Source organism: Panicum virgatum, chromosome 9K, assembly GCF_016808335.1.
Source record: "Panicum virgatum strain AP13 chromosome 9K, P.virgatum_v5, whole genome shotgun sequence".
Taxonomy (NCBI): Eukaryota; Viridiplantae; Streptophyta; class Magnoliopsida; order Poales; family Poaceae; genus Panicum; species Panicum virgatum.
Window position 1 is genome coordinate 12,151,412 of NC_053144.1, and position 58,156 is coordinate 12,209,567.

At 45.3% G+C, this 58,156-nt stretch overlaps 3 protein-coding genes and 2 long non-coding RNA genes across 32 annotated transcripts; 1 reads left to right on the plus strand and 4 right to left on the minus strand.

The window, feature by feature from the left end:
• Nucleotides 1-256: 256 nt before the first annotated feature.
• On the minus strand, nt 257-1,521 carry LOC120648345 (probable galacturonosyltransferase-like 1). The gene has a single exon (XM_039925092.1). It carries the CDS (start codon nt 1,480-1,482, stop codon nt 430-432), a length of 1,053 nt encoding a protein of 350 aa, XP_039781026.1. The 5' UTR covers nt 1,483-1,521; the 3' UTR covers nt 257-429.
• Nucleotides 1,522-7,865: 6,344 nt separating this feature from the next.
• Nucleotides 7,866-10,016, minus strand: LOC120648346 (E3 ubiquitin-protein ligase RNF5-like). Of its 3 annotated transcripts, none has more exons than XM_039925093.1 (2): nt 9,900-10,016; nt 7,866-9,036 (listed from the first exon to the last, which is right to left on the minus strand). In XM_039925093.1, exon 2 carries the CDS (start codon nt 9,008-9,010, stop codon nt 8,324-8,326), a length of 687 nt encoding a protein of 228 aa, XP_039781027.1. In that variant the 5' UTR covers nt 9,011-9,036; nt 9,900-10,016; the 3' UTR covers nt 7,866-8,323. The 3 variants fall into 3 exon arrangements, with proteins under 3 accessions (XP_039781027.1, XP_039781028.1, XP_039781029.1); XM_039925094.1 differs by having other exon boundaries at nt 9,897-9,995; XM_039925095.1 differs by lacking the exon at nt 9,900-10,016 and adding an exon at nt 9,144-9,851.
• An 18,843-nt stretch (nt 10,017-28,859) lies between these two features.
• On the minus strand, nt 28,860-32,894 carry LOC120648347. Of its 23 annotated transcripts, none has more exons than XR_005664913.1 (7): nt 32,179-32,891; nt 31,173-31,220; nt 30,937-31,071; nt 30,571-30,636; nt 30,235-30,336; nt 30,001-30,121; nt 29,522-29,891 (listed from the first exon to the last, which is right to left on the minus strand). XR_005664913.1 is itself a non-coding variant. In XM_039925097.1 (6 exons), exons 1-6 carry the CDS (start codon nt 32,398-32,400, stop codon nt 28,946-28,948), a joined length of 858 nt encoding a protein of 285 aa, XP_039781031.1. In that variant the 5' UTR covers nt 32,401-32,893; the 3' UTR covers nt 28,868-28,945. The 23 variants fall into 23 exon arrangements, 19 of the variants coding, with proteins under 19 accessions (XP_039781034.1, XP_039781036.1, XP_039781031.1 ...); XR_005664912.1 differs by having other exon boundaries at nt 29,522-29,936; XM_039925097.1 differs by lacking the exons at nt 29,522-29,891; nt 30,001-30,121 and adding an exon at nt 28,868-29,236 and having other exon boundaries at nt 30,937-31,011; nt 31,119-31,220; nt 32,179-32,893.
• Nucleotides 32,895-45,289: 12,395 nt separating this feature from the next.
• On the minus strand, nt 45,290-47,370 carry LOC120648349. Of its 4 annotated transcripts, XR_005664921.1 has the most exons (5): nt 47,046-47,370; nt 46,900-46,979; nt 46,647-46,833; nt 45,789-46,573; nt 45,290-45,702 (listed from the first exon to the last, which is right to left on the minus strand). It is a non-coding gene; the product is annotated as an uncharacterized LOC120648349 (long non-coding RNA). The 4 variants fall into 4 exon arrangements; XR_005664920.1 differs by having other exon boundaries at nt 46,647-46,979; XR_005664922.1 differs by having other exon boundaries at nt 45,789-45,885; nt 46,374-46,573; nt 46,647-47,370.
• A 5,096-nt stretch (nt 47,371-52,466) lies between these two features.
• Nucleotides 52,467-55,237, plus strand: LOC120648350. The gene is made up of 2 exons (XR_005664923.1): nt 52,467-52,962; nt 54,623-55,237. It is a non-coding gene; the product is annotated as an uncharacterized LOC120648350 (long non-coding RNA).
• Nucleotides 55,238-58,156: the final 2,919 nt, after the last annotated feature.

Sequence of the window (58,156 nt, forward strand, 5' to 3'; positions counted from 1 at the left end):
GAAGCAAGGAAAAGCCAGAGTTTCCTCGCTAAAAAAGAAAAAAAGAAACGGCCAAATAGCGGCATTGAAACATTTTAGTTAATTTCAAGGGTAACGTGAGTTACCGCTCACATTCTCACTTGTGTATGTCTTTGAAATCAAGAGTTCCCAACATGGATACGGACGCGTTTATATTAGTATAGATCTTAATTGAAGTTCTCTGTTCCTTTTCCCATCTGAATTTGATCGATGCATCATAAACCAAAAAAGGCAAAAATTTTGATGATCAAAATGGCTAATCAGTCTCTGTTATTAAACTAGGCAGCACTATGTACAGTTCAAATGAACACTGATGATCTATCAATATCTAGATCAGCAAAAGAACGAAGAGCACATGCTTCTAATGTCTAAACCGATCAAAAAACAAGCGCTCGATCGAGCGCCGAATCCTCACGAGCTCTCGATGCCGGCGGCCGACCGGAGCAGGTCGTACTTGGCCCAGACGGCGTCGAGCGGGCACGGCCGCCCGGCGTCGAGCCGGTCCCAGGGCTTCCCCTTGCCGCTCCAGTGCAGCAGGCTGACGGCGCCGGCGTGGAGCCCGCGGCAGAGCCCACGGTAGTTGTCGCCGCCGAGGCCGTGCTGGTTCCACCGGTGGTCCACCGACGCGATGCGGCCGGCGAAGACGAGCAGGAACGGCGGCAGCGAGCCCAGCTCGTAGATGCGCACGCGCTTCTGGAGCTCCATCCACTCCTCGATCTGCGCGGTGTAGCCCGCGCGGCGCCACCGCGCGAGGTCGAGCACCATGACGCCCGTGTTGAAGTAGCAGGCGCGGCGGCCGGCGAAGGCGGAGGAGAGCGCGGGCGACGCCCAGAACCCCGGCGTGAAGTAGGCGGTGAAGTTGGCGCCGCAGTACTCGGGCGCCGCCACGGCCGTCTCCTCCCCCGGGAGCGGCGTCGCGGCGAGGGCCGCGATGTCGTCGGTGAGCACGACGTCGGAGTCGAGGTACACGACGCGGCGCACGCAGGGCGGGAGCGTGGAGGCCAGGTAGGACCGCGCGTAGTTGAGCGGGCGGTCGAGCGCGCCGCGGATGGAGGTGGAGATGAGCCCCGCCACGCGGGCCTCGTCGGCGAACGGGTACACCCGGAACGCCAGCGACGGGAACGACGCGCGCACCGTGGCGCGCAGCTCCGCCGCCGTCGCCCCCGAGGAGGCCGCCGCGGAGGCGACGAAGTGGAAGAAGATGGACTCCGGGCAGGACGCGTGGCGCAGCACGGAGAGCACGGCCGCCATGGTGCCCCGCAGGTAGGACGCGTCCAGCGTCATGGCCACGTGCACCGCCGCGCGCGGCGAGCACGCCGCGTCCGCGTCCGACGGCGGGAGCGGCGGCGGGCACTGCGCCGCCGCCGAGTTGGTGAAGTGCGGCGCCTCGCGGTACCCTGGCACGGCGGCGGCGGCGGCGCCGACGGCGCAGAGGAGCAGGAGCAGCAGAGGGGAACGCGACATCTCGGCGAAGCGGGTGTGTGGGTGGGTTGGTTTGCCTTGTTGGAGGCTGAGTCTGTGTGAGCGCGCGCCCGTGCTTATATACAGGTAAGAACGCGTGTGGAGTCAAACTTGGGTCAAAGGCTTGCGGGGCTACGACTGCCAGGCAGCAAAGCGTGTTTGGAGTTGATTTGAACGTGTCAAGTGGAAAAGAACGCGATGTGATTTACTACTTGTATAGTTATTGAACATATAGGTGCAAGTGTAATCTTTCAAATGTTACTGCTAGTTTGCGTGTGGTGTGACGCCAGTGACGGTGAGGCTGCGTTGCTAGCGCGTGAAAACAATTGCAAGTGTGGTAACCAAAGCGAATCCGGGAGTGATTTCGTTGGCTGAATGCTTCAAGTCGTTTATCACATGGTGTCTTTTTGTTTGTTTGGGTGAGGGGTAAATAGGTGTAGGGTGGTGGGCAGTGCGCTTTACTTGATGAGAGATTATGGAGGAGGATATGGGGGAAAATGATTGATAGTATTGTTCCACTGCGTTCTTTTGTTGATGTATGTATGTATGTATCTATATGAAAGTTGGCTACCAAAATCACCTTAAAGGCTCAAGATCAGCAGATTGGGATTAATATAGTGGGGATCCACGATATATCCATTAAAATTGTCTGGCCCTCGTTGGGTAACCATGGTGTGCTAATTTATATTATTTATTTATTTGATGGGGCGAAAAGACGTGCTTTATTTACATTTTCCCTTTATAGCTCTAGGATTGCATGCTTAGTACCATGATCGTAGTGAAAACCAACCCAAAAAAGACATCGAACCCATCAAACCAAATTAATCCCCCCCCCCCCAACACCCCAACAAAAAATATACTACTACCATAAAAAAAACTACTTGTGATTATATTTTGAATAATCCGCCGCCGATTTCCTGAACTTGGGAATACTAACTAGCACGCATGTGACGCCCACGTCGCTGAAATTGCTCACGGGATTCAGCCATCGTCGTCGTGCTCGTGCAGAGCTGAGTTTTAAAATGGCGTCTTGTTTTGTCGGTGAGGGAGATGATGATTGTTCGTTTCTTCATCGCGTTCGCTCGAAGCAGGGTGGTGGGGGTCCTGCGGGCCCTCCCAAGGGAACGTGCCACGTGGTGGCACTGGCATGCCGCCCGACGAGGCATCTAGCTCCAGCTCGGCACCTCTCACCACTGCTTGCTTCGATCTCGGTGCTCTGCGATCGCGGGCGTCGATCACCGAGCACTTCTGCGAGCGAGACTGGAACCTCGAGGGCTTTTTCGAGGTCCACGCACAGAGGGGAGAATCGAGTGGTGGCGATCTCAAAATGAGCTTCGGATCAGGGGTGCTGAGCTCCCGGCGTTTTCCGATGCCAGTGAGTGCGACGCCCCAAAACTTCCATATGCGACTCCTCTTCTCTCCCCTCCCCAGCAAAAATTGGCAAAGAGGAATCTATGGTGACCGTCGGTGTGCCCCCAGTCCACTAGTAGTGCAATTCAGGGATGATCTTTTCTTTTTTCTAAAAGAAATTCAGGGATGATCTTGTCTTTCGTTTTCGAATTGAAGCTCGAGCCTAAGAGGGCACATGGAGCCACTACATGTCCAGTGGCTCCATGTGTTTAAACTGAAATAGTATAGTTCAAAACAAGACTAGTACTATATAAGTACAGCTTCAGCCTTCAGGCATTCCAGTATTGGATAACCGACACTGTTGGAAATGAATTACTATGCTATGGCCTACTAAGAAAGGGACAATGCGATCAATTACTATGCTATGGCCTACCAAGAAAGGTTAGTGACAAAGAGTTTGCAAGATAGCAATCACGAAGGGAAGTTAAAAACCCTCACCAATGCGGCAATGTTTACCTAGTCAAATATGCATGTATGGCATATTGGCATATCAGAAGTACCCACCATTCGTCATGTGCCACCTAGCATCGAGTAACATTGATCAGACTGATTATTGGGCAGAACGGAGAGATGCACCGACACACACGATGCAGCAGCAGAGCTGGAGGAGACGGGATGCTGAGCTGCGAGGCATGAGCACATGAGCATCTTTATTATTGCGAGCTAAGAAGCGGCAGGTCCCTTGGAAAACCCTACAGATCTCACTGAAACTATACCTGGGAGCAATTAAAAAAGGAGGAAAGTATCCTAGTAAAACGCGGTAAGCAGAAGCGCAGCAGTATTTTTCACGTGTGCAGTACGGCCTGCACTAGCTAGCTAGGGAGGGTCAATGCAAAATTTCAGCTGCAGCAAGTCAGTGAATTCGTATCTCTGTTGCCAGTTAAAAATCCACTTGCTCGTACCTCTGATGATTCTTGCAAGTGGAAATAAGAAAAGAAAATGGAGTCAAATATACCTCCTGAATCCTGATTATCAGTAAAAAAAGTGAAGTCAAAGTTTCTAATTTGTGGAAAACTATGCCCGATCAAAGTACCTAACACGGACCTTTTAAGTAATGGATCGAGGGGTCGCAGTGTTCGAGCCTCTGTTCTTTGGAAATGGTATGTAGTTATACCTGTGAGGGCGTGCTCGGTGCTCTGTCAACGAAAGAATAGCCTACGGCAGCACCTGATCTGCTATTCATGTTCACAATATTCAATCTTTAGGGAAAAATCAAATGTTCACAATGTTTGATTTGAATTCCTTACCGACAGTTTTTTATTTGAATTCTTTAGCTCAGTGCAATCTTTCGAGACCATTTTTGAGCCAATGATTTTTTTTAATGAATGGGCACGAGATTGTGCCTATTTCATTGGTAGAGAAGAAGAGTACAACCGGGGGATCGGTAACAAAAGTTTACAGCTGTGGTATTATAGATGCTAAGTCCTTTGCTCCTGTTGCCCAAATGGCTGCTTCTGCCTTAATTTTCTCCATTAACCTAGTTGTTGACGTTTCTTGTCGATTGAAAACTCTATTGTTTTGCTCCTTCGAGACCTCCCGGCTGATTAGCATGGTGAGGCTCCGTACGGCCTTTTTTTTGGCACAACCGCCGTAGCAGTGATGTTTAGCCACCAAGTGAGCGCACTCTCACTCGGTCTCCACCTGTTCGGGTTGAGCTCTGGATATGCGATCCACTCTGCGGCGAGCTGCCAGATCCTTCTAGTGTATCTGCATTCGGAGAGCAAATGGTGTGCCGATTTTATGACTCCTCTGCAGAGGGGCATGAAGGCAAGTGCGGCCAGCCCCTCCTCGCCATTTGGGCCAATGATAAAACAATATTTTTTGAAAGGATAATGATAAAACAGTTAGCAACTGGAAAATACCTCATGTTTACAAAAATGTAAAATAAAACTAGAGTTGAAAAGGGGGACCCAACTAGCAGCTTGGTTTTCTGTCAAACTTGCAACGTAGTAGCACAATTCAAGTAGGGGCTCCGGAACTGTTCGTTTGATGCTCAAAGGAGAGCCCAAAAGTACCGTACACCTTTGTCAACTTCTGGAAATAACCAGCCAAATTCATCTATTGTTTGGTATGCTGGCAATTCTGTTAGTTTGGTTCAACGTGAAAACGAAAACAGCAGCCGCATCGGCGACCCGGACTGCGGCGGCCGAGCCGGCAACCAGATGCTGGGCTCCATAGATTTCCGTCCAATGTGCTTCGGTTCGATCGGCGCTCACGAACCAAAGGCAATGCCAAACTGCCAACGGGTTCCTCAGCCGCGTGGTAGCGGCACGCCAAACTTTCGATGCGATCCCACGGACCCACCGTGCTCGCGTCGCAATCCGTAGCTTACCTCCCACGGCTGCTGCCCGCGGCGCCAGCGAGGGCGACGACAAGGGTGACCGACTCAGCTAATGACGAAGGGCAAGTCCAACAGGACTTTGACAGGTCACTTCAGCTGGTCTCCGACGGGTAAACCGGCTGGTAGCTTTTAGGCCAGTCAGCCAGCCACGGTTAGGTGCAAACCCCCAGCCATGATCCATCACTACACGAGACGCGCGGAAAAGACCGTCGGATCTCGGAGCCGGTCCGCCGGCCGCCGTTCAGCAGGGTCGCAGGGTTACAGGCTTACAGCTAGCGCTGTGGACTAAGACCAACGCACCCATCAACACCGCCCCCCAACCCCAAGCTGCTGCTGCATTGCAATTGCAGTTGACACGCGCGATTCCTCAACCACCAGTCACCCAGATTGCCATGGCGTGCCGTCAAACTAACTGACTTTCCATGCCGCAGACACGACGACGAGCCGGCGACCGCGGCCACGGTTCTTCAGGGTTGGAAAAATCGGCTACGGTTCAGGACTTGCAGCGGCGGCGGCGGGTGGCGCAGCACCACTGCACCAGCGGCCTCTCCAGTTCTCCACGACGGTGGCCCAGGGATCGCAGGCGGTCGCGGCAGCAGCAGTCAGGCGGAAGCGGTGGCGGCTCCACTAATCAATCACTTGCCCACCCCACTCCCCGGCACCCGGACATGAGTTTCCTTCCCACGAAGCTTCCCCGTTCCGCCGCAACCTGCCCTGCAGATCCAATCCCAGCCCCCGTCGCCGTCTCATCCGGCTCGCCCCGCTTTGCTCGACAGGTTCGCTGTCCGGAGTGCAAACGCGGCGGGGCTTTTCGTCGGAAAAAGGCGGGGTCGATCCGGCGGGTCGCCACAGCCCGTCTTGTCGGGTTGACGATCCGGCGCGGTACGGTCATATCATATACGGATAGCGCATATTTCCTCGGGCGGCAAGGTCAGGGCAACTGACCAAGTGGTTCTTGACTGAGGCCCTGTTTAGGTTCAGGCGCAATTTTTTTTATTGGAATCTTATTAATTTGAAGTACTAAATGAAGTCTATTTATAAAATTTTTTGTACAGATTGGTTGTAAATCGCGAGACGAATCTAATTATGCTAATTAATCCATAATTAATCAATAATTAGCAGATAGTTACTGTAGCATTACTGTTGCAAATCATAGTTTAAGTAGGCTCATTAGATTCGTCTTGCGATTTACAGTCCATCTATGCAAAAAAATTTATAAATAGACTTCATTTAGTACTCCATGCATGTGTCAAAACATTTGATGTGGTGGTTTTTTTGCGTTTACGGGGTTTATGGGGTGGGAACTAAACAGTGCCCGACTAAAGCAGGAAAGAGCTTGCCTGGGGGCTTTGTGGAGCAAAGCATCTGACAGTTCACTGTCCCGTCCCGTTTTGGGGTGCCTGGACCATCGCCCGATTCGAGCTGCATCGCGCGAGTTGAAGGCAGCAACACATGGTTCATTTCTTTTTCTCTGCACGTTTCAGTGGACAGGGTTGGAGAACTGGCTCGTCCACTTGAACTCCGGAAGGTCAATCTGGCTGGGTGCAGCGTGACTGTGCCGGAGGCCGGAGCACCATCATATGTATTATGCAGACAATTCAACAAGTCAAACCGATGGCTTAGGCAGGAAGCTCGACTCAGATTTCGGTAACAACTGATTTTTGGTTGTCAAATCAACAGTTTGATCAGATATTGGGAGGATTTTTCGGACACTAATTAAAAAACTAATTTCAGAACTCACCTGGAAACCGCGAGACGAATCTTTTGAGGCCTTTGACCGCATCATTAGCACAAGTGGGTTACTGTAGCACTTATGGCTAATCATGCACTAATTAGGCTCAAAAGATTCATCTCGCCGTGTACATCCAAACTGTACAATTAGTTTTGTTGTTTAACTATATTTAGTACTACATACACGTGTTCAAAAAAAGAGGCACAAATTTCGAAATGAAAATTTTTGGGAAACCGCCCTGATTAGGATCCTGCGCCGAAACGCGAGTTCTGTTTATAGACAAAAGTCAAAAGGGGTTGCAGGCTCAGAAAGCAGGCCGAATTGGCAGCAGGTTCACATCTAAATCTTTAGAATCTGAAGTAGCAACGAGTGTATTCGTGGTTATAAAACCTGCAAAAAAAAAGCACCTCGTCTTTACAGTTGCTGCTATCAATATTGAATCGTTTGAACCCATACTGTACTTAATTGACAATTAGCACCACAGAATAGCCGTCCTGCTTGTCGTTACAATGCAGTCTGTTCTTCTTGCTTTTGTGCTTCAGCCTTTTTCAAGGCTTTCTATGTTCCATCGGCCAAGATTTCTCCCACCCTGTCCCCAATCCAATGGTGGCTTCAGAGACGCATCGTATCTCCCTTGCGTGTCTGCTTGCAAGTTCAAGATGGCTGGGTGCAACCAGTGAGCAACCTCTGATTGCAGGCTCCGTGAACAACGTAATTGGAGGCTTGCAGCTGAATTTGGACACCGAGTTTCATTCGAAAACAGGGGTCCCAGGGAACTTGCACACAGCTTGTCATTATCAGCAGTTAGTACATTATCTCCGGCCACTATGAACAGCATTGCGTAACATGGCGTGTTTACTATATACACGTAGTGGAAATTGATGGAAATAAGAGAGTTCAGACTACACAAAACACTAATTCCCAATTCTCATATATTCTGTCTCATGCTATCCATTTCCAATCTAAACGGTACAGACAACAGATGCAGGCGGGAGATGGCTACCCAACAATTGTACATCACGTTCACCTCCAAAAATCATCAAAACTAAACAGCAATAATTGCACCAGGTTCCTCCTAATATTATATAAGGTGCTGTAAAAGGCAGATACTTGCCTAGAGCTATAAATACATATTCTATGGACACTTCATGCAAATACACGAATAACTTATGCAACATTCAGCACCAAACTATAATACAGAACCACCACTGAAATAAGACAATTCTTAAGCCAATCTGCCATTACGTCAGAAATGCCAGGAGGCTTGCATTGCACCCCCGAGAATTCCAACCATGATGAGCAGGGCCTCCAGGTCCAACCATGCAAGGAGGCTTGCAATCACAAGAACTCCTTGCATTGCTTTAAAATGCAAGGAGGCTTGCAATCACAAGAACTCCAACCATGAGAAGCAGGGCCTTCAGGTAGATATCTGCCTGCTGCTGTTGACCCAAAGGTGCTTGTCGGTGGACACCGTGGGCATGTCCCATATGCCCGCCATGAAATCCATGCCCATGGCCATAGCCATAGTGGAACCCAGCTGGCTGCGCATAAGCAGCAGCATCGGGGAATCCATGGACTTGGAAGCTAAGCATAGGGAACAGGCCTCCAAAAGCAGCTGAGAATGCATAATTCCCCCACCGTGCATTCGCCAAAGGGACTCCTGTGCCCATGAACCATGGGTTTGCATTGGCATTGGGGAAGTTGTTGTTAGCATCAGCCTGTGGAGCTGTGGCAGGCCTCTGGCCAGTTGGGCGGTGAGGAATGTCAGATTCAGGCATGTTCTTTGATCTTGGGTCAACACGGTCCTTGCCACGTCCATAAAGGGGAACAAGCTTGTCTTCCTCGACAAGGGCCTTGCACACCGGGCACTCTGGCGAGTGTGCGTGGACGTGCAACCACCGGTAAAGGCATGGCCAGCAGAAGAGATGGCCACAAAGGGTCACTATTGGCTCTTGAGGCAGTTCAAAGCATATATTGCACTCAAAACTCCCCCCAGCTGCGTCGCCGCTGCCACCAGCACTTGTTGATTCACCAACATTGGCCGACATCTGGTTGATAGTCTGAATAAATTAAGCTGCAGTTCCCAAAGATATATCAACAAAATGTCTACCAATAAAATTCATAAAAATGACTGAGAATATTAGTCCTAGTACAACCAACAAGTAAGAAACTATTACATACAGCTACAAACAGCATTCCATTTTTCTACTTGGAGCAATGAAAGCCACCAAAACAGTTCATGTTTAGGGGAGGAGTAAACTTCTCATCACCTTAATAAGTAGAATCAAGCTGCAAACCAGTAAGTATAGCAGCAAGAAAGATTGAACAAATAGTTATGATAAGATAGATATATCATGACCAGAAACTCCCCAAAATCTAAAATTTTATTTCCGAGAACGAGATTATCTTCTAGATGCGCAACCTGACGATTTCAGAATAGAGATTATATTATCCTAAACACAAGTCAGGTAAAGTAATTCCCTAGAAAAGACACCCACAATAACTCAAAGGGGGGAAAATCGAAATACCCACGAGATTGGTTTGAAGCTTCACGCCAAACTCTAGACGAACATGTAATTACCAACGGGAGCCAATCGAATTTCATCACGACCGCTCGCCCAGGACAGAAATCGTTACCCTTTCGGAGGAGATTCCAACCTCCTCTCTGAAGCAAACCCAAATTCTTCCCCCTCCGATATCACCGACCCGCGCCAACAGATCAGACTAGCATTCAAACCACGACCCCGTGCCCCCGACCCACTCCAAATCGCCGATAATCCCCGCCCCCCAAATCGAGAGCAATCAGACCTAGCGCAAAAATCCACCCGTCGAATCAGGGCCACTAACGCCGCATCCACAAAATCCTCATCACCGCGAGCTAAGCCCTAAATCACGAAAGAACTAGGCGCGGAATCGGAAGGGGCAGAGCACCACTACCTGCGAGCGAGGGGAGGTAGCGGGCGACGGACGCGACGGCGCGGCGACCGACGGGGGCGACGAGGCGAATAAACTCTAATACGCTCTACGCGGTGGTGGTGGTGGTGTCTGATGACCTGGCCCCGCGTGCAGCATAAAATTGGGGGGAGGCCGCGGGGCCCACGCCGGAAGATTCTAGAATCTGGGTAGTCTCGGGGGCGGGGGCGGGGGCGGGGGCGGGGGCGGGGGCGGAGCGGGCAGAGCGCTGCCTGACTGGTTGACTGCCGAGGCGGTGGGCGTCTCCCGTGAAGGGATACGGAAACTTCGCCGCAGCTGCTGCGCGCAGAGGCGGTCACGCAAGGGATCGTCACGTCCCGATGCTGCCGTCACCCGTCAGTTCGTAGCGTTTCCACTTGACCAGCAACCAAAGCCGCTAGTGGACATTCAGCTAAAGTACTTCTAGACATTTTTATTTGATGATTCTTCCGGTTGCAGAGTGAGAGAAAAATAACTTAAGTGTTCTTGGTTTGCAATTGCAACCAATCGTGAATGGCCAGGTTTTGTCGTAAAGATTCATATGTAAAATTTATACTGACCAAGAACAAGCCAGCAACTAAAAGCGCTGTGCCTGCACGGCTCCGGTTTGGTGAAAAGTGGTTGGTTTTGGTACTGTAACACATTTCGTTGTTACTTGACAAATAATATCAAATTATGAACTAATTAGATTTAAAAATCCATCTTGTGCTAATAAGTTAGACTGTATAATTAGTTATTTTTTCAACTGCATTTAATGTTCTATGCATGTATCCGAACATTCGATGTGACATATACTATAGAATTTTTTTAGAACTATAAACAAACAGAGCCACCTTTCTCGTTTGGAAGTTCGTGTTGGCCGGGGATCGAACCCTTCGATTTTGTGTCGGGACAACCAAAACTTCGGCGCAATATCCAAACTCTTGTTTTATCGTCAGCTTCCGGATCAGCCTCATGCTTCTGGACATCGATCCCAGCTGGCTACGCAGCCACCTGTATTTTCAAAAATGTTTGTAGCACAGCTTGTTCAATCAAATTATTGCATAGATGAAGATGATGAAGGGGTTAAAATGACTAGAGACCGTTACTACTTAAGAAAGCTATTAGGCCTACAAATCTATAACAAAACCACATATACGGATGAAGGCATTCCGTAATCATCTTGCTGTGTGATGCATATGGTAATTTACTGACCAGGATTAATTGAAGCGCACAACCAGCAGACTTCCTGGCGCCTCATGTTCCCATGCCTCCTGATCATGATCATCCCAGGCCAAACTTACATAATACAACAGCCAGTGTTCAGCATTATCATTAAAGAGATAATTAGGCTGCACCTAGTACTGAAAGAAGAATGATGTCTTGGTACCATCATCTCTGCTACTTCTCTTGTTGCTGCGGAACATCTTTTGGTTGCCTTGGAGTCTTGGAGCAGCAGGCAGCTCGTCATCTCTTATAAAGATATCATTGTACTGAAGAAACCGGGCAGGTGGCCAGTTATATGAGCTTTGCAAAGAGCTATAAATTCTGCCACCAAGCGCATTCAAAGTGTTGGCAGTATCTCCTTTCAAAAAAGAAGAAGAAATGTTGGCAGTATCGTGCTGCTTATTCAGGTTTAGACGTTTAGTCTACAGATCGAACCAGCTCCTCGCCTGCTCCATGTGCGTCTTATCCCCATTGCTCTTTCTGGAAAAAAAAAAACACTTTTCATGGAAGTAATTTAGCTTGTGTGGCTATATATGTACGATAAAGTGAAGGGAGAGAGGATTTCACAACCCCATTAATAAAGCAGGGGTTGAATTGACAATTTAATTAGAAAGGGCAACTTCTCACACCACCAAAGCTCATATAAATCAGTTCTATCTTCAAGACCTACTTATCACTTAACAGTGTTCCAACAAAAATGTAGTCAAGGAATTTGATAGGTTCAGGAAGGGAAATGCTTTTGAAAACACTTTGTAGCCTTGAAAATGGTCTTGGGCGCCAAATCTGAGCCTTCAACCAGCTGAGCTTGGTTTGACGGCCAATGATGCATTTTACCTAGTCTATAAGAAGTATCTCCTCCTTTTCTGTTCTTAAACCATCATTCCTTTTGGATTTCACTATGATTAAGATCTGTTATTGACAATATGGTGAAATGCATTATTAAGCTAGTATGCAAATGCAACTCAAGTACTCAACTATATTTAGACCAGAGGAAGTACTACCTCCGTCTCAAAATATAGCATAGACTTGGTTAAAGTCAAATACCTTCATCTTTAACCAATAATATATTCAAAAATAGTTACTTTTACATAGAAAATGCTACATATTACGATGGTTGGTTTTATTGTGACTAAATTAATATTATTTTTATGTCATCAATTTTTATATTTTTTTACCAACTACGGTCAAAGTTTAAAAAGTTTGACTTGAAGAAAATCTAAAAATAGCTATATTCTGGAACGGAGATAGCACATCTTATTGCGAAGTATTGATTAGATGCCTCAGCTGTCATTTAATATAGAGTAATCAACTTCACATACTTAGTTAGCCACACAGTTGGCCAGAAACTCTTCTAATGTATTCATGTGTTAAACTTTTCATCTAATAAATGAATTCCTTGGTTGTAGACTTCACTTGTTCTTGGCGTCATGCAACAGCTCCCCAGAAGAAGGAAACTGAGTAGCTTTTCATCACTTGACAACATATGCAGCCTGAGGATTTTTTATAAATCCTGATGCCTCTCAACCTCATACGTGAAGTTATGTTCCTAACACGTTGTGCACACTCTGGAATATCAAAGGAGGATTTGGGAGCTCCATGGCTTGGCCTGAAGCTTTTCCAACATATGAAAAATCAAATGAGTCATAGGAGGATGTCGTTCACATATTCCATTTCCGACTTGCCCTCTATTTTAATATTCCTGGCTCCTGTTGGACTGTACTAGGAGATTGTCTTCGTCCTGCACTCCTGTTTGGGCTTGACCTGTGTAGGACTGTACTTGGAGATTGTGCAGTTACTGCGCTAATACTACTTGCTATTGTAATTAATAACTGCACGAACGAGTTACTTCAATCAGTAGCAGAGGCAGCGGCTGCACAGGATCACCCTCATTTATATGCTCACTAGTCAGAAGACGATTGCATACATTATTGTTCATTGGAATTACTTTTTTTATGGAACAGGAGGGGATTAAGATCACCTACCGATTATATACACAAAAGAAAAAGGAACGGAGTTTTACATAAGTCAACTTAAGATACAAAGAAAGATAAAAAAAGATCCAAAGAGGGCAATCCATTCTTCTAACAATGCTTATGTTTGCTGCTAACCCGATGACTAAGCAACACGAGTTCCTTCTTGAAAATACGTCGACAACTATTAGTTGATGGTTGTAAACCTTGGAAAATGAGATCATTCCTTGAAATCCAAATGCTCCAGCAAAGTAAGATAACAATGTTTATAAAAAGAGGTGTATGCAGTTGGGATTTGAAACTCTCAATTGCCAAGAAGATGTCTGCCTGATTAGGTACTTGAAAACCTATAAGCCCCCAGCAAGCTTCAGCAAAAGGACAGTGCAAAAAGAGATGTTCCAATGTTTCCTCGGTGTTGTTAGTGCATAGAACACAGTTGAAGGAGGGCAAAAAGCCAAAAACATTGATTTCCATCAAAGAATGTTTCTTGCACTCAACCTGTCTTTGAGTAAGAGCCAGAAGAAAACCTTATGTTTATTTTGATAACTTGAGTTTCAAGTCCAGTGATAACTTTGATGTATTTTTGCATGACCAATCAAACTCTTATAGGCTTTCCTTGAGGAGAAGAAGGGACTTCCCCAGATGTAACTCCACCAGTCCACGTGAGTGCTCATGGTTTGATTCTCAAGCAAGTTTTGCAACAACTTGAATTGTGCAACCTCTGAAAGTGGAAGATGGAACAATCTGTGGAAGGGTTACATCATTTTGGCCTTCTGAAAACTCAATAATTTATTCCTAGTAAAGGAGAAAAGCTCTGGGTATACTTGACATCGCACTTGATCGCCCCAGAGATCTATCTAGAAGAAGCAAGTTGATACATTCTCAATGTTGCACATAGCCGAACCTTTAAATTTATCGAAAAGCTTAAGATTATCTCTCCACCAAAAAGATCCTTTTTTAATTTGACTATGTAGTTTTCCATTCTAATAATTTTTATCCCAAACAAGATGTACCCAGGGTGTATCCACCTTATTGTAGAATTTGTGCATATTTTTTAACAGAAGTGCTTCATTCTGAGTTTTGAGGTTAAGGACTCCAAGGTCCCCTTCTTCTTTAGGAAGACAAACCATGCTCCATGCAACCTTTGGGGAGCTTCTTGCATTAATGTCAGAGCCTCTTCATAAACAGTGTTTTCTGTACTTGTCTATTTGATCAATAACTGTTTGTGGCAAGACATATGGTACATTGGCAGAGCTGTCGACACTACATTTGTCATTTGAAGCCTTCCTGCTCCTGAAAGGAAAATTGAGGTAGCCTGCAATTTTTTTTCAAATTTGGTAACCAGAGGAAGAAAGTCCTCTACTCTTGGTTTTGTGATTTCTAAGGGCATACCCAAGTATGTGAAAGGCAAACTTCCAGTTGCACAATCAAAATTTCTAACTACAACTTTTCCTAAGCCACATTCAGCGGCACCATTTGTGACTTGTTAAAATTTACTTTCAAGCCAGTTGCTAAAGTGAAAACATTGAGAATCTTTCAAAGCTCCTAGCTGTTCATTGCAACCCTCCATTTTGACCAGAGTATCATCTGCATATTGAACTATTGGAAAGTTGTTGTATGAGTTGGAGGTATTGGTAGCATTAAGCGACCCTGTTATGTAGCCTTATTGACTAGAGTTTGCAAAAAATCTGTTGCTAGGACAAACAAAAGGAGAGAAAGTGGATCTGCCTTATCCCTCTGTTGCAGTGAAAAGTCTTACCAGGTACCCCATTTAACAAGATTGCAAATGTACCTGACTATAAAATAGAGGTCATCCAGTTAATCCAGGTGGCACCAAAGCCCTTTCTTCTCATTAATTTAGCATGGTTGCATGCTCCATTTTATCAAAAGCTTTTTCAAAATCCAACTTCAGTATGATGAGTTCTTTTTTGGATTGATGACATAGGTGTAGGTACTCCAAAGTCCAGGCCAAACAGTCCTGGATAGTCCTTGATTTGATGAATTCATACTAGTTCTTATGGATTAATTCAGTAATTACTTTCTGTAGTCTGTTAGCCAGGAGTTTCTTTATAACCTTCATTGAACAATTAAGGAGTGAAATGGGCCTGTAGTCACCAATGCTGCTGGAGTTATCCACCTTAGGTAATAAAGTGATAAAAGGAACCATTGATGCTTTGTGAGCAGATTTCACCTATCTGAAAGCCTCCACAAAGAGCATAGAAATCTGGTGCAATGATGGACCAGCATGTCTTTAAGAAATTATTATTGAAACCATATCAGGTCCTGGTGTCTTATCCATGGTTGAGCTTTTGTCTACCTCATCAATTTCTTCATGTGTGAAGGGGACCTCTAGTATCTCCAGATTCAGCCATAATAATTAGCTCCTCAAGGTTGTCCGACAAATTAATAGGAGTAGATGAGCCTAATCTCTCTTTATAAGCCATCCAAAGCATTTTAGTATCATGACTAAAGAACTCCTCATTGTTGTCAGATTTAAGTGAAGTGATCAGTTTTTTTCTATGTCTGATGGTTGCTGTAGAGTGAAAAAACTTTGATCCTACATCACCACATTTAATCCATCTTATTGTTCCTCTTTGTTTCCGGTAAATCATTTGCTGATGAAGTAATGCAACTAATTTTCCATTGGAATTACTTGCTGGCAATCCTACTCTATCCAAAATCCAGGCGCCATATGCGAGTAAACTTGGAGGATATGTGGCCAGGCTCTTCAACTCAAGCAATTTCTGTCTTGTTACCTGAATGAAACAAGAGGGGCCGTCGCCATTGTAAATTCAGAAAAAATGAGCGAAGAAATTTGGTTTGTTGATGACCCAACTTGGCACCATTGCAATCTGAATGTCGGTAGGTTCTTGTTGGTCAGTCTTGAGAAACTGCAACGTGACTGTTGATTCAGGTTCATTCTCACTTGTATTCAAAACGTCATCGTTTAATTTTCCTCATTTATTTACAGGCCAGCACCTTATGTTTTTACTACTTTCGTTAATAACGCTTTTTATTGGCTGCATGCAAGCAAAACTACCATGCTAACCTTCGATTTCTTTGCGCGGTTGTATTTTTACCACCATTGTACATTGTTCCTTTCAAATCAACGAAACATCAGTACCCTGTTTTTCCGTTGATTGCAAAAAATCTTGACCATTTTAATCACCACGTGCTACCAAACTCTGCTGGGAAACTGTCAAATCTTGTAAAACTATATGAAATAGAAGCCTCCTCCTTGATTCGGGGGCCGTGGATAAACCAGATGTAGCTTACACTGTAATCATGTTTGCTTCCATGCACGCTGGCAGGAGCGGCTCAGGCGTTTAATCACAAGGAGCATGCACCACACCAATGGCGGACCCAAGGGTTGAACACTTGTAGTTCAGGGGAAGCCTGGATAGCTCTCCATTCTCATCAGCGGCAGAATGCAGTTGCTACCATGGACTGTTGATCTGAAAAGGCTAGCCCTTCGCGACCAATTCGTCGGAGCCCAGGCGGACGCCCAGAATCGCTGAGCACTGGATTCGCCCCCGCACCAAATAAAGCAACAGTCGAACAGGAGATGCCAACAAAAAGGTCATGGCAGGCGTGCCTTCCTCACAACCAATGCACCACTGGAATCTTCGGCCAGCCGTTCCCAGTGCCACGATGACCGACGCAGGTGACGTTCTCCAGCTTTGATGAGTTCCGTCATGCCTCCCATTTCCAATGGTTCCTCATGGATGAATTCCAAAGCTAGGATCCACATGGTCGTCACATCCTTTGGAACAACGAATAGGCGTGGAACTAATAGACTACTTGATTTTTACGGTAAACGGCAGGAGTGCTCGATCAGTGTGGGGGACAAAGGAAGAAAGCCCAGGGCTGGAAGGGTGTAGTATGGTGTGGAACGGGGTAGCTAAGTTTTCCCTTGTGTTTGCTCCCTTTCCGAGGCAATGGCGTGCCTTTTTATCTTGCTCACATTTCCTGACATCCACGGACCCACCACTTGTACTTTTTTAGGGCCTGGAAAACCTATTTTATATAGCACCGGTGGGAAAGAAAATACATTGCTCCCTCTTAACTATATGATATTTATTTATGATATTTCAGGACCGTAACACTAGAAAATTGGCCTGTGGGAGGCCAGAGTTATCTTAAGTTTTTCATGTTTTGTTCAGCAGTTTTTGAGTTTGAGAACCTCTCCATTCATGTAATATCACCATACTAAGACTCTGTACTTGCTTCTCCCCACTTAAATGACATAGTAGTGCTCCTGCTTTTATTAAAAAAAATTATTTATGATATACAACCAAACTAGTAGTTCAACAATGATTGCACAAATGTGGCCAAATCCACCAGGCCTCAAGTTCCTAGCTGCAGCAGAAGTTGCTTGCTAGCCCCGCCGCTATCATGGATATTGTCCATCCCGGGAATCCCAGCCATCGAGGTATTGAACTATGGCTGTGACGAGGCCTTGGAGAAGAAGCTGGCTGGATCCTCTTAGTTGGGATAAGCTAAATAATTGGACGAGAATAAATCTTGATGCCTCCGATTCTCATAAGGTTGCTGTTCTGCTATGATCTGTGGACAACAATGGCGATCAGGTTCCGAGGCCCATCATCTCTACCTGATAAGATCAATCAAGTAAAGATAAACAGGAAGGCATTCACATTTCCTTCATGTATTTCACAACTGTTGTCTCTCCTGAAGTCTAGTAGCCAGACGCTCTCTTCTGCTTCCACTGACTTTGTCCTCCTTATAAAGAACTTGGCTAGTGGATTATTGAGTAGGAGGTAGGTGAGCTATGACCAGCGGTAGTATTGAGAAGAGATCGTGCATGAGTTTGTTGAGTTTTTGGCTGGCTTTTAAAGCTCTCAAGCCCATTTTTAATGGCACTACACTAACAATCTACGGTGTAGAAGCTACTCCAGAAAAATGAATTAGTAGAAAACAAGTGATTGCCTTGCAGAAACACGTGTCGTTCCACGTCTAGCCTTTTAGCAGGATGAGGATAAATCCTGATGCCTCTCGTTCTCAAATTTCTTAAGTTCCCGATGTGGAGTGAAATGAGGACAATAACAAGAGTAAATGTTCAGTATGAACAGGATGAAAAGACATTTTATCCTAGAAAAAAAATGCAAGCTGTACATGTCAAGCAATTGCAAGCCCATAAAGCACTACTAGAAAACGGGCCTTGGGCACCGGCTGAGAAGGGCCTAAGGCACCGGTTGGAACCAACCGGTGCCCCGCAACCGCGACCAATGGCCTCTCCTTAAGACACCGGGTTTCTCAACCGGTGCCTTAGGCCTCCATTGGTACCGGTTGGAAAGACCAGCCGGTACCAAAGAGGCTGCCACGCTGACGTAAGGTGGCAGCCCCTTTGGTACCGGTTGGTATTTCCAACCGGTACTAATTACCTTTCCCTTTTTTTTCCAAATCTAGGTTTGTTTGTTATATTTATTACTGTTTATTCTTTTATATTTGCTAAACGCACTCAAACTCTACAATACTATACGTTCATTGGTCGTTCGTGTTCGTTTTCAGAGAATATTTGAAACTAAATAAAAGTGAAATACGAACATATAATTAAGCTAATTAGATGAACTAATATATTTACAAATTTACAAACATCAAGGCATAATCTTTAAAAATATTTACAAATGTACAAGTCATGTTATTCCAACTACTAGTCCCCTCAGGAGGTCGATGGAAATCCTCTATCGATGTGACCGTCGTGGTAGAACTCGCCTCTAGGATCCAAGATCTCGTTCAAAATGAATCCAGCGAGCTACTCGCACACGGCATTGATCCGATCAGTAGAGTAACATTCATCACCCATTTGAGACATCTATTATTTAGAAAAAAAGGATTAACATCATGTGTGTTAGTACAATTATGAAAATATACTAGTCAACAGTTTGGACGTACTCTCATTTCTTCATCAATAGTCTTTCCGCATGGAGTCATGATGTGCAAGTAGTCGCATACGTAGTACCCGCACCAATCAGTTCCTTGTTGTTGTCTCGCACACTTAAGGAGAAATAAATAAATTACTCAATTTAGAACAATTTGGGATTATATACTTAACTAGACAAATCTTTATGAATGAACATACCGGATAATCCATGTTAACGTTCAGTTCGGGCCTCCATTGACCACGTCCTTTGTTATTTTTCACAAATTTTTTCCAAACTCTGCGCCCAAAGTTAAGTTTGATATTAAGGAATTATTATTAATAGAAAAAGGATTTAATTGTGCAAACTGAACTTACCTGTTCAAGGGGTCTATGATATGTTGGATTGCGGACTTTGGATTTCTCATTGAGTCAAAGACTATAAGATTGCCGGTCTCTACGGAAAGTATGAGTAAAATCCAATGATAACTGCAGATATAGATATGATATATACATAAATATATTAGACAACTTAGTATTTATTTAGTAATATAACAGAGGTTTGAGTCGATCAAGGCTTACCCAAAGTTGTATGGTATAAATATATAGGATTTGCAACTTTGCCTAGTCAACGAATCGTACATGTTTTCGCACGTTTCCTTGTAACTTTCGTTGATCAATTTCTGGTTGACTAGCAAAGGAGACATGAAGCCGATCTGATGGTGCCATCCATGTTTTCGGCTTCTTTGGATCTCCTGTCTAAACGATGCAATAGAAATTTTATAATGCACACATATAATTATGTTCTTGTTAACAAAAAGTATTAATGTAGAGGTAAGTGATACTTACAAAACCCAAATGGTGATGATAGAGGCGTCGAGGGCTTGTCGATGGTAAATTTCATATAAATTTTGGAAGTACACCCAGAAGTCGTCCTCCCCGCGGAAGAAATCATGGTCACGATACTTGACTCCAAACATTTTCCCTTCGTCTTTCGCCATTCGCAGGTACCATCTATGCAAATTGAACATCTGCGTACCTAGACTTTTCTCCTCTTCCTCAGTGACAAAAGGTTTTCCATGATGGAATGGAGTAATAGTGCGAGCGATAGGGATTTTTGCCTCCACATGCCCCGTTGCCTCCTCTAGCGTTAATCCAGTTTCAGAAAGAAATATTGCGGCCTGTAGGTCCGCCTGGAGTTGTACGTCCAGTCGGGTGTAGGAGTGGCAACCCTGGCACCCGGAGGGGCTCGAGTTCTTTTTGTTGTGTGCCAAGCTGAGGAATGGTATTGCCACATTTTTTCTTCAGATTTCTCACCTTGTGTGCCTTTGTCAGAGTACGATCATAGTCCGAGGGTAAGCTTTTCGGTTTTGGTGGGTTGTCTAGGTTTGCGAGAAGCTTTTTCCCTAGTTCTAGAGGTACCTTTTCCCTCGGCGGGGGGACTTTAGGCTTCAATTGTTCTTTTATATATCGAGCAGTCTCCTCTTCCAACTCCTCAGCGGTTTTCTCGTAGGTTAATTGTCTTTCGACCGTTTTCTGCTTCTTTGAGGGTCCAGCCGCTGGGAGGGATGATGTCTTTTTCTTTCCCTTTTCTGGTGCAGGAGGAGTTGGAGTACTCGTGGCCCTTTGCGCCGGCGGAGACGGTGGTGAAGGAGGTGGCAGTGGGGACGGCGGTGAGGTAGGCCGCGGAGACGGGCGATCAGTCTGCCCGGGAGCCGTTTGTCTTTCAGTAAGTTTGATGTCGGACTTGCGCCATAGAACGACCCCGTGCAGTGCGTCTCCCAATGTCTTCTCTCCATCCCCTCCAACGAAGTCGAGCTCAAGATCGTCATTGTTTCCAACTATCTGCTCGACTGTGACGGAGGTGTAGCCAGGGGGTATCGGCCTTCCATGAATTGTAGTAGAAGGATTCAGGGGCAGGGCTGACCCGTATGCGACATGAATGGATATATTTCTTGCTCGCACATGAAGCTTCGTACGGTGTCGGCATGGTGACATCATCCACTGGATACCTCTGGTCATCTACCGCCGTTGGCTCAATCTGGGGTTGCTTTTCCGCTTGTACGTCGGGCGCCGCTGTGGATGCACAGCTGCTGCAGTCGCTGAGAGGCTGGGCTTATCACAACATCCGGGTGCGACCCAGCAGTGCCCCTTTGGCTCAGAGCTAGCTGCACCGCCTCATTGACCCTGGCGTCCATCTGAGATTCCAAGGACACAACCTTCTTGTTCATCTTTTCTTCTATGGCACGAAGTTTCTCTTCCTGTTCGGCTCTGCTCTTTCGGTGAGTCTTGTAAGAGGGATCTCCGGCCCAAGCAACTTTCCATGGGACCACGCCGATGCCGCGGGCTCGTCCAGGGTGTTCCGGATTCTTTAATGCCCTTGTCAGCTCATCATTCTCCCTTTGAGGATGGAATGTTCCTTGTTGAGTCTCATCTATTGCAGCGACTAGATCGCGGGACACTTCTTGCATATGCTCGGGCACGACCAAACTTCCATCCAACTGGTTTAGTGTCACGCCATTAGCAAATAACCACCACTTGGATCTATCCGGCCAATCCCAAGTCGTCGGCCTGATGCCTCTATCCATAAGGTCCTGCTCCATCTTCTGCCATTTTTTAAATGACTTCTTGTACCCGGCAGCCCCAAGGTGGTGGCTGTACTTCTTATTTGCTGCATTCACCTTGGCCTGTTCGGATTTTTCTTGGGCTTCCTCTGATAGTTTGTATTGTTTGAACTCCTCCCAGTATGGTTTAACCTGAGGAAGATCGTCCCAGTTCGGCTCCTTATCCTTCTTGATGTAATTGGTGTACAACTTCTTCTTGAAAGTTGCAAAGGCAAGGGCCATCTTTTTCAAGGCACATTTTTTCACCAGTTCTTGGTCAACTCCTTCAGGAAGAGTGAACATATCCTTGAGTTCTGCCCATAGCATTTCCTTCTGATGTGCAGGCACGGCGTGTTGCTGTTCTTCGGGTTTGCACGTTTTCCATAGTCTTGTGGTGATCGGAATTCTTGCCCGAACAATAACCCCACATTGGTTGACAAATTTTGTGCTAGCAGCCTCTGGAGCACTTGGACAGCCCTCTGCGTCCACTTCTGTGACGACTTGTCTTCCCTCCATTTTCTTGGTTGGCCGGCGTCTCCCTTTTCATTGGCTCAACGAAGTCGATGCGGAGGTCGACTAAATTACAGAAAAGATATGTTAATCGCAAAACTAATCTACCGAAGTCACCATGTATATAGTTTTAAGATTCGTACTGGAACATGTTGTTATTGATTGGGCGGCGGCGCAAAGTCATCATCTTCTTCATCGGCATCTCCAGACATATTCAGGAACGAATCAGCTGTCCGAGCATCTTCTTCAGCGATTGGCTGGGTCGTGTTAGCCCTCGTATCTTCGTTTATTGCGTCCAACATGTATTGCCCGGCAGCCTGCTCATCACCGAAGGGGTCCATCCTTAACTGAAACCGTAAAAATGTGTTAGAGTATGTGTCCATCCTTAAATGAAGCAGGAGAATTCAATTCTTTGAACGAATATGCGTGTTTGAGAGAGAGAGTGTGTGTGTATGTTAGAGGGACAGAGAAAGAGAGAGAGTTAGTGAGTGAGTGTGTGTGTGTGTCTGTGTGTGTTAGTGTGAGTGTATGTGTGTGTTAGAGTGTATTAGTCAGAGAGAGAGAGAGAGTGTGTGTGTCATGGAACCGGGTCGAGGAACGGGGTTGAGGAACGGGGTTGAGGGTTGAGGTCTAGAGTTGAGGGTCGAGGGATGGCGAATGTATGAGTTAGAGAGCGAATACGAAATTACTCGTCGTCGTTACTCGTCGTTACTCGTCGTCGTTACTCGTTATTACTCGTCTTCGTTACTCGTCATTACTCGTCGTCGTTACTCGTCGTCGTCATTACTCATTGTCGTCATTACATATACAGTGCAATACATATCTCTATAGTATATACATTCTATCTAATTATACAAACTAATTATACAATAAATACAATAATTATACAAACTAATATATAGATAATACAAACTAAATTCTATCTAATTAGACAAACGAATTATACAATAATTATACAAACTAATTATACACAACTAATTATTATATACATATATAATACAAACTAAATTCTATCTAATTATACATAAACTAATTATACAAACTAATACAATAATTATACAAACTAATTATACAATAATTATACAAACTAATTATACATAAACTAATTATACTATAATTATACAAAGTAATTATACAGAATACGTAAATAAATAAAACAATTAAAAAAAAAATCCATACGCAGAGGAGGGGTGGGGGGCGCTTGCTGCAGTGAGGCCGGGGCCGCGCGTGGGACGACGGCATGGCGATGGAGGGCGGGGGGGGGGGGCTGGCGTCGGCGTTGGGCGGTGGCGTCGGCGTGGGAGGCGGGACGGGGCGGCGGCGCGGGCACAGAGGAGGAGGCGCGGCCACCGAGGACGGCGCGGGCCGGGCCAATGGGAGGCGGCGGCGCGCAGAGAGGCCTGCTGGGGCAGCGGGCGCGCAGGGAGGCGGGACGGGGCGGCGGCGGCGAGGCGGACGATCGTCGGAGAGGGTGGCCGAGCTGGGAGCGGCGCACAGTGAAGGCGAGAAAGAAGAAGAACCGGCGCGTCCTTCGATATATAGGGAGAGCCTAAGGTACCGGGTGAAAAGTAAAACCGGTACCTAAGCTTCCCTAAGGTACCGGTTGTAATTTCCACCCGGTACCATTGTAAATACTAAGGTACCGGTTTTCGTGTACCCGGTTCCTTAGGCCTCCAAAGGCGGGAAATGAAAACCCTAAGGTACCGGGTGGTTTCATAAAACCGGTACCTAAGGCTTTGAAAACTTTAATTTTATAAATTCTTTGACCCAGGAGGACGAATCTCCTTAGTATCTCAATGGCAACGGGCAGGAAATGAAAACTCCGCTGACACGGTTCGACTCCCCCGCTGGACGGCCCACTTTTTTTTTCTACCAAAATCCCAAATTGGACCCTAAGGTACCGGTTGTAATTTCCAACCGGTACCAAAGGTTCTCTTTTCTTTTCCCATTTGTTTTTCTCTTGTAAATCTATTAATTACCCAATAATTATATTAATCATCTGATTAATCATTTAATCATCTAATAAATTAGTTAATTGAATAATAAATCTGATATATGCCTAGTAAATCATTTAATTGCCGAATAAATTTGATAATATTCACGAAAAATATTACAAGATATAATCATTTGGCTAAGAAAATATTACTACATCATTTAAATGCACGATAATTTTAATTACTACATAATAAGATGCATATTAAATCAAATAATTACATAACAAATCATTTAAATTCACAATATTTCTAATTACTACATGATAAATCATTTAGGTGCATAACTAATCATTTTAATTGCATAATAAATCATAATAAATCAAATAATTGCATAATAAATTATTTAATTGTCCAATAAATCAATTCATTGCATAAGAAATCTAATAATGTTCACAGAAAATATTACAAGACATAATCATTCAACTAAGGGAATATTAACGATGGTTCGCTTTACAATCGTCCCTTCATTATGATCATGACGTGCGTACGGAGCCTCCTCTTCGGCTAAAAGAATACTTGTGTCAACCTCCACTGCGAACGGAGTCATATCTTCAACCTTATTGTATTCTTCTTCATCTGTGACATCGTCGACTCCCATAATTTTTCTTTTTCCTGCCAGAACAATATGGCGCTTTGCCTCATCTCCTGGCACCTACAAAACTTGATTTATTCCTGGACTTGTCCTTTCTCGTTTTGCTAGACATGTCCTGCACATAGAAAACTTGAGTGACATCTTTAGCTAGGACGAATGGTTCGTCTCGATAGCCAAGCTCTTTGAGGTCTACCGTTGTCATTCCGTACTCGTCGATATCGACACCTTTTCCTGTGAGTTTAACCCATTGACAACGAAATAGAGGTATCTTCAATGGCCCATAGTCGAGTTCCCAGATCTCTTCAATGTAACTAAAATATGAGTTCGTTTGGACCACTAGAGTCGGTGGCATCTATACGGACACCACTATTTTGATTGGTGCTCTTGTTATCTTGGGCTCTTGTATAAAATGTGTAACCATTAATTTCATATCCTTGGTACATCAGGATTGAATTTGCCGGACCCCTGGCCAGCCAAGCTAGCTGCTCATGAATTTGATCGTTGGCCATGACTTCCTTCTGCAACCAGGTGGCGAATGTATCGTTATGATGTTTTGTAATCCATGTCTCAGACTTCAAAGGGTATATACTTCGCACAATTTGCATGTGCTCCTCCAGTGTATGGAGCCACCAATGCTGATTGTTGCAGAACTGTTAGATGTGCTTTGCTCAACGTGGCATGATCTGTGGCATTTACTGATTTTCTTCCAAGTGTGCCCTTTCCAATCAGCAGCCCCTCATAACGTGATATTGGAATCCCAATTGGGCAGAGTTCTTCCACATAGTCAACACAAAATTCAATGACCTCCTCTGTGACGTAACCCTTCGCAATGCTTCCTTCTGGACGAGCCCGATTACGAACATATTTTTTTAGTACTGCAAAGTATCGTTCAAAAGGGAACATATTATGAAGGAAAACTAGGACCGAGAATACCAATCTCTTTGACCAGGTGAACTAGAAGATGCGTCATAATATTGAAGAATGATGGAGGAAATATCATTTCAGGACTGACTAAACTTTGGACAATATCCTCTTGTAGCCTGCTTAAACTCGATGGATCGATTGCCTTCTGAGAAATTGTGTTGAGAAATGCGCATAGCTTTATGATTGTTGCTCGAACATTAGCTGGTAGAATACCTCTAAGTGCAATTGGAATCAATTGCGTCATCAACACGTGACAGTCATGTGACTTTACGTGTGCGAATTTCTTCTCTTTCAAGTTCAGTAGCCTCTTTATATTCGAAGAGTAGCCTGATGGCACCTTGATACTGTTCAAACAGTCGAACATACTTTGCTTCTCTTCCTTACTAAGAGTGTAGCACGCAGGACCTAGATAATGACGTCCTTTATCCTTTTTTTCTGGATGTAGGGAGGCCCGTTGTTTCAGACGTTGAAGATCTTGCCGCGCTTCCAATGTATCCTTTGGCTTACCGTAGACACCAAGGAAGCCTAGAAGGTTCACACAAAGATTTTTTGTTAGGTGCATCACATCAATTGCATGGCGGACATCTAAGACATCCCAATAAGGTAACTCACAAAATATACTCTTCTTCTTCCACATAGGTGCACGTCCGTCATCACTCTGCACTGATCTGATGTTGGGTCCTTTTCCGAATACTACTTTTACATCTTTGACCATTTCAAACACCATTTTCCCACAACGGTGCCTAGGCTTGGTACGATGATCTGCCTTTCCATCGTAGTGAGCATGCCTCCTCCTTAATGGGTGCTTGATCGGAAGAAATCGACGATGACCCATATACACGATCTTCCTACAGTGCTTGAGGTACATGCTGTCGGTTTCTTCTAAACAATGGGTGCATGCCCTATAACCCTTATTGGATTGTCCAGGAGAGGTTACTTAGTGCTGGCCAATCGTTGGTGGTTACGAAAAGCAATGCACGCAGGTTAAAATGATCCTCTGCGTGCGCATCCCACATACGAACACCCTCATCTTTCCACAACAATAGAAGATCCTCAATCAGTGGTTTCAGATACACATCTATATCGTTACCGGGGTTGCTTCGGGCCGGGGATAAGCACCGGCATCATAATGAATTTCCGCTTCATACACAACCAGGGAGGAAGGTTGTATATACAGAGTGTCACATGCCAGGTACTATGGCCACTGCTCTGCTCACCGAAAGGATTCATGCCATTCCGTACTTAAGCCGAACCTTATATTCCTCGCATCATTTGCAAATGTTGGGAATGCTCTGTCCACTTTTCTCCACTGTGACCCATCAGTGGGGTGTCTCAACATATTATCTTGTTTACGTTCTTCTTTGTGCCATCGCATCAATTTAGCATTCGTTTTGTTCATGAACAAACGTTTCAGACGTGGTATTAGAGGAAAATACCACATCACCTTGGCAGGCACTCTCTTCTTGACACGCAGCCCCTCAACGTCGCCTGGATCATCTCGAGGGATCTTATACCGGCATGCGTTGCATACAGGGCATGAATCCAAATTTTCATACTCACCTCGATATAGGATGCAGTCATTAGGACAAGCATGTATCTTCTGTGGCTCTAATCCTAAAGGACAAACAACTTTTTTTGCCTCGTATGTTGTCTCCGGCAAGGTGTTACCCTCAGGGAGTAAGTTTTTTATAAGTTTCAGCAACTCCTCGAATCCCTTGTCAGACAAACCATTTGATGCCTTCCATTGCAATAATTCCAATGTGGTACCCAACTTCTTTTGGTCTTGTTTGCAATCAGGGTACAACAATGTTCTGTAGTCCTCCAACATACGCTTCAGATCTCTCGATTCCTTTTCTGTTTCGCAACCTTCCTCAGCTTCGCGCAGCATCTGACCAAGATCATCTTCTGCAACGTATCCTTCAGTATCTTCTTCAGGCTCACCCATTGCAGTGTCGTTGAAAAAGGAATTATAATTGGCTGCAAAGTTAGGAATCCTATCCTCTTCTTCTACATTATTATCCATCACAATTCCTCTTTCGCCATGCTTGGTCCAAACATAGTAGTTCGGCATGAAACCACTATTGAACAAGTGACTATGGATGGTTCTTGATGATGAGTAATCCTTCTCATTCTTACAAAATTTGCATGGACAACGAACGAAACCGCCATACTTGTGTTTCTCGGCCGCTTCTATGAATTCATGCACGCCATCCATGAACTCCTTTGAACGCCGGTCGGCCATGTACATCCATTGCCGACTCATCTGGGTCCACATACAATACATTTATATACATCATTGTACTGTACAAATAGTTCATTCATAATACCAATTTATAACAATATATTTATATAATTGATAATGCATATAACTATAATAAATAAATACTATTCACTTATCAAATAAATTGAAAAAACATATAAATACAATAATTTGATAGTATTCAAATATCAAATAAATTAATAACGTATATAACTTAAATAAGATGTTACAAATATAAATAATTATCACATATATAAACTAAATCAAGTAATAACTGTTTCTAAAAATTAATTGCTAAGTTATAAAAAAATAACTAACCTTTTTTTTAAAAAAATAGTTAAAATTCGCCTCCCCGACCTCACCCCACTCAGCTGCCATGAACAGTGAGTTCACGGCAGCTTGGGAGGGGGAGGAGATGGGGTATTTATAGGCTCGGGCCGTAAGGCACCGGTTGAATTCAATGACCCGGTGCTAAAATTAATTCAATAGCACCGGGTCAAGGCACCAACCGGTGCCTTAGGCCCGAGCTCCTGGCAGCTGCCACGTTTCATTATCATAGGAACCGGTTATTCCTATAAACCGGTGCCTTTAGCGCAGACTTCATTTGGTACCGGGTGGTGGATCAAACCGGTTCCTGTAGTGACGCATTGGAACCGGTTGGAACCACCAACCGGTGCCAATTGCCCTCCACATGTTCGGTCGACGGCCAAAGGTACCAGCTGCCGTTGCAGCCGGTACCGATGGTCAGGACCGATGGCCCGTTTTCTAGTAGTGAAGGACTAAGCATTCTAGTTCTTCCTTCCAAGGATAATCATGTTGGCCTGCACCTTTATTTGTAACTAGAACACCCGGTGCGCTTTGCGCACCCTATCACGAGCTTAACCGTTGGACTGCATAGATTATATAATAAAAGAACAAAGAAACGAATAGTTCTATATAATGGTGTAAAGTTGACGCATGGTCAATCCTTTTACACAGGTAATTCCACCGGCAAACACAGGCATGGCATAAAAGGTTAATACACCAGAATAAATTTTAAACTGAATTGAGGTATTCCTGTTTTGGCAGCGACCATAGATAACATAGACACAACATTATTCAGGTTGGGCATATAGCATAGATAAATAAATAGCAGCTACAAGTAGCTCAGCTTTTGTGGATGGTGAAAATGAAAACAAAATCAGAGAAAGGCAAACACATCTCTTGCTTATGTACAAACACGCGAAACTTCTATAATAGTTTGACGGTTGCAAATGCCTAGCTACAACCACATAGAACACTCTGTTTATCTTCGTGACTTCGTCCTGCTTATAAAAGATGCAGGTGCGCTCTGCCGATCTTGACGTACTCTTGGCCTGTGCAGGACGTACTAGGAGATTGCTGCTCTAAAAAAAAGAACTCCAATATTAAAGATTGTGCAGTTACTGCACTACTACTTGCTACTGTAATTAATAACTGCATGAACGAGTTACTTTTACTTCAATCAGTAGCAGAGGCTCGCCCTCATTTATATGCTCACTAGTCAGAAGACGATTACATGCATTATTATTCACTAGAACGTTAGGCGCGCGATGCACGCCCTATCATTTAAACAATCAAATAAAAGTAGATTAAAGGTAATAAAATGTATAATTAAACATAAGTAAAGCTTATTTGTAAAAAAAAGCATAAGCAAAAGTAATGAATGTGACAAATGACATGACAAAATCACAGTATATGGTTATAAATACATTGTTAATATTAACATTTAAACAATGTGGGTACACTATCCCATCATAAGTGTCTCATATCCAGTGTGTTCGCATGTGCTCATCGATGTGCTTGAGCTCGAGGTAGTGCTGGAGCTCGAGCTCGACCAAGGACCATGTCGTGCCGCCCTCTGGCCACCAACTGGGACCAACCCACTGTGACGCGCCACCGTTGCCTTGCCTGCCCAACGCTCCAGGCCGCAGCGGGCCATGTTGCGTCCGAGCTGGGCTGTCGTGCCCAAGGCCCCAAGCACGGAAATTAGCTAGACCACGCTGCAGTGGCGTCCAAGCTCTAGGCGTGCACAATGCTCATCAGCTTTTCCGGTCGACATAGGAACTACAGATAGATTCAGCATAAGATAGATATTTCCCTAGCATAGTTCAGTTATGGTCTTTCTTACCATGGACCTTTCAAGGGAACAGACTCCAATTGACAAATGTATAAGCTCAAGCTGAGTTCAACTTCTACATATTATGCTCCTTTATGGCCTAAATAATTGACCCCTTAATTGTTCCTACAACCTTTTGGTACAGGTAAATTCGAGGAGATGAAGTACAATAAGAACATGTGCCCAAAAAGATAGTGCCTTATTAAAGACGGAATCTGTAGAAAAAAGTAGGAGTGGATTAACAACCTTGCGGATATATGGGCTGTGGTTTTCAAAAGCATCCAGAAGTGCAGGAAGAAATGTTGACAAATGAGCCATGAGGTTTTCCTGTGACAATCGATTCACAAGCTGCAAATAAGGAAGAACAAAGAATAGCAATAAGGGAGATGGGAAAGATAAGGTAGCTGTACACCTCACCCAACTCATAACACGGGCCAAAGTAAGACAATGAGCTGTACACATGCAGCTAAATACTACTTGACTCCCAGTTCTATCCACGAATTTACATATGCCAAACTGAGGCTAGTAGTCCAGCTTTAAATTGGTTGCAGACACGAGAAAGGTAGGAAACTTGGTGGGTACCTTGCTCAAACTATTGATGCTGATAATAATTTTCTCATCCTGGCAGGGTAATTGAGAAGATATGGCCTACATATTTACAAGAGGGAATCATAATACTTAGAAACAAATTAAAAGAACAGTGGAAGTGGGGGAAAAGACAAGCAACCAGTTGTTAGAGGCCCTTTTCCACCAGATTCAGTTCAAAAGATATTCACAGATATAACACTAACAAAAATGGCATCCCAGTGGGTCAAATTGTGTGACCACAGTTTTCAAGCAGAAATGAGCCTAATATACAACCTGCAGTGACAATGACTTAAAACTTAAGAGGCCAGCTTTATAGTTGCATCACGAAATGCAAGCTGAAACAAGCATTAAGTGTATTACCTTCAAGGCAGCGTCTTTGGTTGCATGCAGTAATTTAACTATGAGAATTTCGATGCAGCTCTCCATTGCCTTTCTCTGGACGGAAAAGGCAAGACATGGGTCATTTTCATGGAAGATGACATTCAATAATGGCACCTGTAGGAAATAAGTAGTCACTGTTAAGGAATTTCAGAGACGCCTACGTGCTTTTCAAGAATTTCAACCAATAGAGAAAGGGCTAGCTCTCTGGTGGGTACATCTGGATCATCAAGCATCTCAAGAAGTGAAGACATCTGGTGTAAATTCTGAAAATGAGTTCAAGATGCAGTCACAGACTCACAGGTAAACAAAGTAACCAGTGGACAACGAATACCCTAAAAAATTACCATTAAGGTGACCTATGAATATGTTAGTTAGATTGTTGAATCAAGTTTCTTTGAAATGTTGAAATATCTAAATATGTACAAAATCGCAAGTTCTCTTAATTAGAACCATTTTAGATAGCACAAAGGCAAATCCAAATGTGAATTTGGTTAGTCCCAGTCTGATATATATATAAAAAAGCTAACGAAGTTGGTCAAGATATTGTATCCTCATTTTTACCACATCTCGCACAAAGAAATATGAATACCAATGAACCAGCCTACTAATGCTTTTATAGAAAAACGGACAGACAGTTCATAAGATGGTGGATGGATATGTGCGACATGTATGTTTCTTTCTTCCAGTAGGCAGATAGGAACCCACTATTTGATTGGTATTGGAGTTAGGAGTAACGAAATGCGTGCCTGCAAATCAATAGCGCAAATGCAATGATGCATAAAAATCAATGTAGTACCAATATTCTGTCATGTGCTGTTTTTAATAATACAAGTTTGATATATGAAAATCCAAAGTAGCCAATATATTAGGATGGATGGAGTATTTTCTGAAAGTTCGGTCCACAGCAAGCATTTTATTTGTTCTTGAGAGTGGTTCCAGTTAAATCTAGGGTTAAGTGCAGGAGGACATGCGGCGCGGCCGGCGAGGCACGTGCGTTGGCAGCACTATCAACAAACAACAAATCAAGTTCCTTCCGCCTCTAATTGACCTTGCTTGGCCTTAAATCGAGCTCTCCTTCTTGAAATCGAACTCCTCCTTCAAATCGACCTCGCCAAGCAGAGAATCAAGCTCCTACTCCTTGAATCGACCTCAATGAACTGCGAATTAAGCCCCTCTTCCCTGGAATCGACCTCACCGAGGCACGCAAGTTCGGAGATATACCTTGGTCGCAGTAGCCGATGTTGACGTCGAGGAGGGAGTAGTCCAGCGCGGCACGCCGCCGCCCATGAAGATGACGGTGGCGGTGACGAGCTTGAGCAGGCCCATGGACCAGTCCTTGTGCAGAGTGGGCGAGAAGTTGTCGGACTCCTCGTTTCCCATGGTGGCCCCGGCCGCGCCGGCGCCCCGGGACTTGAGCGTCTGCTTGGAGTCGCTGCACCACATCTCGAATCAAAAGGAGCCACCGCCGGGCGCAGAATCAGGCGAGATCGAGCCCTCATGTCGCCGGGATCGGAGGCCCGACCTCCTGCACCTACGGGAGATATGAGATCAGGTGGGGTGAGTGCCGCTGGTTCTCTGGCTGGCCTACGGTGGAAGGGAGGTGGGGGCGCCCTTTGTGCTGACGACGCGGTGGATGGGACACTAGGGAGCCGCGTGTGCAGGTCGGCACGCGGAGGCGGAAGGGGCCGAGACGGGGAGAGGACGCTTAGAGGCGAAGGAGGGGAGCACGTGGAGGGTGAGGTCGCCGTCGAGTGGTGGAGACGTCCGGGTTGGCGAGCCAAAGGAGGAAACCTGCGAGCGCGAGGAGGAAGAGGGCAGCGAGGGATAGGGTGGCAGCGGAGAGCAGGAGAGGGAGGGAGGCGGCCGCGAGGAGCCGGGTAGGAGAGGGGAGGCGGCCGCGAGGAGCCGGGTAGGAGAGGGGAGGCGGCCGCGAGGAGCCGGTGAGGAGAGCAGAGGCAGGGGCAGGGAGCAGGAGAGGAAGGGAGAGTGAGCGGCGGCGGGGAGGAGGGAGAGGGGCGTAGGGTTCGGGTGCGGCGGGAGGGGGCAAATGAAAAGCGCTAGGCGGGGGTGTTTTCGAAAAAATGACAGAATTCTCGAAATTTTCCTTCTTCATGTTGAATTAAACATTATTCTGAGGACCTTATTGAAAAATTTACTAACGAGTTTACTATGCAGTCTAGATCGCCTGGGTTCTACTGTGATTCTCTGAAAATAGGAGGGTTTTTTTTGCAAAATATCCGGAGCATGACACGCGTCCATTCTTCGCCGTGAAGAGCGGAGGGAGCAGCAAACAGGGGTAGATTTCGCGATGCTGAAGATGCGGTTGACCGTGAGTTTCACAACTCACGGTCGATGTCCACGCGCGCCCTTCCCCTTCTTTTTTCTTTCCCCACTCCACTTTTCCCCTTCCGCAGCCTTCTAGCTTCCTCCGTCGACTGGAGACCCAAGCGGCGCCGCCGGTCCTTTTGGGGCGCCCCCCGCTGAAGCCGCCGACCGCCGCCGCCTCCCGAGCGTCGCCGCCGCCGGATCCGCTCTCTCCCCGCCTCCGGATCTGCTGCCGCGCGCTCCTCCGCGCATCGCCGCCACCGGATCCGCCCTCCCCACCGCCGCGCGCCGCCTTCGCTGGATCCACGCTCGCCCGCTTGCACGCGCTCCCCCGGCGCCGCCACCGCCGGATCCGCCTTCCTGGGTGCGGTGGCCGCCGCCTCAATGGGCCACGTGCTCCCCGGCCAGCATGGAGGACGACGGGGCAGTGCGGCCTCCCCGCCACCGGCGTCTCCGGGTTTTTTTGTTTTCATTTGTTTTCATTTTTTATCTGAGACTTTTTATTTTTTATGTAAATATTTTTTCTCTTTTGAATTTTTCTCTTGATTTTTTTAAAATTTATTTCGTACAATTTTTTTTCAAACTTTTTCTTGAAGGTTCCTCTCTCCCCTAATTTTTCCTTGAAATTTTTTTTCTGCTCTCCAATTTTTTTCTTGAATTTTTTTTTTTGCTCTCCTATTTTGCTTGAAATGTTTTTTGGTTTCCAAAATTTTTCTTGTATTTTTTTAAATTTTTTTACTCAGAAAACGACAAATTTTTCTATAAATGGAAAAGAAGCAACGGTCGGAATATCGACCGTAGGGAAGGGGTCCCTAAGGTTGACCGTAAATTAGCGTGGCCTGGTAGATTTTAACTATTGCGACTAGAACATTCAGCGAACGTTACGCGCCCTATCAGAACATAAACATTTGGTTTTAGTTTAATAGACAAAAAAAGTTATTTCAGAGTAGGTTAATATTCAGTACCCTATAATTACAAATCATATGTAGACCTGAATTCCAATGTCTACTCTAAAAGAATCAATTCATCTCCTCTCCTGCACATTGGCAACACCAACCACTTCTTGCAGATTTCATTATCAATAGCCAAGAGATAACTATCTAGTGTAGGAAGATCAATGGGCACAACAATGACACCTCACAGATTAGCAAAGGAAGTATGAAAATAGCCACCTTCTTCTCCCTGTCGATTTTTTTTATTTTTAACCTTTTTTAATAATATTTTAATTTTAACCTGTATCAAGGTATATTTGCACCACGTAGCCCGTTTGGTCGTGCCAATGCAACTGGCGCGACAAGTAGCCTCTGTCGCGCCAGTGCATGTGGCGCGACAGGGCTGCCACGCTGGCACTTGGTGCAGCGCTGCGCCACGGTTGCGCTAATGGGGCAATGACGTGGCACCTCTGTCACGCCACATGCGCTGGCGCGGCAAGAGGTCTATCGTGCCAGGCGGGCTGGCGCGACAAGGGCATTACCTGGGTCCGCGCAGGCCCCCTTCCTCCCACTCTTCCTCCCCGCTCCCATGCAGTGCGCCGCCAGGCGCATCGCCTCTGCCACCGCCGGCCAGATCCCCCCAAATCCTGCGATTTGGGGGGGGGGAGTAGGGGAAATCGATCCCCACCCTCTCGCGAAGGTATTGCTCCCATTTCCTCTTCGTTTTACCTTGTGCATTAGTAGGTTTTAGTGTTTAGGGTTGATTAGGGTTAGGATCTTGATGTGTGAATTAGTGTTGTAGTTGCTAGTGTAGATATGTTTGGAGGTTTAGGTAGTACTCAGATGGTACTCTTCTCGCGATTTTAACGTGAGGAAGTAGTTGCATGGATTGTTTAGGGTTTGTTCTAGCATTGTGTAGTGGAAAATGTAATGAGAGTTTTTTTCAACCATACACAGGCAAAATAGGGTTGAAGTTTGGTATGATGCTAAGGGAATAAGATTATCTATGGCATAGAATGGTTTGTGTGTGGTATTTGATAGTCATATAGTATGGTTAGTTGAGCTTATATGTACCCCCAATTTGGTATGACCTGGCAATATTTTGTTTTGTACCCCAATTAGTTGCATAGGTCGTTTAACATTTGTTCTAGAATTTAGTACTGGAAAATATAATGAGGGTTTGCTTTATGAATAATAGGCAATTTGGAATTGTTTGTGTAGGTGATTTCTTTGTATACGTGATCAAGGTATAGACAATGGATGAATTAGTTCGGTTCTTTCACGGGGGTATGGTTAAGGAAAATGGAGAGTTTGAGAATATGATAGAAGATGTTGAGGTTTTCGATAGTTCTCCATCATTCAATGATTTGGTAGACCGAGTTGTTTCAAAGCATTGTTGTGGCATTGATGAAATAACTCTGAGGGGCAAATTTGACTGTGGTAAAGGTAGAGCTTATGTTGACATTGGAATCGGAGATGCATTGGAGGAAGTACAAGGATATAGGAGCGTGTGCAAATGTGGTTTGTTGGGAGGTGGTTGTTGAAATAACCCGTAGATCTAGATCACAAGAACCAGTTGGGAGAGTAGATGTAGTTCCATTTCATATGGAGAATATAACACAAGAGTCAATCGTAGTAGAAGATGTCCCAAATTTCACTTGTGCTAGTGAATTTGTTGCGGATTATGATATGGCCGTCGCTTCGGATCATTTCGACAACGGAACCTTCGAGGAGGATGATGATAGGGGTGCTGGGGACGATGATGTTGTTTCTTTAGATTCAGAGGAGAATGAATACGATAGTAGTGATGACGAGGACGATGATGAAGGCACTGGGGAAGAAGAACCTGAGGGTAATGCAAGTGTGCCCCAAGTAGAGCAGGAAAATGATGATGCCGATGGATCCAGCGCTAGTAATGAGGAAATAAGTGGTGATGAGGAGTGTAGGGATGGGACAATGGGTCGGGCTGTTAATAACGTTGATGCACGTTTTAGTTATACCGCTAAAGAGTTGCGCATGATGAAGCTAGCCCACGTTGAAGTCCCGGCGGTTTCAAATGCTAAGGATCTTAGCAGGATCCATAGAGCCATTTGTGACTCATATATTTTTGAAAGCGAGTCTGTAATTGACAGTGACAGTCCAGAGATTCACAAGTGCATGAAGTTCAATTCACTTCCAGAGTTGCAGTTTTTCTTGGCTGATTATGCACTGCGTCATCATCGTCCATTTAATGTGGTTCATTCGGACAAGAGCGTACGGTACGATGTGCTATGCAAGCAGGGGTGCCTATGGGGTGTATGGGCACGGATTGTTAGGGGCACTGGTCAGTGGAAAATCACCAGAGTAAGACAGCCTCACACATGTGCATCCTCGAGACCGAAGCAAGTTCACGCACAGTGCACGACACGTTACCTAGCACATCGCATTCTTGGTATTGTTCGGAAGGACAGCAACACATCAGTTCCTTCGCTTATGGAGTCAATTTTCGGCATGTGTTCTTACAGGTTGAAGTACTCGAAAGCTTGGCGTGCAAAATAGCATGCTATAGCTCTTTGCTGGGGAGATTGGCTAGAGTCATATGCAAGGGTGCCCAGAGTCTTGACGGGCATGTCCCTATACAATCCAGGGATTACATGGTTCATACACACGGGAAACATGATGCTTCCTCACAATGGAGTGTACAAGCATGTTTTACAAAGGGTGTTCTGGTGCTTTCCCCAGTGTGCTTTATCATTCCAGCATTGCCGACCTGTGATCCTCATGGGTGCCACATTCTTGACGGGTAAATACAAGGGGACACTAATGATGGCAGTTGCCGTGGATTCAGAGAGGCAACTAGTTCCGTTAGCATTTGCTTTGACCGAAGGAGAAAACAACGACAGCTGGTCCTGGTACATGAAGCTGGTGCGGCGGTATGTGTTGGGTCCCTCCAGGCAAGTTTGTATGATTTCTGGCTGGCACCATGGCCTCCTAAACTGCGCTAAAGAGCACATTAATGGATTTCCCCCTCTTGTGCATAGGTGGTGCATGCGACACTTTGCAGCAAACATGTGGAGACGTCAGAAAAAGAAGGAACTAATTGGGAAACTAAAGTTGCTTTGTTCAGTACGCACGGAGAAAGCTTTTGAAGAAAAACTTGCAGATTTGGAGAAGGAAATGAATGACACGGCCAAGGAGTGGCTAAAAGGCGAGATGGTTGACAAGGATAAATGGGCTCTTGCTTATGGTGAAGGGGGGAAGCGGTACGGTATCATGACCACAAACAACACTGAGTTATTAAACAATATATTTAGGGGTATTCGGTCAAGACCTATTACAGGCATTGTAGAGTAATCCTTCGAGAAGTTGAACGAGTACTTCGTCGATAGATGGGGTAAAGGCTGGAGTTTGTTGGATAAGGGTGGACAATGGGGACTAATAGCAGAGGAACACCTGAAGGATGCTGAGGATAGATCGGTGAACCAACTTGCAGCGCCTTACGGGCCTGAAAGAATGATTTATGGTGTTAGAGGTGCAGGTGGTACAAATATAGGAGGAGAGAGTCATGGAGGACGCCATTACAAAGTGGACCTCAGATCTGGCGAGTGCACTTGCATGACACCACAGCTGTTACACCTTCCATGCTCGTACCTAATAAGGGCATGTAGAGCTAGAGGACTTTGTTTCAAAAGCCCCACTTATTTGAGTCCGTACTACGCTCGGTCGAACACAATCAACATATGGGAGTCCAGTTTTGAGCCTTACCTCGATCCGTCCCAATGGCCCGAGTACAAGGGACTAGAGTACATGCCGGATGCGTCGTTATTGAAACCTAAAAAAGGGAGGAGGCGGAAGAAAAGGCTCAAAGGTGACATGGACGAGTCGCAAGGTCGGGCTAGTGCGGACTATGGCACCGGTGATTTCGATGAGGACAGGAGCTAGAACCGTTGCTCCAAGTGCCATAGATTTTATTCTCAGTGCAAGTGTAAGAAGAAAAAGAAATAAAAAAGAAAAAGAACGGCCCAACCTAACCCGAGAAAGAGAAAAAAGTATAGCACACGGGGAGAGGTACAGTAGTTTGTGCTTAGTATAAAGCTTACATAGAGGTCATTGGTACTCTACAGTTACAATAAAATTGATTGATTGTCTACATTTTTTATTTTACTTACCATGGTCAATTTAATTACTTTTCGATTTGTTTTATATTGGTTTGTACTAATTAAGTTTTGATTTGCAGGATGGCGCACCCCACATACCCCCTTCTGGAGATGTTTTACGACTCGAAGCACCGGGCTCACGTCCTAGTTGACGAAGGCGAGGTTAGTCTTTCGACCCCATTAAATACCGTAATACATTTTCATTCTAATTCATTATTCATATTATATTTGTGTTTTTCCTCCTCTAATGAATCTTTTTTATCAACACAGGCATTGCAGCCCCTTCGTCCACGTACCCACTCCCCACTGCGATGGGATGAGCGGTATGTGCCGTACCTTCGCCGGGCCAGGATGCTTCCTCTCGCACGGGTTGTGTGCGTGGGCCTCCCAGTGATGGATGCACCTCTGCTCAGTGCTTTTGTGGACTGTTGGAGGCCAGAGACACATACGTTCCATTTGCCTTGCGGGGAGGTGACCATCACTATGCAAGATGTTGCTATGATTCTTGGACTACCATTGGAAGGCAATGCAGTAACAGGAATAGTTCAAGGTGATGGATGGAGAGATATGGTAGAGGCTCACATTGGCATACGTCCACCAGCACCACCCGACGGAGTCAAGGACAGGAAGACCTCAGGGGTGTGTTCCCATTGGTTGAAGCAGCATTTCAACCTATGTCCTCCCGGAGCACATGAGGAGGTCGTTCAGCGCCATGCACGTGCATGGCTGTGGCACCTGTTCAGAGGGTTCTTGTTTCTCGATGGTTCAGGGAACACTATATCTTGGATGGTCTTACCAATTTTTGGCCAGCAGTGGGAGAATATAGCACAGTACAGCTGGGGCTCGGCAACACTTGCTTGGATGTATCGACAACTCTGTGACACATGCAGGCGTGTTGGAAATGACTCAAACCTTGGTGGATGTGCATACTTGTTGCAGATATGGATTTGGGAAAGGTTCCCTGTTGGCCGGCCATACCGTGGTGAATTGGAGGTTTGTTTCATGCTCTTATGTTAGAATTTGATTACTTGGACAACACCTTTTCTAATTAATCCTAACTTAATTTTTTTTGAAGGCATGGCCACACCATGACGAGGGGTCAAGGCCTACTGTTGCTTATTTCTGGAAGAATGTGGGTGCTGTTAGAGGGGATCCTATGCGCCGTTACATGCGCTACATGGATGATTTGGATTGCCTGACACAAAATCAAGTAATACTTCTTCCGAATTTGTGAGTACTTATATGGTGTAGAATGATACTAATTTTTAATATTTGCATAGATATTCTGGACATCGTACGATAGAGATGAGCTGGACAACTTGAGCTTGAGTGACTTGTTCAGACGGGATGAAGAATTGTGGAGGTCATGCGTCCCTTTGATTTTCTTCTTTGTCGTGGAGATGCACTTGCATCACCGTGTCAAGAGGCAGTTCTCAAGACTGCAAGACCTTCCACCAGAGGCTATTTCAACATCCCAAGCTTTGCACCGGTACATTAATTTTGTTTGAGGTCATTTTTCATTTAATTTGTTTCATTCATACCCAAACACTTATAGCCCACCATATTGTTATTGCAGTATCGACAGGAAGAAACGATATACTAAGAATGATTGGCGTGTCAAGCACGCGTTGCCACTTGCGCAGTGGGAACAAAGGCAAAGAATGGATCCAGAATCAGGTGCCGCTCATAGGCACAACCATTACAAGGAATATCTACGCTGGTTTCATTCTATTGCAAGAGTTTCAGTGAAGCCTCCACGATCCAATGAGCCTATAGAAGACCGTGCGGACACTAACGATGACAATGACATCGTCGATGAGTATGATAATATCACTCGCGAGGGAGTTCAGCCGGAGAGGGGCCCTTTGCAGAATTACATGGTAAACCACACTCACTGTCATTTAACTAAAAACATCAACTTATGCAAATTTCCTATTCTTTGTGCTCTAACTATTTCCTTTTAGGCACAACAACTTGGACGTCTTGCTAATGAGGCTGGTGTGGCAATGGCACATGCAAATCATGGACAAAACGGAGGGGGCCACCTTAGGGCATTTGCCGAGGTGAGTTCACTTTGAACTGTTTGGAATGTGAAGTGTTCAACAACTCCAATATCTAGAAACGGTTTTGGCTTACCATAGTTGTCTAAACTACAGAGGGTCCGGCGGAGTTGCAGGCGGATGGCGGCGAAGTTGAATTGCATGGCTTGCCCTGACGAGGCATTTGCTCCACAGGCCCCGGGTGCCGGTGGTTCGAGTGCACGTGGCACCACGTCAAGCACACGGACACCGATTCACTACGGTGATGTTACCGCTAGAACTCCTTTGCCCTCTGGTTCCAGAAGTCGTTCGCATTTCACTTCGAGGACGGCATCACATGCCTTGTCCAAGGGGAAAGCTATCCAGTCACCAGAAACTAGTGAAGAGTCCGACCGGCAGGCCAACTCAGAAGATGAAGACCCAAGCTTTCAGGTACTCTGAATGTCTCAGATGTTTGATGCACCCCCAGGAACACAAACGTAGGGCGAATCGAGCCAAGTAAGCATGTGTAATTGAAATCTTTTTACTTAGAGATGATACCGTTTCATTATAAAGAAAAGGTGATGTTCCACACATTATTGCTCTTAAAGATGCCTCATACTATATTTTTTTGATGTAGGCACCTCAAGATGCTCCTGCAGACTCTGGGGCCGCTTCCCCTCCGCGTCGCCGACAAAGGCGTTCTCGTGACCACACCGACGTCGGTAGCGTGAATGTGCTCCCAACAGCTCCTGGAAGGCAACGGCGCCCCCAACGACCCTTTCAGCCCACCGGAACAGAGACACCGCTGTAGATGAAGAAGCGGCAACACTTTGGTCCCACGCTCTATTGTAAATATGTTACCTAGAACCTATTTGTGCTTGTGATGAATGTCTTCTACGTCGGACATATGTTTGTAATGGACAAAATGCTTGTAATGGACTACTTGAGCTTATTATGGACAATATGCTTGTAATGGACTATTTCTTATTATTATGGACCATATGCTTGCAACATACTATATGCTTGCTCATCATGGCTCCTGTGACTTTCATGTGTTACATATGTTTACTTCGGGCTACAAGCTTGTTGTTTTCATTATGCGTAAGAAATGGCTCTTGTGACTTTCATGGTTTTCATGACCTATATATGTTTGCAGTCATAAAGAAGGGAATAGTGCTGTCTGCATTCAAGCAGCTACAGCAAAGGCAGGCTTAGCATGCAGCTGTCTGGCTTTGTCGCGCCAAGACAGATGGCGCTACAAGCAGTCTTTGTCGCGCCACTGAAACTGGTGCGACAAAGACGGTCCGTCACGCCAGTAGCGCGGATCGTGCACGAAATCCAGGCGGGTCTGGTTTTCGCGAGGAGGTGGCGCGACACAACACACCTATCGCGCCAAGTGAAACAACGCTACAAGCAGTCTTTGTCGCGCCAGTGGCACGCCATCGTGCACAAAATATAGGCGGTTCTGGTTTCCGCAAGGAGGTGGCACGACACAATACACTTGTCGCGCCAATAGAACCGGCGCTACAACTGGCGCGACAAAGACTGCCTGTCACGCCAGTTGCACGCCATCGTGCACAAAATCCAGGCGGTTCTGGTTTCCGCGAGGAGGTGGCGCGACACAACGCCGTTGTCTCACCAATCTGTCTGGCGCGACTGGTCTTTTCCATTTCCCAAATATTTGTTATAGGTTGAAAATGATATTTTGTTCTAAAAAAATCCTACAAAACGATCCGTGCACAAAATACCTAGTCAGTTCATTGAGTTCTACTTGATTCTCTTAAAATTGTTAGTGCTTCAATTCGACTTTATTTGCCCCTAGCAACGTACATGGTATTAGCTTGTAATAAGAAGACTTTATTTGACCAGACTCGATGTTTAGCAACTACGACTATAGCCAAGGATCCGAACAAAACTTTAAATGTATGGATAATTACTGTGCTTAGGCTTTTTTTGTGCTTAGGTCTTTTTCACTGGCATCTACGACGCCTAGCCTTTTCAGTAATTTCATGTTTCAGTCAATAGTAAACCGACATATGACTTTGGTCAGGATACTTTTCAGAGAATTCCCTTTTTCAGTTATTAGTCTTTTCAGGATACTGTAGTGCATCGATGCATGCACACATGATCTTTCGGTGGACTATCTTAAATGCACAGGCTTTTTCAATGAGTAGACTTCTCATTGTATAGGCTTTTCAGTGACTGCCATCTACGATGCCTAGACTACAAATGTGTCCAGCTAACATTGTTAAATAGGGTGTCCAGAATACACTTTCCCGTGACTAGTCTTTTCAATGTCCGATGCCTAAACTTTTCAGTGATTTGATGTATCATTCAGTCCACTTTTCCTGCGCAGTCTTTTTAGTGTCTGGCGTGTCCGATGCCTTTGAGTGCCCAGTCATTTCATGCGCACCTACAGGTAGCCTTTTCATATACCTTGACGCGTGAAGCAAATTGATTGCACTGGACCAAGTCCTGGGTAGTATATAGGGAGCCCAAGCATGTCGATCCTTTGAGCAGTGCAGCGAATCATCAAACCACAAACTGAGGGAAACCATGTCGTGGATACAAGGCCCCATTGATCTGCCTCCTCCGCACCCAAACTTAGAAGTTAGAACCAGATCTTTCTACGGTGCGCACAATGCCCTTCCAGTACAATTCTGGCCACATTGTCATCATGGAAATGACGTTGTTGTACAGGTCTACAAGCTGTTTGGTGATGCAGGATGACGGTTCTTCCGTTGCCCTTACTATGAGGTTTGAAATATTTGACATCTATGTTTCATTTCATGGTCGCACATTTATGTAAACAAATAAGCGTCTAACTCATATTTATTTAACGTAGACTTCAGATTGTGGATTCACTCACTGGATTGATGGTGCTATGGAAGTTCATGTTCAAGAATACATACGTCACCTCCATGTACTGAACCAGCAAAAGGACGTGCCAATTGGAAGAAGAGTTGCGCCAGGAGCGTGCCAAGAACTTGACGAGACACTTCATGCCACCGACAGTTACGGGACGGCGGAACTATTATGGTTAGTGGACATGGATTCATGTGCCCATCTCTACTTGGGCACGCTTCATGCCACAACAACTTATGCATCTCTAGTTGCGAATGTAATCTCAAATTATCTGTCCTGTATTTCTATATCCATGTTTTGGATGTCTAGTACTTTTAATTGCAATGCGGAACTATCCGTTCATGTAACATGTGTATGTTCTGTCACTTGATATGTAGTGATCCATATAACATGTCATGTTGCACCCTAAAATAGTTGTTAAACAATGGAGATGACCCATCATTACATTGCACATGATACAAACTAAATAAATTCCAAATTTCATAACCATACAATGTTCGAAACTAGAAATAAAGTCTCATACACATACGACAACCACATGAATAGTTCAAGCACATAAATAGTCCAGCAATAAAAAAAATCCATCACACACATAGTCCAATCATACATAGAGTCCATACTACTACAAATAAAACAAGCTAATCAGAGTCGCCTTCAATCATAAGCTCTCCCCAACCATCATCATCGTCGTCTCCATCATCTTGGACTACAACTTTTCCTTTCCTTGCCTCAATTTGGGAAACTATGACCTCTACTTCCGCTGCATTCATTGCCCACCACTCGTCATCATCTCCATCATCAGGAACGTGGTCATGGTCAGAAGCACCCTTCCCTTTGTTCTGCACTATACTATTACCTTGGTTATCGACTACATGTGTGTCGATGGACAAGTCTTGGACCACTGCTTTCATTACAACATCCTCCATGGTGCCTAATAATTACTCCATGCTCAAATTCTAAATATTTATTTAACATACGACCGTGAAAGAAACAAATTAATTACTTCACCTTCTAGGAAAGCAACTACACACAAAAAAATCATGGTGCCTATTATCCATGAACTTGTTTCATAATATCCTTCCACCTACTCAACACTACAATTCCATATTAATCGATGCATGCACGTACTATCTCACATCCAAATCGCGGGCAGAGTACCATCTACGTGTCATCAAAAGCTTTAATCATGAGCACACTACCAACTATATGACCATTTCTCAAATCAAAACCCAAACCCTAACATCCAAGAACTACCCATAACTCATATTCTACATGGTAAAATAAAGAGAAAATAGGAGCAATACCTTTGGAGAACCTTGGGGAACGTTCCCCCCCACTTATCCACACCTCACCGCGGATTTTCAGTGGATCCAAGGGGGGGGCGGCGGCCGGCGTCGCCTGTTGGAGCTCGAGGGAGCAGAGGGGGGGAGGGAGGTGGGGTGGGGGGGAGAAGGGATGCTACGGGCCAGGACATTAGCCTTGTCGCGCCAGCCCGCATGGTGCGACAGCCTTGTCGCGCCAGTGCATGTGGCGCGACAGTCTTGGCCCACGTCGGCGCGCTGCTGGCGGCGGCTGCCAGCGTGGCAGCCCTGTCGCGCCGCATGCACTGGCGCGACAGTTGCTACCTGTCGCGCCAGTATCATTGGCGCGACCAAACGGGCTATGTGCTGCAAATAAACCCGGATACGGGTTAAAATTAAAATATTATTAAAAAAGGTTAAAAATAAAAAAAATCTCTGTATTCCTGCTTATCACATAGGTCATACTACTCAATGCCCTGTTGAACAAATTGGAAGGAAAAGACAGAGTCTTTATTTTTCAATAATGCTAAGACTAATTAACCTCTGCAAAACTATAGTTTATTGGCTGCCAGTCATATCCACAATTATGAGACTAACGTGATTGTCGTCTACTACCAGACAGTTTTTTTTTTTTGACAAACTACCAGACAGTTTGTTGGTTGCAGACAACCTGATAACACTAAACAACAATGACGGCAGAAGTATTCTCCATATCTAAACAAATCAAGCAACCAGATCAGATTAAAAGAATATGGATCAACAAAATACCGTGAATAGGATATAGAAATTACAAAGTGAAGCATGCTGCGAGGACAAGTTTCCTTACAAAAAATGAAACTACACTCAGTCTTAAGACAAGAATAAGTAGATAAAAAATTACATATTAATTCTGCAGTACGGTCCAATAGGATGATTATAGCACAAACATATATGTTACAAAAAGAATTATTAAAAGAGTAATCCAAATTGGTGGTGGTATTGCCAACAGTTGCTTGCTTTTAGAGCATCAACTCGTTCTTATTTGTAGTTTGTGTCAGGCAAAGGTCTTCACCTTGTTAGCATGCTACTGATCCATGGACAGGAAAACTTCCAGTTAAATCAAAAGTCGCCTAATCTTGAAGCTCAGTATTCCAGCTAATGAATTATGTTCATCTGAACACCACCTCTGACAATGAACAGAAGAAGAGAACTATATCATTTCTCTGATAGCTGTAACTGACATCTTTAACCAGTTGTCTTCATTAGTATCACCTGATGTTGATGTGTAGAACGTGCCCCATTCAAATGAAGCGGAGTCAGCACATTGAGCCAAACAGAACCGCATTAGTATTTTTCTGGAGATAGTTATCTGCCCCAAAGAACTATGATTAGCCTATGGACACAATAATTAATATTTCAGGACCAACTTTACAACACATTAATTATATTGCAAACAGGAGTGTGTGTCAAGCCTATAAATAAGTAATCCCAACCGATGACAGCTTTACACAGAGGAAAATAAAAGGTGATCGTATATCCAAAGGTCTAACATTGTCAAATCACCATTGAGATTCCGTGAATGATGTTCTAATTCATGGATCTGCTTCACATGTATCAACAACACAACTTAGTCCGCACCTAACTGAAAGATACGTGAAAACCGTCAACGATAGTTCCCACCGAGGCTGGACTGAAAGGAATATGAACAATACTACCATATCAACCAAGTACCATCAGAGAGCCGCAAATCTCCTACAAAAGTTTTGCAAAGTTCGCATTCCTATGCAGATTTTAGTAAACCTAGGACTATGTATTAAATACTGAGCAAATTGTGTGGGAAGCAAACCAAGATCCAACCTTTATAGGCAAGCGACCAAATAAATATGTAGTTTGAACCTAGGATGGACCCTGGAAGAGAATGTAGTGCAAGATTGACCCTCAGTTGTGGTGTTGGATGGACTGCAGCAAGTAGACTCTGTCGGAGAGCACCACCATCCAAGAGCACCCAGTGGCATGCGATGCAATAGATGCATTTCCAACTTCTAAATGCCAGCTCCCTATCCAATTAAAGAAATGACTGCACAGTACCAAAAGGAATAAATTTGGAAAACTATCAGACTTCAGGATTACCTCGTTTCGCTTCTGTCCTCCAGAACCACCGAAGATGTTCTTCCTTGGAGGACAGATGAACTGTACAGTATATCAATTTGAGAAATCTGAACATGTTCAGAATCCAGTTTGCAATAAATGGGTGTTTCCCTAGCGCCGGAATGCTACTCCCGATTGGTACAAAAAGGCAAAAAAAAAACTACAATTGCTGCAAAAAAACATATTAGTTAGTGGAATATAATTTCCAACCTCTCATAAGCATTCAATCAAACACCTGTGGGATGACTGGCATTGGAGATGAGGTGGATGCGCATGGCAGGCTAGCGTTAGGCTTGAGCTGGCCACTGCTAGCCACTGTACAGGAATCATAGTTACAATCTGTTAATCTACAAAGTGACATACTGAAATCCATCCACTTACCCTTATGCTGAGAGATTGCAAGATATTACTTAAGGGATGCTCGAGCTTTAGGGATGCAGGCGGTTACTTCAGGGATGCTCGAGCTTGAACGGAGATTCAAAGGCTGAGTAGGTAAGAAGGCACCGCAGGTGGGGCCTAGTGGAGTCACAACCTGCGCCCTGCAGGCCATCTCCTCTGCCGTCGAGCAGACAGGTAAGGCGGCTAGCTGAGAAACACTGCTCCAGGGGCTAAGGCCAAAGAAGAGTTGGAGCTGCCACCAGTGTGCGCAGAGGAGCAGCGCCGAAAGTAGAGCAGAGGAGGAGGAGAGCCACTTCACGTGGCCTCACCAGCGTTTTAATTTCCGACCGGACCGGCCAAACCGCCGGGCTCCGGTACTCGTATACCGGTCCGGTTTGATTGGTTACCGGTCGGAACCGGTGGAATTCAAATTTGAATTCAAATTTCACCGTTCAACTGCTTCGTACCGGTATACCGGCCGGTTTGACCGGTTTATCGGTCGGTTTGACCGGTTTGAATTCAAATCCAAATTTAAAATCGCATGTGTACCGGTTTGACCGGTTTACCAAGTGGGTCTTAATGAGCCGTCTCATTTTTTTCCTTTTCTTTTTTGGTTTAACTTTAAATGCCCAAAAAGTATGTTAAACGAATGAATTTTTGAGAAAATTTGACACCATTAGATTCGTCGCACCTTGAAGTATTTTTAGGAATTTTTTGGGAATATTTCATTTTTTGAATTCAAATTTGAATTTTGAATTTGGGCCGGTTTGGTACCGGTCCAAACCGGAACCGGACCGGACCGGTTTGACCGGGTTTTGTAAACCCTGGGCCTCACAGCGCCCGCCGGCACAGCGGTGGTGCGCCGCCTCCCTAGCGGGCCTCTCCCCACCGCGCGGCCCCGCCCCACGGCTCGCTTCTCACCGGGGTCGGGCAGCCTCCCGGTGGTGGAGATCAAGGTCCGCAGGCTGGGGCCCGAGCCAGCAGCGGCGAGCTCGAGGCCCGCATAGGCCCCAAAGGCCGCTGCTCGTCGGGGTCGCGCATCCTCTCAGGGGTGGAGCCCAAGGTCCCCAGGGCAGGGGCCCGAGCCGGTCGTCGACGAGCCGGGCAGGGCGGCGGCGCCCCCCCGACCCCCCTTGCCCGCGCCGTAGCAGCGCGGTGGACTACCGCCGACCAGGCTGTAGAACGTGGTCGCCGAGATCTCAAGGCGATGCTCATGCCGGCAGGGAGGAGAGTGCGGTGCAGGAGGGGCGCGCGGCGCACAGAGGAGAGTACAGGGAGGGGCCGCGGCGCAGATGAGAGAAATGAGAGGTAGGGTGTAAGGATCGTGGCCCAAGAAGGGGGGTTGAATTGGGATTTTTTCAAATTTCTATCTAGTCCTTAACCTAGACTAGTATTGCACAATCTATAAATTTGAAACCTAGTCACTAGAGCATGCTAGCACAAGGTCCTTAGGTAGGTAAACACACTATCATGATCAAGTTGCTTAAAAGATATCACACTAGCAAGATTAAAACCTAAGCAAAAGATCACACTACCATGCAAGTTGTCCTAGTCAAACTACAAGCAATCAAAGACAAGAGTAACAACAAAAGGATTTAATTGCTTGAAATAAAGGTGAGAGACACGAGACAACCGGATTTTTTTCCCGTGGTATCGAGGAGTTGACGCTCCCCCCTAATCCACGTTGGAGCACCCACACAAGGGTATAGCTCCCTTGCTTCACCAAGGAGCAAGTGATCACTAAGAATGCTCTTTCTCCATCTCCGGAACGGCGAGCTTCACACCGTGTACAATCTTCTTGTCTTGGGGCTCCCACAAACACCAAGAGCTCACCAAGAACCTCCCGATCACCAAGACCGGCTAGGTGTCCGTCAAACACCAAGAATAACAAGCTCCTAAGCCTTCACTTGACCTACACTCAGTTGGCCCTAGCTCAAGCACACTTGCTACACTTGCAAAGGATGGAATCTTCAAGGTTGAAGCACAAACAAAATGCTAGATCTTCTCTTGTTTGCTCAAAACACTTTCTCTTCTTCTCAAGGGTGGCCTCAAGTATTCAGGGTGTCAAAGGCAACTGAAATGAGCTATGGGGTGCCCTTATATAGAGTGGAAAGAGTTACATAGCCGTTGGAAGTCCACTGCAAAAAAATCGTGAGCACCGGAAGAACCGATGGGTGTCAGATTTGAGGCGTCGGTTCAACCGGTCTCTCTGTGTCCAAATTGTAGCCGTTGAGGTTCTGACACAGTATCCAGGCTTGCGTCATTGCACCGGTGCATGCTCCGAAGGGGCATCGGTGCAACCGGTGCTGAAGAGGTTCACTGATCAACTCAAACAAGCTCTCTGGAACATAGGACATCTAATGCACCGGTGCTTTGATTCTGAAGCGTCGGTTCAATCGGTGCTGAAGAGAAGTTGAAGTCCATCAAAACATGCTCTCTGGAACAAAGTACATCTAATGCACCGGTGCTTATCATTTGACCGTCGGTTCAACCGGTGCTATAGAGTTTTTGACTTGATTCCTTTCTGCATCCAGAGGAGATAGACCGACCGGGCATCGGTCCTTCCGCCAAGCATCGGATGCTCCGATGCTAGGGCACCGGTTCAACCGGTGCTGCTGTTTTTCTTTGTTTTCAGCTGAATTGACTTGTATTCGAATGTAACTTCGATTGTTTCTTCTTCCAAGCGTTGTGTTAACTTCTATTGACCATCTTTTGCTGTTCTTGAGCGAGTGTGCAAGATTTCTAAGGCCAACTCAATTTTGATCAAGCTACTAACTCATGAACCCCTCTTAATAGTACGGTCAAGAACTAAAAACTATAAACCCTATCTAAATCAAGTGTCCTTCATCTCCTTGTGACACTTGAGACTAGAAAGATCCTTAATCTTTGAAATTGAGTCCTTGGCACGCATGGTTGTTCCGAATTGAGGGGTCTCTTTTCGCATTTCATATGAAACTAAATTAATCATTAATTTTTCCTTCAAAACACACGTTAGTCGCATACGGGTGTCATTAATCACCGAAACTTACCATTAACATCTATCGGCCTAGATGCACTTCATAGGGTTTGGTTCATGAATTGGACTGCGGGTTTATTTTAAGAGAGATAAAGGGTTTTTTATGAAAACGATGCTAGTAGAAACAAACGATAGTTGGACTGTTGTTTGATTTTGAGAAAGTATGAGGGTTTTAATATAAAATATCCATGGCAACGGAGGTGTACTGTAGGTTGATTTCCTTAAAGTACGAGGGTTTTTTTAAAAAAAACTGCCAGACGTCGCTGCTCCGTCCGCTGCTCCGTCCGACACGTGTCCAATTTTTCGCGTGGAGTGCGGAGGGAGCAGCAAACCGGGGTAGGTTTTAACCATTGCGATTGGAATTACTTGACGGCAATCCTACTATGGTCTGAAATCCTGGCACCATATGCTAGTAAGCTCGGAGGATATGTGGCCACGCTCTTCAACTCATGCAATTTCTGTCACGGAATTCTCTAGTCATTTAAGCTTATTTACCTTAATGGAACAAGAGGGCCGTTGCGATTGTAAATCATAAAAAAATGATCGAAGAAATGATGCAACAAACGTTTACCTGCGACGATTCTGAGCAACTTACAAATGGGAACCAAACATAACCGCTAAGGGAATTTGGTTGCTGAGGACCCAACTTAGCACAACCATCGCAATCTGATTCTCTGAATGTCGGTAGGTTCTTGTTGCTCAGACTTGTGAGACTGCTACGTGATTGTTGATTCAGCTTCATTCTCATTTGTATTCGAAATGTCATCGTTCAATTTCCTCCTCATTTGCTGACAGGCCAGCACCTAATAATTTTTACTATTTTTGTTAAGAGAAAAGTCCAATTTATACCATCGAACTATCACAAAAGTCCAATTTTCGCCTTCAATTACAAAACCTTTAACAATAAAAGCGGACAACATAGGCCATCGAATTGTTGAAACCGGACAAATTTAGATCTTGGGGTAGTTTTGAAGGTGGCTTGTATTTTTTTAAAAAAAATCTATTTAGATCTAAAAAATCAAAACTAATTCATTTTAAATCAAAAAAATATGAAACTAGAATGAAATTTTTTCTAAAAATGTAACCTATCAATTACTACTCCATTTGGATCTTAGTTATTCAAAAATAATAGCCATAGCTACAAGCAACCAAATATTATAAACATAAAAATTGAATCTGAATAATTTTCAAGTATTATGCAAATAGAAAAGTCCCATTTTTAGAAACTTTTGATACCCATTTCATATTTTTTGACTTAAATAAATTACTTATAAAGCTTTAGTTTAAAATAGAATATTTTTAATTCTCACAAAATGAAAAACCACCTAAGGGGCTGAATTTGCTTGGTTTCAACAGTTGAGTGGCCTCTGTTATCCGGTTTTTTAGTTGAAGGTTAAAAATTAGACTTTTATAATAATTCAAAGAGGTAAACCAGAACATTGTACATTGTTCCTTTCATTAACGCTTCTTATTGGCCGCATGCAAAACTACCATGCTAACCTAGGATTGCTTTGCGCGGTTGAACCACCATTGTACACTGTTCCTTTCAAATCAACGAAACATTAGTCCCCTGTTTTTCCGTTGGTTGCAGAAAATCTTAACCATTTTAATCACCACGTGCTACAAAAACTGTGCTGAGAACTGTCATATCCTGTAAAACAATATGAAATATGAGCTCTCCTGCTTGATGCGGGGCCTTGGATAAATCAGATGCAGCTTGCACTGTCTTTGCGGCGGAACTCAGTTGCTACCACAGACCCTTGGTTGTGAAGTGCAGGTGCAGGGTGCGACGTGGTGGTCGACGGCGCGAGGTGAAGGCCAAGTGAAAGGTTCGGGAAAGAACGCGAGTAGACTTGGGCCAAGGGACCCGAAGATGCCGGACGGAGTCACGGGCGGCCCACATGGTGCACGGATCGACGAGGAAGCATGAAGGAAGGATGCGGCGACGTGGGCCGAGTCGGCGAGGACGATGGCGAGTCAAGTAAGCGGCCCGTGCAGCGAGCGCACGCGAACGACTCGAAGGCGTCAAGGCGCGACGGGAGGTCCGACACGTGCCGACATCAGAGAGGTCGCGTGGCGGCCTAGCGGAGATGGACGGTTTCGATGGTTTGGGTCTCAAAACCATCAGCGGTGGCTGGTTTCCCGGTTTCGGCCGCAAAACCGAGGGCGGACTTGACGCGGTTAAGGTCCGGGCGAAGGGCACGTGGCGTTATCTCCGAGCTTGCTTCGAGGCGAAGGGAAGTCGAAGAGGAGCCGTGCCCTTCCGATGTGTCTACAAAAAACTGGACAGTTTTGCCCCTGCGTGGGCGTTCTTTTTGTTTAATAGTCTAGGGGTAATTTAGTCTTTTTGGGTGGAGAATTAAGAGGATAAGAAAGAGATGGCTGGTTATATTCCAGTCCCTTGCTCTTCTCCCTTGGTTCTCTCTCCCTTCTCTCAGTTCTTTGTTTTTCCCTTCCTTCCTCTCCTAGGGTTAGAATTTTTGGATGGAAAATTGAACCTTGATCCATGGGAAAGGAGGCACTTCCCTCCTAGTGCCCTCTGGGCGGTTGAATTGATTTGTTTCGCATCTTGTACATCTCGTTTTTGCTGGTAGTTTTTGGTTTCTTTTTGTTGGCGGTGCTGTGCAGGGGCGGCTCTGGTTTTGGCGCTGATCCTTTGAGCAAGCAGCACTGCAGGGAGCAGGTGCTTGGCTTGGCCTGGTGCGGCACAGGTGAGCAGCGTCAGGTGGGGCGCCCGCCACGGCTGGCGAGGCAGTCCGGCGGCGCTAGCAGCAGCATCCAGCAAGAAGGACGCGCGGCTCTGGAGCAGGCAGCAGGCGTGTTGCCTCTTGATTTGTTTCTTTCTTGCAGGTCTGAGTCATGCGTGCGTGGGAAATTAGGAAGTTGAAAGGTGGCTTGTGATTGGTTAGTTCACCTATGCCCATCAAGTATTTGTAGAAACGCTGCACAACCTCTCCTATTTACTCTGTGCTCGTTAGCTTGTGTTAATTAGTTTAGTTCTTGCTAGTCCTGGTTAGTCTCTTGTCGAGTTAGCTTTTGTGTAATTTAGTTTCAAGTTTTTTTTGGTCTTCTTAGCATGCTAATTTAGCTAGTTTTAATTTGCTTTAGTTAGGGCTAGTTTAAAAAGAAAAAGAAAACAAAAATTAGTTTAACTTAGTCATGCATGTGTTAGCTAGTTTTAAAGCCAGTTCTTTCTAGCTTTTATTTTACCCGTGCACTAACCCTTTGCCTCGAGTTTCTTAAGTGATTTCTTTGCGACGGTGTTTCTTCCAATTTTAGTCGAGCGTGTGCGCGTGTGTTTGGGTTTTTCTGTGTAGTGCTTCCGCGTGTGTATTCAGATTCTCTGTGGGAGTATTCTTAGCGCCGGTAGCCGTTCTGAGCTACGCGGTGTTGATACTCGCCATTTTGAGGTGCGTCGGGTGTTATTGGGACATAGGCCCTTCGATTTTTGAAATCGAATTTGTGGCTCCCATTCACCCCCTCTGGTCGCCTGTTCGGTCCTTCAAGAAATTAGAAAATGGCTGGCCATATAGCACAAACCAGTGTTGCACGTCTAGTTGGACTAGTTACCTAAACCAACAGTATCTAATTGCAAAGAAAAATGCATCTCAAGCGCTCAACAACTTGAAGAATACCTTCTCTCCTGATGATTCTGGGGAAAAGAATCAAACTACAGAAACTTTTATACAAGATAAGAAGATAGAATAGAATTAGCCATGTATCCATGCTGGGATTCCATGCCAACGCGCCACGACCAACCGCATACCTTCTGAATTCTGATCCGGTCACCACATCTACCACGCCGCCGCCGTCAGCTGGACGGATCAACGACGGCAGCATCCTCGTTGATCCTCTCCAGCGGCGTGGTCCCGCGACTCTTCACAGCCGGCGCGGCAGCCTCCGCCTTCCCGCTTCCGCCGGCGCCGGCGGACGCCGCCGCACCGCGCCGGGCCTGCATGGCGCGCACGAGCTCTCGCATAAGCTCCTCCGAGTCGCGGTCGCCGCCGGTGCCGAAGACCCTCGACGTCGGCCGGCCCACGCCGGCCCTCCTGGGGCTGCCCCGCAACGCACGCGTCGCCGCCAGCAATCATGGGTAGAATTTTATATAAAGAATAATTTAGAATTTTATATTGGAGCACTTTAATATTTTTTATAATAATATAATTCAGATTTAGATTTAGGTGTTACTTTAATATTTAATAATAATAGAATTTGATAATTTATATTCAAATTTATGGGGTTATTTGCATTATTTTTATAACAGCATAGGTGGGTAATTTTCTCGAAGATTAGGGGTTACTTTAGATTTTTTATAGTGGCAGAGGTGGGTTATTTAGATACATATCTAGGGGTACTTCAGCTTATTTTCATAGGGGCAGAGGTCGGTAATTTATTAAGAAAGATAACAAATCCGACGACTATTATGATTAGAGTTGTCGGATTGATGGCAAGATATTTATGATTTTTGTGAGAAATTCTAGATTTTTTTTATTTTTTTAGAGTGTTCACTTAGAATTTTATATGGCTTCACCACCAATTAGTAATAGTAAAAGATCACTTGCAGATAACCACAGGAGGCAAGTGTGACAAACGAAAATGGAAAACAAATGTCGTTTCTTCATATGCCCGCTCCTTCAATGCGAACTACCCACAACAGATCATTGAACGTGGCGGCATAGCCAATGCCGTTTGCAAATTGTGCTAATGCAGATAAGAAATAATTTTACACATGGTGGCACAATGCTCCTACGTTAAGGGTGCATGGTATCTCCTGGCGCTGCGGGCTTATCTTTCACCATACCGCAGAGCTCTACGCACCTGTCAAATGTCCGAGACTGGTGGGAGCATAGCAGATCATGAAGGCTGGTGGTCTTGATTCTGTTCAACTTTTGCAAATCCTCATCTATGCTACATGGAACATTTGGAAAGAACGTTGCCGGCGGATGTTTGACAACAAAGCTCTACATGTTGATCTGTTGGTCATGCTAATTCCGCCAGACGCATGCATGCAATCTCAGTTGACTAGTACTAGCACGAAACAAGCTCTACAAATGTACATGGGCGTTGTAAATTTCATTCCTGTTTTGTTTTCTTTTTATTTTCTCTATATAAACATTTGACCTTTTTCTCTTCCACCATTAATGCAACAGCAGAGCACCTGCTATATTTTTTAAAAAAAGGAATTGGTAGAAAACATGTGGTTGCCTTGCAGAAACTAGTGTTGTTGCAGGTCTAGTCTTGTGAAAATTTGAGCCCAAAATTGCTCCATTTCATAAGCGCTGCTTCGTTCAATACCCTCCCAATTTCAAGGTGCATGAGCGCTCCTGCTCGGAGTTGCATCCATCCACTAACGCTGCAACACCAAATGGTCTAAGAGCAACTCCAACCGTCTTTGTAAAATAAATTGAATATGCAAATATAGAGAAATGGCGCAAAAAACACAATCCAACAGACTCCGCATACCACTCGCTTGGCTATCCTGCTTGTCATCCCCGCTCCTTCCCTCGGCAAAAATGCCAAACCTACTTGACTCGCTTGCTCTGAGCCCCTTCCAACTCAACGCCGCGGAGCTCCTCCATCCGCTTATTCCCTCACGCCGCTCCCTCCCCCTCGCGCCGGCGGTGCTGGGCGTCGCTCTTGCTGGCAGCGAGGCCGGCCGGCGGCGGGACGGGTAGACCCGCGGGTTGCGCACCCGGGCGGCTGGGGCGCTCCCTGGCGTGGTGCAGGGTCGCGCAACGGCGCGAGGGCTGCCCGTGACGAGCCTCTCCATGTTGTATGCCGACGACCCTCCTCCGACCCTGGCTCTTGCCTCCATTGATCGCATGTGATTCCATCATGCTCCCCAACCACTTCCCACCGCCGGCATGCCCTCACCTCGCCGAAATTTCACATCCACAGCCGCAGCCATGCCTGGGGACTACATTGCAAGCCCCAAGTTCTCTCTAGGGTATTTAGTACAAAATCTAGGGATCTCATTTAAATTTTATATTCTCACGTTTTACCAGGTCTATTGGTTTTCCCATCATTTAGGAGGCTCTCTATTTTTTACAGGGTTGAAAAAGTTCTAATTTTAGCTAGAAAGAATAGTTATTCTCATGGAGTTGCTCGCCTGCCTTCCACGGGGTTGGCCACTGAGAATGGCAGGTCAAAGTCTTTCAAAATTTGAGACCGTGAATGTTTCAAAAAAAAAACCATCCGGGTGTACAGAGCTCACGGACGCATCCCGTGCTCGCTGCCCAATTTGCGGACATATTAGTTGGCAGTCAAGCCGGGTAAGTACAATATCCATGATACTTAGACACGTGTTTAAGGAGAGAGAATGTTGCTACAAGATGGCATACCTGTGCCTAAATATCTCAATCATCTAATTCATCTTGTTCGAACACATTGAGCATCTCATCCACCTGGTGCATATGATTTTTGCAGGGGAAACATTTTCTCCACTCAGCAGCTTATCCAAATTCTAAGCACCTCCGTTGCACATCCGAATATCTAAAGACCTTTCTAGAGCAACACCTGACTTCAATAGTACTTGGAGCCCCATTTCTCAAGACTCCTGAATGAGAAAAAGTTAGACATGCATTAGGGGTAGGGGGATCACAATAACGTGCTAAGCAAGTGATAAAACTCGTCAATCTCTTACAAAAATCTACTCGTATAGAGATACAAATATGAAGACATAAATAATATCTACTTTATGGCTATATGCCACATTACATATAGTGTAAAAAACAAATTTCAAAACAACATTTAGCAAAATAATCATAAATGGCAGCCGTGGACTAGTTGCAATTTTTTTTTTCTTAGGAACCCGATGCATGACAGCAATGCTTTATGTTGATCCTCACACTGAAGCGGGGAGAAACTTTTGGATCACTTTAACCACGTCAACTATCCTTGCGCTTGTCTCATAAATGGCGCGCACTGCCATTCATCTGCATCTGGTGTTACGAATACGAACTCAGCATTTCGCTGGGCAAGCCGACTCCCATGCAACGAATCCATTGAACGAAGAGGCAGGGTGGTTTCCATGAATTGAAACAGGGTAAGTCACAGGATGAGGATAAATCCTGATGCCTCTCGTTCTCATATATTTCTCAAGTTCTAGACTAGATGTGCAGTGGAATGTGGACATGAATTTAACTGAAGGTTCAGTATGGACAGGGTGAAGGCCACAACAGTGAACGAGAAAATGGCAACGTTCAGGTTTCGTCCCAAACTTTCACCTTCTAATAGTTTCCTAAATAATCAGAGTTGCTCTGTTTTCACTGCCTTCTCACTCCTTATAAAGAACGGAAGAACCCGGAGGAAGACGCACTTTGTACTAGACGGCAGATGAGTTATGGTGGAAAATGGCACTAATGAAGAAGAGATACGCATTAGGTTTGTGTCGCTACTTGCTATAAAGTAGCTGTGGGACCGGAGCCGGCGACCAAAAAGGGGTGAATGGGAGCCGATCAAAATTTCTTCGAAATTCAAACCGTCGGCCTATATCCCAAAACCACCACAAACCCTCAAACCTAGGTCAGCGAGAATAGCTATGAACAAGCTATCTCGAAGCAAAGACCTGAGTTGCAAAGCGGAAGCAAAGCAAGAATACTTCTCAAACTGCGGCTCTGCTGAGTCAGACCGGTCTGACCGCTTACCCGGACCGGTCAGACCGGTTGCTCCTAGACAGCCCGCGAACAACAACTCCAAATCGCAAATCTTGAGCAAATGAAGTCCAAATCTCATCAAACTTGGAGGAAAGCTTCGTAACTACCCCATAAACATATCCCCAAAAGATCTCTCCTGAAGGATCAACAGATCGTGAGAAATCGAGGGAGAATCGAAGAGGATTGGGGTTTTCTCAAGAACACGAAATCGCCAATCCGTGAGAACTCATGATTCCAGAGGGTGTAGCACTAGGCTAGATGCATAAGAATCATTGCAAAGAGTTCATTAAACCACGGAGACAAGGATTGTTCTCCTCCAAACAAGAATCGCACCAAAAGAGGAGAATTGAATCCAAAACGCAAAGGAGGAAGGGAGGACGGGATGCTCAGCACACACAAGTGAATCTTAACCAAATTTCATTCATTAAATCACGAGGAATTCA

What these genes read in the sequence shown, in the direction of transcription:
- LOC120648345 (XM_039925092.1), bottom strand. Translation starts at nt 1,482, where the DNA reads ATGTCGCGTTCCCCTCTGCTGCTCCTGCTCCTCTGCGCCGTCGGCGCC.
- LOC120648346 (XM_039925093.1), bottom strand. Translation starts at nt 9,010, where the DNA reads ATGTCGGCCAATGTTGGTGAATCAACAAGTGCTGGTGGCAGCGGCGAC.
- LOC120648347 (XM_039925096.1), bottom strand. Translation starts at nt 32,400, where the DNA reads ATGTGGTGCAGCGACTCCAAGCAGACGCTCAAGTCCCGGGGCGCCGGC. An exon ending in GCATCAATAGTTTGAGCAAG is followed by an intron (nt 30,337 to 30,570) that starts GTACCCACCAAG and finishes CCTTATTTGCAG; the next exon opens with CTTGTGAATCGATTGTCACA. An exon ending in ACAGCCCATATATCCGCAAG is followed by an intron (nt 29,237 to 30,234) that starts GTTGTTAATCCA and finishes TCTTTTTTTTAG; the next exon opens with AGCAGCAATCTCCTAGTACG.